The sequence below is a fragment of the Vitis vinifera genome, chromosome 7, assembly GCF_030704535.1.
Source record: "Vitis vinifera cultivar Pinot Noir 40024 chromosome 7, ASM3070453v1".
Taxonomy (NCBI): domain Eukaryota; kingdom Viridiplantae; phylum Streptophyta; class Magnoliopsida; order Vitales; family Vitaceae; genus Vitis; species Vitis vinifera.
In genome coordinates, this window is record NC_081811.1 from 11241810 (window position 1) to 11313898 (window position 72089).

The 72089-nt window shown below is 35.8% G+C and overlaps 2 protein-coding genes across 4 annotated transcripts; both read left to right on the forward strand.

The window, feature by feature from the left end:
- The first annotated feature begins 27984 nt into the window (after positions 1–27984).
- LOC100244728 (uncharacterized) lies at positions 27985–51061 on the forward strand. 3 transcript variants are annotated; one of them, XM_010654191.3, is made up of 9 exons: positions 27985–28127; positions 29175–29395; positions 29752–30060; positions 30214–30433; positions 31565–31708; positions 31794–31918; positions 39954–40158; positions 49465–49718; positions 50600–51061. In XM_010654191.3, exons 2-9 carry the CDS (start codon positions 29286–29288, stop codon positions 50766–50768), a joined length of 1536 nt encoding a protein of 511 aa, XP_010652493.1. In that variant the 5' UTR covers positions 27985–28127; positions 29175–29285; the 3' UTR covers positions 50769–51061. The 3 variants fall into 3 exon arrangements, with proteins under 3 accessions (XP_010652493.1, XP_010652494.1, XP_010652495.1); XM_010654192.3 differs by having other exon boundaries at positions 28118–28274; XM_010654193.3 differs by lacking the exon at positions 27985–28127 and adding an exon at positions 28290–28458.
- Positions 51062–70454: 19393 nt separating this feature from the next.
- Positions 70455–71388, forward strand: LOC100853965 (CLAVATA3/ESR (CLE)-related protein TDIF). Its single transcript, XM_003632320.4, has one exon. The coding sequence runs from the start codon at positions 70600–70602 to the stop codon at positions 70984–70986; it is 387 nt and encodes a 128-aa protein (XP_003632368.1). The 5' UTR covers positions 70455–70599; the 3' UTR covers positions 70987–71388.
- The last annotated feature ends 701 nt before the right edge of the window (positions 71389–72089 follow it).

Genomic DNA, 72089 nt, shown 5'->3' on the forward strand with positions numbered 1-72089 from the left:
CAATGTGACCAATGTATAGATCAATGGGACCAAGATATAGAGTAATGGGGCTAAAGTACAAAGTAATAGTATCAGGGTAGAAAAAAATAAAACTAAGGTATAAAACAATGAGACCAAAATATAAAAAAATGAGATTAAATTACAAACCAATAAGACCTATATACAAAGCAATGAGACTAATGTATACAATGAAACTTAATACAAAGCAATGAGATCAATATAAAAAGTATTGAAATCAAGATATAAAGAAATGAGACTTAGGTACATATCAATGGGACCAAGATACAAAAGAATGGAACCAAAGTGCATAGTAATGAGACCAAAGTGCATGTGATGATAGAGTGAGGTGATTGTCAAAGGACATTGATGATTATCACAGAGCATCAGTGAGAGCTTTCGCACGATTTCAGAGAGGTTGATATGACTATGTTTGACGGATTCTAGTATTTAGCATTGGCCATATGAGATCTTGAATGCACGATGTTTGAGGTTGTGGTCAAAAAATGGGTGTCCATCATTTCAAGAGCCCATTTATCCTATCACCCTTACATATAGAGTTACTCGCTGCTAGCCCTTTGAGTCTCACACGAGCACCATAGCCTTTTCTTTCATCACCTCATTTACCTATTACACTGGGTTGGGGACCTTATAGTGTTTGCATGCTTTGACTAGATACGCCATGAGTTCTAGACCTGACATACATATTCAAGCCTCATTCCTCACTCTTCATTGTGATATTTTCCACTTTGACATCATTCTCATCACTTTCTCTGACATCACATATCACCACTTGTTATATTCATCATCTTTCTTTTCCCTCATCATTGCTTACACGATACTATCATTCTTTCACCTTGAGTGATAGTCTTCCACACATTGCTACATGTAGGGCAATCATCTCTTTTCCCTCTATTTCATTTCATGGGTAATGGTTCAGAGATCTTGTTTTGAGGGGTTGTCTTGTCAATGAGGATTCATGTTACATCAGTACATGGGGAAAGTTTATTCATTTGGGTATGTATTTTCATTTGAGGTCATTCATTATTGATCAAAGTATGCACAAAAATAAATAAATAAATAAATAATAGAATAGTGCATTCTTCATTGTATCATTCTCCATTGGGCATATGTATAGACGCGCTAGTTTGTTTCATTGAGTTTATGTGTTAGAAAGAGTTCGTACGAGAGCTTCTTTCTGATATTCTATCTTGGTATATATTTTGGGTGAGAATATGAGTCGCCCATTCGATTTTTGTGAGAGAGGCGAGCGACCTTTCTTCAGGATTTTTGGATCCTTGCCCTATTCATCATTATATCCATTTTTATGTGACTTATCTCCATGCTTTGATGTAGGTTGACCATCACTCACTTTCATATTTTCTTCTATCTTTATTTTATTACTCCATTTCACTCTACCTCATCTGATTTCTTTCTTTTCTCATCTTGCTTGATGTTCAACTTGGGTTCAGCACCCACACTTTATTCTTGCTTATTCGATATGTCCATTCCTTTATCATCATTTTTCATGTGGGGATACTTAGGTCCACGACTCATGATATTTTCTACGCATTGCATCTCATGCATGAAGGGTATGGGGATTGTATCATTGGGATTTTTTAGCCTAGTTTCCTTTCGTTTCTTTCACCTTATCACCTCAGCCTACATTATGTCCCATGTCTTAAGACCACCCTGAGGTCGTGACTTCACACATTGTGTATGACAGCTCACACATGGGCAATACTCGAGATTGGTTAGAGATTATTTCTTGGAGCATGATAGATGAGGAGTTATGATATGATTTACACTAGGGCATACCCCTCTTACCAGTGATGGATTTTCGAAGATGATGTGATCTACACTAGGGCATTCCTCGCTCATCGATGACAGCTTATTTTGGAATGATGCCTTGCACTAGGGCATAGTCAATTTTCACTTGGGTTATGATGGATTAGGAGTTGTGAGCTGACCCTACACTGGGGCATAGCCATTTCAGAGAGCACTTTTATTAGAGATACAGTCATTCTACTCAATATTCTGCATTGGGACACACTCCACTCATTGATGGCTGATTTTTGGGATGATGGTTTATTTTGAGACACGGTTGCTTCAAAGATTGTGCATGGTAAACACAACCACTCTATTCTTTTTTTTTTTTTTTTTTTGTAGAGCATGGGATGATTAAGGTATGTTGAGATTATATTAGTATATTCATTTTTGGCATTGAGAGATGAGGTTGACCTTATTATGATGACACATACTGAGACGTATCCCTCTCATTTGTGATGGACTTTAATTTATCTTAGAGCATAGTCGCTTCAAATGGTTTATTCTAGGGCATAGCCACTTCATTCACATTCATAGAGCTTGAGGATTCTGATTCATATGGATTATGTTGAGATGTTTCCATTTTTGGCACCAGGAGTAGAGATTGATTGATTTGTTGATGTATACTAGGCATGATCTTCCTCAGCAGTTTTTTACTATGATACACTACTTTACACTGGGGCATAGTCGGGATGGAGAGTATTTTTTATTGGAGCATAGCCACCCTATTGGATCCTTTATACTGGGGCATATCCATCTTTTGGAGAGAAATTAGATTGATTCTTTACATTGGAGCATCTAACAAGTGATATATAGATCATTGGATTGTTTCATGTTGTCCCCATTACATATTGGGGCATAGCCGCCTAGTTAGTTGTTTTGACATTGAGACTTGACTTTTTGTTTATAATTGTTGCTTTTGATAGATTATAAAGCTATTGATACCTTGGGTTTAGTCTTCTCGGCATACTTGGATGATCTCGGATACCTGCCTACCTTTCATTTCGTACTCATACATTTTACCCTTAATACTTTCATGCTTTCTATCTTACCAGAGCTTGATCATTACCTTCTTTTATCCCATGCATCTCACCATGACACATGACCTTACACCTCTCTCTCTCAATTAGGAGAAGATGTAGATCAATCCTCGATTTCCTTGGTTTTTCTTTCATACATCTTGTGGACTTTAGGTTCAAGATCTTCCATGATGGCAGGGCTTGACAAATTGTTGATTTATAGTGATTATGCTTTCATTTTGACAGTTGGCATGTTCAGTGTTGATTTGCTTGCTCTTTGCATTTCGAGCACGGGTCATCATTGTTTTTATTCATCAGTTATTTTTGTTTTGTCAGCATGGTATCACGATACATGGTCCTGTTTGGCATTACCTATTTGAGGTTGGACATTTTCATTACATGATGGATGAGCATATTTCAAAGTATAATAGTTTTGTGGCATTTCATATTTCAGTTTGTTCATCGTCACATACTAGGGCATACCCCTTTCTCCGAGAGCACCAAATCTTTCGTGCAGACTTTCATTCACCTTTTGATCTAGTTGTTGACCCTTGTGAGTTGCATATTGGGGCATACCCTCCTTCACTGGGATCATCGAACCTTTCACAGGCTTCATTATCTTTTGACCTAGTTGTCAATCCTTATGAGTTGTCATACTAAGGCATATCCCCTATTGTCAAGTTTTCTTGCATCGTTATCTTAGTTATCCTGTGACTTTGAGCCACTTGATCATTCATTCATCTTGTCAGTATGAGTTTGAGTTATTAGGGCCGCACCTATATTGATCGGCCATCATCTTGTTAGTTCAGTCAAAGTTTTAGGACCTCACCTATATTGATCGGTCATCTTCATGTCGGTTCCGTGTCAGTTTCAATTCTTGGGGTCGCACCTATATTGATTGGCCATCATCTTGTTAGTTCAATCAGAGTTTTGGGACTGAACATATATCGATCAGTAATTCATCTTGTCAGTTTCAGTTCAATTAGAGTTTTGGGACCGCACATATATCGATCAGTCATCTTCATGTCAATTCCGTGTCAATTTCAATTCTTGGGGCCGCACCTATATTGATCAGTCATCATCTTATTAGTTCAGTCAGAGTTTTGGGACCACACTTATATCGATAGGTCATTCATCTTGTCAGTTTCAGCTCAGTTAGAGTTTGGGGACCGCACCTGTATTGATCGGTCATCTTCATGTCAGTTCCTTGTCAGTGTTAGTTCTTGGGGCCGCACTTATATTGATCGGCCATCATCTTGTCAGTTCAGTCAAAGTTTTGGGATTGCACTTATATTGATCGGTCATTTGTCTTGTCAGTTTCAGTTCAATTAGAGTTTTGGGACCACACTTATATCGATCGATCATCTTCATGTTAGTTCCGTGTCAGTTTCAGTTCTTGGGGCCGCACCTATATCGATCACCCATCATCTTCTCAATTCAGTCAAAGTTTTGGGACCGTACCTATATCGATCAGTCATCTTCCTATCAGTTCAATTCAGTTTAGTTCGAGTTGGGACCACACCTATATCGATTAATCATTCATCTTGTCAATTCATTTTCAGTTTTCGAGTTAAGACCACACCTATATCAATCGGTCATTTGTCTTGTCAATTTCAGTTCAGTTCGAGTTAGGACCGCACCTATATTGATCGGTCATTCATTTGTCTTATCAGTTTGAGTTTGAGTTTTTTGGGTCGCACCTATATCGATCGATCATCTTCCTATCAGTTTGTGTTCAGTTTGATTTTTTGGGACCGTACCTATATTGATCGGTCATTCATCTTATCAGTTCAGTTTGAGTTTTTAGGACCACACCTATATCGATCGGTCATCGTCTATGTCAGTTTGAGTTTTTGAGGTTGTACCTATATCAATTAGCGATCTTCCTATCAGTTTGTGTTTAGTTTGAGTTTTTGGGACCGCACCTATATCGATTGGTCATCATTTTTTCAGTTCAGTTTGAGTTTTCTGAGACCTCACTTATATTGATCGGTCATCGTCTTGTCAGTTTAAGTTTGAGTTTTTGGGACTGCACCTATATCGATCGGTCATCGTCTGGTTAGTTTCAGTTTGAGTTTTGGGACCGCACCTATATCAATCAGTCATCATCTTATCAGTTTTAGTTTGAGTTTTTCGGGACCGTACCTATATCGATTAGTCATCGTCTTGCCAGTTTGAGTTTGATTTTTTCGGGACTGCACCTATATCGATTAGTCATTATCTTATCAGTTGAGTTGAGTCTTGTTCGGCTTCAATCTGCGCCTACCTAGTTGAGTCGTTTGGCCTTAAGCCACACCTCATCCTTTATTCAAGTCTTTTTTTCTCCGTGTGTCGATCATTCCTTGTCTCAGTCATCTTTGTATTGTTCATTGTATCACGGTCCAATGCTATTCATTGCGTATATACCCCTCACATTGGTTATATTTTTTTCTAGAGTTTCACCTCCCTTGTATGTGACCTTGATTTTGAGTTCATCGTTGATTCGTGCCCAATTGGTGTCTCAGCTGATTCATGTCCAGCTGATGCTCCTTGATTGAGGGAGTAATCAACAAAATTTATAACCTATTACACCATATACTAGGGTAGCAAAGACAAAGCTACTATAGTATAGTGGCTCTAGGATCGTTCACTGGGATGGGTTTTCACTTTGCAAATGATATTAATCCAAAGCTGAATTGGTGTCTTTTCATTTCAAGGTTAGCTTTAAAAGAAAACATAAAGATGTTTTGTTTTAAACTAATCAAAAATAGTAACTGATTTTACTTACAAAGAAAAGATGTTTCTTGGAGTTCAGATCACTAGGCTCAGATTCCTCATACAAAAAGGGAGTTCCAGTCACTTGTTTCTTTTCCTCGCATTAGAGAATTAACATATAGTTAATTCTCTAACCTGTGTTGTACAGATGCTTTCCATTAATGGGTTCAAACACTAAATCCCTCTCACTGATGCACTTTGCAATGGCTCATACCTCTCACCTAGCACTTGCCATTCAAAGTGATCTTTAACCTTGGATTACCCGTCAAAAGCTCGCAAGAGATAACTAATAGATGTCTCCTTGGAGTCCAAAAGCTTACCAAGTGTTGGCTATTCTAGAAAATCCTACCTTCAAGTCACCTCCCAAAGGCTCGCAAGGGGTAAACTAGTGCATCTCCATGGACGGAGATCACTTGCCTTACCAAGTGTTGGCCCAGGTGATTTAAAGGCGTTTTAAGTTAACTAAAAAGATAAAAACCATTAACGGGTCACACTTTCTCTTCATTAAAAACTAAAACAACAAAACTTCCAAATTATGCATGTGGAAACTTACCTAGCTTTCTTCACTCCAAGAGACAAAAAGCTTAGCCTCTCATCCTTTGAGGAAAAATCCTCAAAGTTTGGTTAGCTAGAAATAAAAAGAAATGAAAAATGAAAGAGAAGGAAAAACAGAGCAAGGCTCTGTATATTCTATATATTGATCGATGGATTACATATATGATTTACATGATGATTTTACAGTGGATGCAAGGGAATATATATAGGAAGGTAATTTACCCTTCCTTGGATACTTCCTAGCTAGGGAATTACATGAGTGGTTGAATACAAGGAGAAAATGGAAATTTAGACAAAAATATCTGAAGAAAAATATCCAAAAGAGTCGGTGGCAAATATCGGGAAGCTCTAGGAACATTTCGCAGGTGAAAAATGGTGTCTGCGAGATTTCGCAGACACTCAAGAGGGCTGCGAAATATTTTCGCAACAACAAGTTAAACTCGCAGGGCTGCGAAATTGGCTTCCACCTTGAGGTTCTCAGCGTTCCAGCTTGCGGCATGTATCGGGTAGCTTCAGGAGGAATTCCATAGCACTGTACAAAAAGGCTGCGAAATTCTCGCAACAAAAGGCTGATTTCGCAACACTTTGGAGTGATCTGTTTGCAATGGCTGTAACTCCTTCGTTTCAACTCCGAATCGTACACCGTTTGAAGAATTGGATTCTTGACTTCCTGAGCTTTGAAATGGTATATAGAATGTAGAAAATGGACTTCAGGAAGTGCTCCAAAAGTATGAAAGAAGACTGCAGCTGCTGTCCTCTGTTTTCTTCACTCTGTTTTCCTCTTCTCCTTGCTTCTCTCCTTGCATACTTTGAACGACTTTGGCAAAGGGATATGGAGCTCCAAAGCTTGGTTTCTTCATGAATTTGAGCTTCCATAAGCTTTGCCATGAACTATATACAGCTCTCCCTCATTCTTAAATTGCTTTGGTGATCAAAAAGCTATCAAAACACCAAAACTTAACACAATTTGATTAGAATTGATTGCAAGGGTCCTTAACATGTTAATTGGGTTAAAAGGCAATAACTACTACTCAAAAGTGTTTAAAAGAGTTAATTACAAGCTATGAAATAGCACTTTTTGAGTAGTAATCAATCGTGTTGTGTGTTTAGACCAAAAATTGAGATCTTTTCTATTCTTCAGTATAGTTCACTTCATTTCATTCATCTCTCACGTATTCGTGATCCATTCATTACACTCGTGATCTCTACCGAAGAGAGGCATATTTGTAGACCCTCATTTTTTGTCTATAGGTAGGGGGTATTTTGGACCACACATTTACCACTTTTAGGAAGTTTTAGCAACACGTGTATGAGGGAGTGGGTTCGTAGTGACATTTTCTTGAAGCAACCAGAGAGTGACACGTTGATGAGGAATATTCTACAGGCCGTTATGGGCAAATGGGCATGGTTGTTGCTTGAGGAGAAGGTTGCTTGAAGAGCAAAACAGTAGGAGAAGGAAAGACAGCTTGGGGAAAAGAGAGCTCGAGGAAGAAAACTAGTGAGGAGCCTAGGAAGAACGAGAGAGAATGAGAGGTTTAGAGGGAGCTTTTCAGAGAGTGATAGAGAGGTTAGGAGGAGAAGCAAGGTTTTATGGAAAGTGGGAACCATGGTTTGGAGAAACGCGTACATGTCACTCATCTTCTCTCCCCTCCCTCTCTCTGTTTCCTAGCTAGCTTCAATTCTGGTTCGTTTTCTGGAGGTGGAAGTAAGAGTTGTTGTTGAACAAGGTGACCTTTCAAGTGTAGTTGTTGTCCTTGAGAGCTGTCGAAGGGCATTGTTAGAAACTGTTTCTGCAAGAGCTCGTGACGGGCTATATGTTGCACTGGGTGCTAAGTTAAAGAAGATGCAAGAAAGGATGGCAAACAGGCGCATCTATGAGGCCTTTCGAATGGCATACGTGCTATCGGGGTTAAGTTCACACTCATGGCAAAGATCAACTGCAACCAAACCAATGAACTATGGAGAGAATGGTTCAGTCTGATGTGTGTTGCTAACACTAGACATTATCTCAAGCATGGCCAAATCATCAGACTTAGGTCCAGGAAATTCTCAAGATTATATGAATTAATGCTCCCACTAACAGAAACATCATCAAATAATTCAACACTGGTAGTGAGACCATAAAGATTACCGGATAATTCAACTCTGCTCTCAAACTTTCATTTTGTTTTACCAGTTTAGAAACTGAATCCATCTTTTTTAGGAGCCTTTCTATCCTAGCTATGAGTGTAATGAACTCCTGTGAGAAAACCGCATGAAATTCCTTCTCATACTCTTCTTGGTGTTCAAGCTACTAGGATTCATTCTCAGTTTCCAACAGAGGTCATTGATTACTACTCAAAAAGTGTTATTTCATAGCTTGTAATTAACTCTTTTAAACACTTTTGAATAGTAGTTATCACCTTTTAACCCAATTAACATATTAAGGACCCTTGCAATCAATTCTAATCAAATTGTGTTAAGTTTTGGTGTTTTGATAGCTTTTTGATCACCAAAACAATCCAAGATTAATAAGAGTTCTTTGGAATCCATAAGTAAATCCAGAATACAAGGAGTATGGGATCCTGCACATTCCACCAGGGAAGGAACTCCATCCGGTTGCCGCCACTTTACACCCGGCTGCCGCCACTTTCCACCCGGATGTATCACATCCGGAAATCTACTGCCGCCGTCATTCCATCCGGATGTCTTACATCCGGAATTCAAGAGCCGGATGGGAGAGGAGGGCGTTTCAACTTCTCCGGATATACATATCCGAATCCTCTAATAGCGCTCACCCAGAGAGTTTCGCAACCAATTTTGCACAGTGCCGCGATGTTCTCCTGAAGCTTCCCGATATGTGCGACCGGCATCTTTAGATATTTATCTTTAGATATTTTTCTTTAGATATTTTGCTCTAGATATTTAATGTCTAAATCCCCAAACTCTCCTTATAACCCACCTATCATAGGATTCCTTAGTCTTTAAGTAAGTACAAAGGGTAAATAACCCCTTATAAATAGTTTGTAATTTCCTTTACAGAAAAGAAGGATGATATCGATGATAGATCAATCATATATCAGAATGTAATCAGACAAGAGGAAGATATATAAAATACAGAGCACTTGCTCTGCTTTTGATATATTTGTTTTCTTGTTCTTTTTATTTCTAGCCAATCAAACTCTGAGGATTTTTCCTCAGAGGATGAGAGGCTAGGTTCTTTGTCTCTTGGAGTAAAGAAATTTGGGTAAGTTTCCACATGCATAAATTGGAAGTTTTGTTGTTTTAGTTTTTAATGAAGAGAAAGTGTGACCCATTAATGGTTTTTATCTTTTTAGTTAACTTAAAACGCCTTTAAATCACCTGGGCCAACACTTGATAAGGCAAGTGATCTCCATCTATAGAGATACACTAGTTTATCTCTTGCGAGCCTTTGGGAGGTGGTTTGAAGGTAGGATTTTCTAGAATAGCCAACACTTGGGAAGCTTTTGGACTCTAAGGAGACATCCATTAGTTATCTCTTGCAAGCTTTTGACGGGTAATCCAAGGTTAAAGATCACCTTAAATGGCAAGTGCTAGGTGAGAGGTATGAGCCATTGCAAGGTGCATTAGTGAGAGGGATTCAGTGTTTGAACCCATTAATGGGAAGCATCTGTACAACACCGGTTCGGGAAATAACTATATGTTAAATCCCCAACGCGAGGAAAAGAAACAAGTGACCGGAACTCCCTCTTTGTATGAGGAATCTGAACCCAATGATCTAAACTCCAAAAAACACTTTTCTTTGTAGTTAAAATCAATTATTATTTTTGGTTAGCATTAAAACCAAATCTTTTTCAAACATCTTTATGTTTTCTTTTAAAGCTAACCTTGAAATGAAAAGGCACCAATTCAGCTTTGAATTAATATCAATTGTGGAGTGAAAACCCATCCCAGTGAACGATCCTAGAGCCACTATACTATAGTAGCTTTGTCTTTGCTATCCTAGTTCATGGTGTAATAGGTTATAAATTTTGTTGATTACTACCTCAATCAAGGAGCACCAGCTGGACATAAGTCAACTGATACACCGACTGGGCATGAATCAGTCATTCCAATTGACTTGCCTTCAAATTCAATTAGCTACAGAAATCTTGCAATTTTGCTTCATAATGATCTATAATTAACTTAAGGTCTTCATTAACTTACAGAAGCACTTCTTTCAAATGATAGTTTTGCGTTCGCAATTCACTGGCTTCTCACTACAAGTTTGATCACTACAAAGTCTTCCATGGAAAATCTCATGGACAATGAGTATGATTCATTACTCACCAAAACTTCAAGACCTTAATGTGTAGAAGACTCCCCAACTTAAGAAACTCCCTCCTCGAAATCATTTTCTCCTCCCAAGCTATGACAATTTGCGCCAGGTTTCTAAGCTTGATCATCATTATAATTTGAAATTGGCCTTCTCAATTCATCGTTTATATCCAAATACTCACCTCATAAGATGGATTATAATGAAAGCCAATAGCATCAAGACAGTTGAGAACCTTCCCACAAAACAAATTCCATGAATCATTGCTCACCTCAATGTTCCCCTGTTTATGTCATACCTTAGATTTTGCTCTATTGCATGAAATGAATACTCGGACATCTCTCTAATCCATCCAGATTCAATAATCAAACTTCCTTGAACAAAGTGCCTTGAAGCTGATTGCAATCCCTCAAAGAAATACTTATGACTTCAAAACGTGATTTCAGTGTAGTGATTTCCCCTTCCCCTCCAACCGCACACAACCCAACAAGTGACTCATGAGTTTAAAATAACTTGTAGAGAAGAAGAAAGAGCAGGGGTAAAAACAAAAGAAATCTCAAGAAAGAAACAAATAGGAAATACCATATGGCAAACATATCGAGCCTCATTTCAGGTTTTAGTCCATGGGCTATGAACAGGGAAATAACATAGAACATTAACATGATTAAGATGAACCCATATACATGATAGCCTCAAGAAAAATAAAAATAAAATAAAATGGCAAAGCAGTCACATCCAAGCAGTGAATGAAAGCTAAAACAACAAGAAAAATGCACGAAAGACAATGTAATGAGAAATATGAATAGAAAATCCACAATGCTCGCACCTGGAAGAGCTCTTCTCTAGCAAAAATAAGTTAGAAAACTCATGAGTTCATCTCCATCTCTACTCTGCTCTTTTTTTTCTTTCAACTAGTTTTCGTTTTCTTCAAGCTCTCTCTAGAAAACCTTCCTTCTCCTCCTAATCTCTCTATCATTCTCTGAAAAGCTGCCTCTAAACCTCTCATTCTCTCTCGTTCTTCCCAGGCTCTTCACTAGTTTTCTTCCTCGAGCTCTCTTTTTCCTAGGATATCTTCCCTCCTACCGCTATCCTACCCCTTAAGCAACCTTCCCCTCGAGCAACAACCACACCCCTCTACCCATAACGGTCTACAGAATATTCCTCATCAACATGTCACTCTCTGGTTGCTTCAAGAAAACGTCACTGCCAACCCACTCCCTCATGCAAGTGTTGCCAAAACTTCCTAAAAATGGTAAAAGTGAGGTCCAAAATACCTCATACCTGTAGTTCATTGGTTCGATTGCGATTGATCTTTGCCATGAGTGTGAACTCAACCCCGATAACATGTATGCCCTTCCAGAGGTCTCATAGATGCGCATGTTTGCCATCCTTTCTTGCATCTCCTTTAACTCAACACCTAGTGCAACACATAGCCCGTCACCAGCTCTTACAGAAATAGTTTCTAACAATGCCCTTCGACAACTCTCAAGGACAACAACTGCACTCGATAGATCACCTCGTTCAACAGCAATTCTTACCTCCACCTTCAAAAAACGAACCAGAACTAAAGTTGGCCAGGAAACACAGAGAGATGGGGGAGAGAAGATGAGCGACATGTATACACTTCTCCAAACCATGGCTCCCACTTTCTTTCCTAAGGCAGTTGAGAACCAGAGCAGTGTGTTTGGTTCTTATGGTTTATAAAGCTTATCTGGGTACAACTTTACTAGACCTGTTTGTGGTTGTCTGTATGAGCTTCTTTGAATTGGGGAACTAACTCTCATGGGATGGATTCAGGCTATTTTGGGAGCAAGAAAATGGTAGATTTGGGAAACTATAAGATGAATACGAGAATGATTGCTTGATGAGAAGTTAGTCCCTAAGTTAACGGATTTTGGACGTTAGAGCTTACTTTAGGAGGAGCCAACTTTTTCTTCAGAGTCTCCCTCAGAGAGAGATATTTACATGTTTGGAGTAAAGCTGCTGCAAATTATAACCCGTGCCAAATTTAAAGTACTCAACATGGACTTCTTTAGAAAGTGTATGGAGCCTGTGGAGAAAGGATTGAGGAATGCTAAAATGGACAAGAGCACTATTCATGATGATTGTTCTCATTGGCAGATCCACTAGAATTCCCAAGGTACAACAATTAATGCAAGATTTCTTCAATGGAAAGGAACTTTGCAAGAGTATTAACCCTGATGATGTTGTTGCTTATGGTGTTGTTGTACAAGCTACCATTTTGAGTAGTGAGGGCAATGAGAAGGTTCGAGACTTGCTGCAATTGGATATCACTCCTCTCTCTCTTGGATTGGAAATAGCTAGAAGGGTCATGACTGTTTTAATTCCAAGAAACATCACCATGCTCACCCACCCCCTTCAAATCTTCATCTTACATACTTATTGGGAGCGATTCTTTCCTAAGTCTCTCATCATATCCGCTTGCAATCACTAACTTCACGGTGCAGTATCAATTACATCCCGAGCCTGTATGCATGACCCTATTTTTGCATGGCCACTTTTGGGCCATGTGTCATCTCCCATTTCTTCATCTTTGATTTTGAAAATAATTTTCCAAACCCCAGCTTGCAAATAATTTTCCAAATTCTAGTTTTTCAAATAATTTTAACTTTTCAAATTTTCATCCTTAGATTTTTTTTTTTAAGTCCCAAAAATCCCCTTTTCAATAAAAAATTTGTTGTCATTTTCTCTTCGGCTAACGTTTTTCACATTTTCCTTGATCTTTAAATATTTAAAAATAAGCATGAATAATTTCATAATTCCAAATAATGGAATTTTTGGAATTAATTCATGCAAATATAAATCGGGCTTTGGTGGGGCCCAACATAAGGGGTTTTCTCATTGATTGATTGATTGTCATGCTTGATTGACTTACCCCACTCTATGACATGCATGCAATTATTCTGTATTTGTGCACTAACCTTATCTCTTATGATAGCACTCCGCTTGCAACTAAGGTACGCCTCGTACCCGATTGTATTTATCTATTTATTTGTTATCATGCATGTCTTGCCTTCACACCCTTGATCACTATTCGGTATCCATAATTTATCAATCAATTATCACCCTTGTCTTTAACTTAATTAGTAAAGACCTAATTCTTAGGGTTTAGAGGAGTGTTACGGTCTATCATCATACCTTCCTAATAGGTAACTTGACCCCCGGACCTAGACTCGGTTTTTCATAGACCCGTTTTTTCCTTTACGAGTCACATTTAAGGTTTTTCTTTCTTATTTTATTTTTCCCTTTAAAAATAAAACAAAAATAAGTGGCGACTCCAAGTCATTTTCTAAAAAATAAATCATTTTTAAATAAAAAACGAATTCGCCATCAAGTGGAAGCACATGCGTGTAGAAATCTTTAGAATTAAATCAATCAATCAATCAATGAGAAAATCACGCATGTTGGGCCCCCACCAAAAGGCCAATTTATTTTGCATGAATCAATTCTATAAATTCCATCATTTGGAATTACAGAATTAAATTCATACTTATTTTAAAACATTTTAAAAATCAAAGAAAAATGGGAAAAATGCTTGCCGAAAAGAAATGACAACAAATTTTATTGAAAAATGGGATTTCAAGACCTAATAAGGATGAAAAATTAAAGAGTTAAATTATTTGGAAACTGGATTTTCAAAAATCAAGAGACAAGAATAAAGAATTAAGAAATGGAGGTACGCAACCTTTGGAGTGGTGTACTAGAGGGTAGCCAAGTAGAAATGATGGTTTGAGGGGGGCAGAAGTTTGAAATGACTAAAAGATGGAGTAGTAAAAGTAGACCCCAGTACAACATACTCATAGTCGCAAATTCGTCCGCGCCATTTAAGAGATGCAGTAGTAGGGAATTGCATGCATGAAGCCAAAGCATTTAGTAATGCAGTTACCATAAATTCATCAATCTCATTGGCTGGTTCATGCTTTCAACAAACGAGAAAAAATCTAAGTGATGGTGGAGTGGGGAAATGTGTGCATGATGCCCGATGAATCACTGATTTAGTTCCCATTAAATTAAGCTAATCAAATTCACCAAGGCCAATTGTTCTGTTCCGCTTGTAGTGAATGCCTGAAATTCTATACCCAGATGTTCTTCCAAGATTATCACGATCATAAGATAAGCAGCAACAAGGAGAGCAATAGTGGAGAAACGATTCAACTGCTTTTTGTTACCTTGTGTGTCTCTTTCATTGACTCTAACCAAACACATCAGCAAAAAGGAGATGAAAGTGGGTAGCAACGCAAGCATCATAATGAAAATTCTCATATGGCCTTCAAATAATGCATCATACACTTGGATTAACACTACCCCACTCAGACCAAGAAAGCCCTTCATGATACCGACGATGGTACCGCTGTAATTCGGAAGTTCTAAACGACGATGATGACATTAGCAGTGTTGAAGAAGGTTTGAGTGTGAGCGGCGATGAACATGAACAAGTGCATTAGTGGCACTGCCAATGACTCTAGTGATGGACAACCATATAAGAAAATGGCTAGTAAAGCATTGTATCACCTCTGCATGCCAGGTCTCCACAATGGTTCAACAGAATCTCTATTACTTAAAGTCACTTTTCTCTTGTCATGTTTCCTTCTAACCTCATGGAAGGGATCTTATATGAGAAGGTTCTGAACGGTTTCATTGGGATCCATGACACAATCCTTGAGCATTGCATAAATCTCCTCTTTAGTGGGTATGAATGTCCCGTGGATGGTGAGTTGGTCATGACGTTTCAGATGGGAGTGGTCTGGCCTGAGATTCTGGTTTGATGGAATGGGGTTTCGATGGAAAGTTTACAAAGGTTTTGGGTTGTTATCGATGAAACGAATGAGGAAGGGTAATGAAATAAGTGGGTTTGGGAAGATGAGAAAGGTGGCAAGAGAAGTGGGTTAGTGGGTACTTAAAAAAAATGGTGATATATATGGGGGGTATGAAGGATGGCCATGTATGCATGATTCCCATGCATGTGGGTAGGAAACGAATAGTTGGGTAGTAGGTTGGTCAAGTGTGAATGAAGTTGGAGGTGGGAGTGTGATGACGGGTTCAGTGGATGGGTGGAAGGTTGATTAGTAGAATGACTTGTCTCTTTTACGATTGCCAACTGATCACCTATAATCATCTTAACACAAACCCTAAGGTTAAGTGCCCCGCGGATGGTCTCTGCATTGTCATGTCTTGGGGGATCAAACAAGGGCAACAACAGACAAAATACCCAAGGACCTCTAGGACTTTCTTTAGTTTGTTATGGAACCTCCTGATATGCAACCCCAAGAAATCGCAAACCCCTTTCAACGAACTTGTCAATAATGGCATGGACTTTTCCAACAATTTCTTCTTTCTCTTGGCAGAGATTTAGAATCTATTCAGGAATTCCTTCGCTGGCTCAAATCAACTACCATGAGAATCAATGTAAGTAATTGCAGTACGCTTATCAACAGGATTGAAAGGCAAAAAAAGCATTTCTGTGATGTTTACGCGTGCCTCCTTTTCGAACTAGCATCAATAACTCTCCCTTGCAGCCAAGTTACAGGCTTGGCATATTGGAATCAGTAGGCCCAGTAAAGAGAGTCAACTCTATGTCAATCGCTTTGATTGAAAGTTCTGTCATTGTTGCTGCCCAAATATAGACTTTGTATAGTGGCTTATAAATCACAACTTCAAAGTGTTGCTAAGGTGGTGCCCTTCAATCCCACTTTGAGTGTCAAGATGGTTGTGTGAAGATTGGCATCTGATTGCGGACTCATCAGGCTTGAGCATCCGAAGTTGAGAAGTTTTGGAAGATAGCTAATATAAGGACCTTGAGAATCAACCAATCACTCACATGAAAATGCAGCAATGACACCCATGCGATCATTGCCCAACTTAGGTCCTACACCCAGTAGCAATGACTCGGAATATATTTCCACTAAACCCAATCTCAAATTACAGTTGTCTTCTCAAGCAAACCAACAAACTCAAATCGACTTAAAAAAAAATGGCAGCCCCATCTTCACTACAAGGACACATAAATTTGGCACACATGACAACACAAATCAAGATGCTAGATGCAAATACTATAACCCATCACAATCAAAACTACCTCGTATTCTCTCAATCATTGTAGTGAAGTTTCTGGTTTTGGGAGCTCTGGCCCTATCGGGAGGTGTTTGTTGTTGTTGTGTTGTTGCTGCATGCTTATTTTCTTCAGTATTATCAACCTGCTGAATCTCTTTGGTTCTTCTTATTGCAATGTTGAAGTCTTTGCTTGTAACATAATGCCCCAAAAATCTCTTCCATCATCTACTGATGGTACACATTGTTAGCCAAAGGGTTCTCCTAATCAGGTTTTGATGATAACAAACCGTGGTTAAGTGACTAATTATTTTAAATTGTTAAGAATCTCTGGTATAATCTCAAGGACCAAACGAATACGAGATAAAGACCATTTGGAAGACTTGTGATCATAGGAAATGAATGTAAGATGATAGCATGAGTGCACTTAGGATGTTCATACATTTTCATGCATCTTAGAAAACTCGATTTATTCTTTAAAACTTGATTTTCTTTAAAACCCGAGTTTTATCAAATATACCTTAGGCAAATTGACTCAAAATTGACATATTAACTCTCCTAAAGACCTTGCCTAAGTATTGGAAAATAAAGAAATCAAAAAGGATAGGTTTTCAGGGCCAAAAGGCTCATCCGGTCGAGGCTATGGCCAACTGGCTCAACCGGTTGGGGAACCGGTCGACCGGTTTCCCTTGTCCGGTCGAGGGAGGCACAAAAACCTTCTCTCTCCCAGTAGCTTCCTCTTCCCGGTCGAGCCTCACCCCTTGTCCGGTCAAGGTCCGATCGAGGTCCGGTCGAAGTCTGGTCGAGGCAACGGTAACCTGCTATGCATTAAATGCTCCAACGGCTAGTGATCCGGTCGACCCTTTGCTCGTTTGGTCGAGGCTACTTTCTGCTGTTTTTGTCTCCCGAGCTTAGAAACCTATAAATTGAGAGCTCCTCTTCATTTATGAAAAAGAGAACAATTGCATTAAAAGCCTACCTACCTGTTCTTGATCTAAAAAAAGCTCTCATCTTCTTTCTTAGTGCATTAAACCATCACTTGCATATTCTTAGTGCACTCTTGCAATTCATCCTAGCTTTCTCTTGTACTTGAGCCTTCCTTAAGCTAGGTTGAGAGTTTCATCCTTGTGTAAACTGAGTGTGAAAGCCTTCAAGTGGTTCAAATCTTGAAGAGATTGTGTAAGAGCCCATTGGAGCCGGAATCCAAGTGTAAGACGTTTGAGAGCTTGATTGAAGCTTCAAGTTAGTAGAACCCTCACTCGGTTAGGAGATTGAGGAGAGTGGACGTAGGCAAGGGAGTGCCGAACCACTATAAATCTGAGTTTGAATTCTCTAACTTTATCTCTTTCCTTTATTTATTTTGTGCATATATTATTGTGTGGAAAAAGATTTTGAAAAACCCAATTCACCCCCCCTTTTGGGTATTTTCCTTATTTATTCATAGCCTTTGTTTTATCAATTGGTATTAGAGTTAGACCTCTTGCTTAAGACTTAATCGTCTAAGAGGAAAATGGCTATTCCATCAAGCTCATCTCAAACTGAAAATTTTTCAAAACATAGAGCTTCATTCTTTACAGGAACCGATTATCCCTATTGGAAAGCTAGGATGACTTGGTTCTTACAATCAACTGATTTAGATGTATGGGATGTCATTGAAGATGACCCAACTTTTCCCACTAAATTAGTTGATGGAGTTTTGGTTCCAAAACCCAAGAAAGAATGGAATGAGCTTGATAGAAGAAATTTTCAATTAAATGCTAAAGCCGTTTTTACTTTGCAATGTGCTATGGATAGGAATGAATATAATAGAATATGCCAATGTAAATCTGCTAAGGAAATTTGGAGATTGTTTGAAATAACTCATGAAGGAACAAATCAAGTGAAAGAGTCAAAAATTAATATACTTGTCCATAACTATGAATTGTTTTCAATGAAAGAAACTGAAACTATTGTTGAGATGATCACTAGGTTCACTGAAATTGTCAATGGCCTTGAAGCATTGGGAAGGGTCATAAATGAATCCGAAAAGGTGATGAAGATATTGAGGTCTCTCCCCTCAAAGTGGCATACAAAGGTCACCGCTATTCAAGAAGCTAAAGACTTGACCAAGCTACCTATGGAAGAACTCTTAGGGTCATTGATGACTTATGAAATCAGTTTGACAAAGCAACTACAAGAGAGTGAAGACAAAAAGAAGAAAAGCATAGCTCTCAAAGCTACAACCAAGGAAGAAGAAGATGTTGAAGAAGAAAAACCAAGTGAAGAAGATGATGATTTAGCTCTCATCATAAGAAAGCTAAACAAGTACATGAGAGGTGAAAGGTTTAGAGGGAAAAATTTTACCTCTAGAAGAAATCCCTCAAGAAGGGAATCCTCATCACATGGTGACAAGGAAAAATGGGAAGATAAAAGTGATTTGATATGCTTCAAATGCAAAAAGTCGGGACACATTAAATATGATTGTCCTCTCTACAAAATTGAAGCCAAAAGAAGAATGAAGAAGGCAATGATGGCCACTTGGAGTGAGAGTGAAGAATCTTCCGAGGAAGAAAAGGAAAAAAAAGTGGCAAACATGTGCTTCATGGCAATAGATGATCTTGATGAGGTAAACTCTAACTCTAGTGATGAAGATATGCATGTTATTTTTGAAGAACTATATGAGGATTTTGAAAAACTTAGTTTGAAAAATAATTCTCTTAAAAAGAGAATTCAAGAACTTGAAAAAGAACTTGAGGAAGTGAAAGAAAAGTTTTCAATTGATGAAATCTCTAAAACTCATCTTGAAAAAGAGAATGAGATTTTAAGAAATGAAAATGAAATTTTGAAAAAGAAAAATGAATGGTTGACCTCCTCTCTTTCAATTTTCTCTTGTGAACAAAAGTCCTTTGAAATGATCTTAGCAAGCCAAAAATGTGTTTTTGACAAACAAAGACTAGGATTCAAATCTTCAAAGAACCAAAAGTATTTTAAAAACTATTTTGTAAAAGAATCCTCAAGTGAATGTCCTTCCACTATTTGTAACTTTTGTGGAAGAGGAGGGCACATTAGTAGTACATGTCCCTTAAGAAATGGTGCTCAAAAGAATTCAAATGCTAAGGTTAAAAAGGTTTGGATTGAAAAATCCAAAGTCACTAACCCTCAAGGACCCAAAAAGACATGGGTACCTAAATCAACTTGAATTCTATTTTGTAGGGCTCAAAGGAAGATAAGTGGTTCTTGGATAGTGGGTGCTCAAGACACATGGCCGGGGATGAATCCAAGTTTGCCTTCCTTACAAAGAGAAAAGGAGGATATGTCACCTTTGGAGACAATGCAAAAGGAAGAATCATTGGTCAAGGTAACATAGGTAATGGTACATCATCCCTTATTGAAAGTGTTTTATTAGTAGATGGTTTAAAACACAATCTTTTGAGCATTAGCCAACTTTGTGACAAAGGTTTTAAAGTAATTTTTGAAGCATCTCATTGTATCATCAAGGATATTCAAAATGACAAAACCATCTTCATGGGCCATAGGTGTGAAAATGTATATGCTATAAATATTTCAAAATATGATGGCCATGATAGATGTTTTTCAAGCATGCATGATCAAAGTTGGTTGTGGCATAGGAGGTTGGGACATGCTAACATGGACCTCATTCCCCAACTCAACAAAGATGAACTCGTTAGAGGCCTTCCCAAAATTAATTTTCAAAAAGACAAAATTTGTGAAGCTTGTCAAATGGGAAAGCAAATCAAAAACTCTTTTAAAAACAAAAATTTCATCTCAACATCTAGACCTCTTGAATTGCTACACATGGATTTATTTGGTCCTTCTAGGACACCTAGTCTAGGAGGAAAATCTTATGCTTATGTCATTGTGGATGATTTCTCTAGATACACATGGGTCTTGTTTTTAAGTCAAAAGAGTGAAGCTTTTTATGAGTTTTCAAAATTTTGTAACAAGGTTCAAAATGAAAAAGGCTTTTCAATCACTTGCATTAGAAGTGATCATGGGAGAGAATTTGAGAATTTTGACTTTGAGGAATATTGCAATAAGCATGGTATCAATCACAATTTTTCGGCTCCTAGAACTCCTCAACAAAATGGGGTAATTGAAAGGAAAAATAGAACTCTTCAAGAAATGGCTAGAACCATGCTAAATGAAAACAATTTGCCAAAGTATTTTTGGGCCGAAGCGGTAAACACCTTTTGCTATGTTTTAAATAGAATATTGTTGAGGCCCATTATTAAGAAAACTCCCTATGAGCTTTGGAAAAACAAGAAACCCAACATTAGCTATTTCAAAGTCTTTGGGTGCAAATGTTTTATATTAAACACCAAAGATAATCTTGGAAAATTTGATGCAAAATCCGATGTTGGAATTTTTCTTGGCTACTCAACTTCAAGTAAAGCTTTTAGAGTTTTCAACAAAAGAACCATGGTTGTAGAAGAGTCCATCCATGTCATTTTTTATGAATCTAACAATTTTCTTCAAGAAAGAGAAAGCTTTGATGATGATTTAGGATTGGAGACTTCCATGGGAAAATTGCAAATTGAGGACAAAAGACAACAAGAAGAAAGTGGAGAGGATCCCAAGAAAGAAGAATCACCTTTGGCACTACCTCCTCCTCAACAAGTGCAAGGTGAATCAAGTCAAGACCTTCCAAAAGATTGGAAGTTTGTCATCAACCATCCACAAGATCAAATCATTGGTAATCCATCAAGTGGGGTAAGAACTAGATCATCCCTTAGAAATATTTGTAATAATCTTGCATTCATCTCTCAAATTGAACCTAAAAACATAAAAGATGTTATAGTTGACGAAAATTGGATGATTGCTATGCAAGAAGAATTAAATCAATTTGAAAGAAGTGAAGTATGAGAACTAGTACCAAGACCTTCAAATCAAAGTGTTATTGGAACTAAATGGGTCTTTAGAAACAAAATGGATGAAAATGGCATCATAGTAAGAAATAAGGCAAGATTGGTAGCCCAAGGGTATAATCAAGAAGAAGGAATAGACTATGAAGAGACTTTTGCCCCCGTAGCTAGATTGGAAGCAATTAGAATGTTGCTTGCTTTTGCATGTTTCAAAGACTTTATTCTATATCAAATGGATGTGAAAAGTGCTTTTCTAAATGGCTTCATAAATGAGGAAGTATATGTTGAACAACCACCCGGTTTTTAAAGCTTCAACTTTCCAAACCATGTTTTTAAACTTAAAAAGGCACTTTATGGTTTGAAACAAGCACCTAGAGCTTGGTATGAAAGACTAAGTAAATTTCTTTTGAAAAAGGGTTTTAAAATGGGAAAAATTGACACAACTCTTTTCATTAAAACCAAAGAAAAGGATATGCTCCTAGTTCAAATATATGTTGATGATATTATTTTTGGGGCTACTAATGACTCTCTTTGTGAAGATTTCTCTAAGTGTATGCATAGTGAGTTTGAAATGAGCATGATGGGGGAACTCAATTATTTCCTTGGACTTCAAATCAAGCAACTAAAGGAAGGAACCTTCATCAATCAAGCAAAGTATATAAAAGATCTTCTCAAGAGGTTCAACATGGAAGAAGCCAAGGTGATGAAAACTCCAATGAGCTCATCCATCAAGCTTGACATGGATGAAAAAGGTATATCTATTGACTCAACTATGTATAGAGGCATGATAGGATCCTTGCTTTATTTGACCGCTAGTAGACCCGATATCATGTATAGTGTATGCTTGTGTGCTAGATTTCAATCTTGTCCTAAAGAATCTCACTTAAGTGCCGTTAAAAGAATTCTTAGATATTTGAAAGGGACAATGAATATTGGTTTGTGGTATCCTAAGGGTGATAATTTTGAATTGATTGGTTTCTCGGATGCCGATTTTGCCGGTTGTAGAGTTGAAAAAAAGAGCACTAGTGGCACTTGTCATTTCTTAGGACACTCACTTGTCTCATGGCATAGTAAGAAGCAAAATTCGGTAGCTTTGTCAACGGCGGAAGCCGAATACATAGCAGCCGGTTTGTGTTGTGCACAAATCCTTTGGATGAAACAAACACTTAGTGATCTTAACTTGTCTTTTGAACATGTTCCTATCAAATGTGATAACACTAGTGCCATAAATATTTCAAAAAATCCCTTGCAACACTCTAGGACCAAGCATATAGAAATTAGACATCATTTTCTTAGAGATCATGCACAAAAAGGTGACATTACACTTGAATTTATAAGCACAAAAGATCAACTTGCCGATATTTTTACAAAACCTCTAAGTGAAGAACAATTTTCCGATATTAGAAGACAACTAGGGGTTATTTCTCTTTGATTTGATGGTTGTATAATGAATTCTTGTTGGAAATGCATTATGATTGCATAAATTTCATCTCATACGCATCATATAGCAATCCCTTAGAAAATAGGTCAATTTTTGACCAAAAAATCAAAATTCTCGTGGCATTGGACATCAAAAATTGGGAATTTCAATTGAAAAGAGCAGGGGGAGGATCACGAGACAAGAATAAGCAAAAAATTTGGAAAATGTAACCGTTGACCGTTGACCAGGCGGTCGACCGGTTAAGGAACCGGTCGACCGGTTCGTCGGGGCTGGGAATTTAAAAGGCCCCCGCGCGTCAGTTTTTTCTACTGTTCTCTGGCATTCCTTGAAGACTCTTCATCTTCCCGCCTTCAGAGACTAGTTTGGGCTACTCCTTGGACCGATTTCAGGTTGTGGAGTGATTTTTGACTAGATTTTGAGGCTAGGGTTTCATCTCTGGACGGATTTGGACTTCGGATCTAGACGGGTTCCTCTCTGTTTGCGCGCCATCTTCTGGTTTTGCTCCTTTCCCGCGCGCCTAGGGCTTCTTCGGGTTAGTCTTCTTTCTTTGCCTACTCGCTTCAACTCTCCAAGCATATCTCCATTTTTGGATTTTGGATGGCTCCTCGAAAGGAGACGGGTACTTCCAGGGGTCAGGGCAAGCGCCCTGCTGAGCCCTCTCAGCAGCCCGAGCAGACCGAGGCTCGTCGAAAGGCGAGGTACGACACCGCCCTCTTCGGCTCAGTTGAGGATTATCAGAGGTACAAGACGCATTTCGCCAAGAGAAAGGTGGTCCCTGGGAGAAACATCAATTTCTTCCAACTTCAGAGTCTCAGGTTTGAGGGACTCTTCATCAAGATGGGATGGCTGCCAGTTGTGACGGTCTATGAGCCTATCTTTCCGACCTTAGTGCATGCATTCTACTCCAGGATGACCTATGGACTTGGAGGGCCGATTAGGACTACTGTCCGAGGAGTTGAGATTGAGCTGAGTCCGGAGAGCATTTGTCGCATCCTTGACGTTCCCCCCGTTGGTCTCCGAGTATATGAGGCCAAGGCATGACCTACTATCCCCGGGTTCGAGCCTAGAGAGGCCATTCAGAGGCTGTGCGGACTTGCAGATGCCCATGGGATGGGCAAACCTTCAGCACATAGCCTGACCGTGCCTAGCCGAGTCCTTCATCATATGATCTGCTCCATCCTATTACCACGGGGTGGACATCGGGACGAGGTCTCCTACTATGAGGCCTTTCTTGTCGACTCACTTCTCACCGGGAGGCGGATACATGTAGGATATGTGATGATGAGGCATATGATGTCCTGTTGTGAGAGCACCACACGAGTGCTTCCCTATGGCCGCTTCCTCACTCGTGTCTTCAAGGATGCTGGGGTAGACTTGAGTAGAGAGACAGAGTTTGAGGCACCCAACATCTATGACACTTATGACGAGCATTCTCTGGGGTGCATGAAGCTTGAGAAAGCCCCCAACGGCTCCTGGGTTAGGAAAGCCGAGCGACAGGCCCGGGGACATGATCAGCTACACCCCGGAATAGAGGAGGAGGACGAGATCAGAGAGATGGAGGATGGGTTGGACCCTCAGAGGGACCTTGAGCAGAGAGGGCCCGAGCTTGACATTCCACCTCCACATCAGTCAGAGGGCATTCATGTTGAGGCTACCTTCTCAGAGCCTATGATGACTGAGTCATCCTTCACAGCAGGCACTTCATCTCAGCCATCATTTACCGAGCTACCATCTCAGGCTCCTCATACTCCTGAGCATCCACCTTGGATGGATTTGTCGGCATAGATTAGCTCTCTCGGGACTCGTATGGAGGAGATAGCTGTAGTTCATGATCCTCGCTTTTATTCCGTGGAGGATCACATCGATCAGTATCAGGCCGGCTTCACCTCTCAGTTTGAGCAGCTTGTACAGAGGATTGAGCGTCTTGAGAGCCGCCAGGAGAGTCAGCACGAGGAGATGATGGCTTACCTCCGTTCTGTGTTTCCACCACCACCTCCTCAGCCTTGATTTTGTTTGGGATCCCCCTTCGTTTCTTTTTTATGTTGCCAAAGGGGGAGATAAATATGTTAGGATAGGGACCTTAGGAGACTTTTTCATTTCCATGCATATCATATGCTTTCATGTACTCTTGCTCTTGCTTATATATGATATGACACTCTTATTGATTTACATTATCTTCTCGCTTTAAATTTCCTAAATTTTGTGTTGATTATCCCATGGTTGGTTTGAGGGGGAGATTTCTCTGTCTCCTAGAAAAACCAAGGTTTGTCATCATCAAAAAGGGGGAGATTGTTAGCCCAAGGGTTCTCCTAATCAGGTTTTGATGATAACAAACCGTGGTTAAGTGACTAATTGTTTTAAATTGTTAAGAATCTCAGGTATAATCTCAAGAACCAAACGAATACGGGATAAAGACCATTTGGAAGACTTGTGATCATAGGAAATGAATGTAAGATGATAGCATGAGTGCACTTAGGATGTTCATACATTTTCATGCATCTTAGAAAACTCGGTTTATTCTTTAAAACTTGATTTTCTTTAAAACCCGAGTTTTATCAAATATACCTTAGGCAAATTGACTCAAAATTGACATATTAACTCTCCTAAAGACCTTGCCTAAGTATTGGAAAAGAAAGAAATAAAAAAGGATAGGTTTTCAGGGCCAAAAGGCTCATCCGGTCGAGGCTATGGCCAACTGGCTCAACCGGTTGGGGAACCGGTCGACCGGTTTCCCTTGTCCGGTCGAGGTCCGGTCGAGGGAGGCACAAAAACCTTCTCTCTCCCAGTAGCTTCCTCTTCCCAGTCGAGCCTCACCCCTTGTCCGGTCGAGGTCCAGTCGAGGTCCGGTCGAGGCAACGGTAACCTGCTATGCATTAAATGCTCCAACGGCTAGTGATCCGGTCGACCCTTTGCTCGTCCGGTCGAGGCTACTTTCTGCTGTTTTTGTCTCCCGAGCTTAGAAACCTATAAATTGAGAGCTCCTCTTCATTTATGAAAAAGAGAACAATTGCCTTAAAAGCCTACCTACCTGTTCTTGATCTAAAAAAAGCTCTCATCTTCTTTCTTAGTGCATTAAACCATCACTTGCATATTCTTAGTGCACTCTTGCAATTCATCCTAGCTTTCTCTTGTACTTAAGCCTTCCTTAAGCTAGGTTGAGAGTTTCATCCTTGTGTAAACTGAGTGTGAAAGCCTTCAAGTGGTTCAAATCTTGAAGAGATTGTGTAAGAGCCCATTAGAGCCGGAATCCAATTGTAAGACGTTTGAGAGCTTGATTGAAGCTTCAAGTTAGTGGAACTCTCACTCGGTTAGGAGATTGAGGAGAGTGGACGTAGGCAAGGGAGTGCCGAACCACTATAAATCTGAGTTTGAATTCTCTAACTTTATCTCTTTCCTTTATTTATTTTGTGCATATATTATTGTGTGGAAAAAGATTTTGAAAAACCCAATTCACCCCCCCTTTTGGGTATTTTCCTTATATATTCATAGCCTTTGTTTTATCACACATAATGCCATGCACCCAAAATACCCACAAAAAACAGAGGAAGATAACCAAGAAAACAGAGCACAAGGAAAAGAAACAAAAATAAACCAGTGAAAGCCACATTTCATGATCGTTCAATAGGCTCATACTGGTGGAAAAATCACAAACCAATTCAAAGCAAAAATGCAGTCCATATCTCTAGATGCCCTATAGTGAACATGATAAAGAGCCTCACCAATCAACAAATCAATACCCAGAAAAAGCAGCTGAAAATGAGAGAAAATCAATGTGGAAATAAGGGATAAAAAGCTCATAGTAGTCCTAATTGGAAAGCGCCTCGCAAGCAGAGAGTTGCTTGGCTTCAAACTCTACTCTCCTCCCACGAATCAACAAGATCTTCCCATTTTCTACTGGCTCTCCTTCTCGAATGACTCTCTTAGCTTACTCTCAATCTCCTATTCACCCCAAAAATGTCTCTCCCCCACAATTTTTCTTCCCTCCTCCAGCTATCTTCCTCTCAGTCTTTTCTTGCCTCACACGCTATCAACCACGCTCCTCCTGTAATGGCCTATAGAATTTTCATGCCACGCGTCAGTTGCTGGTTCCCCACAGAAAAGGTCACTGCTCTAGCCCACTCTCTCATAGCCTACTGCCAAAAAACCTCCTCAAAGGTGGTAAACAATGCTCCAAAAATAATAAAAAAACTTAGACCAAAAATGAGGGTCTACACTTTGTCTTGATTAATAAATCTCAATCTAATTAAAGAATTGATTAAAAATAAAAATCGATAAATTTTAGGCTAAATTAAAGAATACTATCTATTCACCTCTTTTAGGTAATTTGGTAACAAGATCTTAAACTATCATATTCAATAAAAAAATAATACCAATATTATCTTTTAATGTTGCATGCGAATAAAACCTGATTAAACTGAAAATCAAGTCATTATTTCAAGAGACAATATTATTTTTGTTATTAAATTTGAAACAACTTTCTATGCAACCCATAAAAGAACTTCCTAAAATTTTGCTTCTTAATCAAAATATTTTTAAGAAATATTTGGTTAAAAAGGATGAAATAATCCCTAAATTATGAATCTAACCCTTCTCATATTTTTTTCTTAAAAAGTAACCATTTTTTGACATAAATACCTTTTACCATTTCAAGTATTTATATGTAGGTTTTCAAACAAAGGGTTATTTTTTCAAGAAAATAATAAGAACATTTTTTTCAAAATGAGACAAAAATAAAATAGACAAATGGTTAAATTTCAAAAATTTGGTTTTTATTGATCATTTTAATCTAATAACCCTATTTTTTTTAAATATTTTGTTTGCAATTAAAATGTTTAAGAGAAATTGCAAGCAACACTACTATTAATTCCAGATCCATCATAAAAAAGAAAATAAGGAAGAAAAATAAATGAAAATAAAAAAAAATAAAATAAGAAATGAGATTTTAATAAATAATTTTACATATTTCTCCAAATTTTTTATTTTCTTATTTCCTTTTTTATATAAATTTAAAATATATAAGATTTTTAATAATTTTTAAAATATTTATTTCATTAATTTTCTTAATTAATTATATAAGAAAATATTCATTCCTTTTATTTTATTTTCTTTATTAGTAATTTCCATTACTCTTAAGAAAATTAGTAATAAATCACTTAAAGACCTATGAAAATGGCTTCGCATGGGGGTGGTGTAAGATCCGGAGCCGGGCCTACAGCTGAGTTAGGCTTGGAACATCAGTGGCGCCCTATTTTGTGTTTGTTTCTTGCGCTTTGCCGTTATTTTCCAAGAAAACCAGGACGAGACAATTTGACCTGAAAAAAAATCAGGTACGCACATATTCAATCCTCATCACCACCATTTACTTCTAATCTCCATCCTCTTCTTCTCAAAACCCTAACCCTACACGCCCTTCCCCCCTTTTCCTTTATGTCATTTTATTCTCTTCTGTAAAAACAAGCATTCTTCATTCCATGGTAATTGCAGTTTGGATTTTGAATCTTGGAACTGCTTTTCTTGTTTTTCAAAATAAAAATTGCATTTGAAATGTAATCCCAATTCGGTAGCCCGACAGTTGGAATTTGTGTCTATGTGTTCGCTTATGTTGAATCTTGTTGATTGTGCTTATAGAAGGGACCGGATGAGCTTCATTGTGCCAGGGTGCTGTTTTTTTAAGCATTTTTGAAGTGCTTTTCTTGCTTTTCGAGGCTAACATCGGTGCATTTTTGTTTCCTTCTGAAAAAATGGTGACAATGTGATTTAGGGTTTTACTCTTTTGGCAGTGGAATTTCATATCATTGAATGCTCTTAGGCTTATGTTTTAAACGGCTAGCTGTATTTCTATAGGCTACTTTGATGATTGTTCAATTTGCGTTACATTTTTCCAAAATTATGCGAACATGCTTAGCTTTTCTGTTACCCATGTTTCAAATGCGATTTTTTTTTTTTTTTACTGATGAATTTGCAGTACATTTTTTTTTAATAGAATTATTATAATTTTCCAAGTTCCAACTGATCATGAGCTGAGTTTTTCTTGCCCTAGATGAATTAGAGAAGAAAGAAAGTGCTAAAATAGTTGCAGTTCTTGAGAATTTTTGTGCATTTATTCATCATTCTGTGCAAGAACCAAACAGGGAAATCATAGTTTACTAGTTGCTTTTGAATTTTCGTTTTTTTTTCCTTTCCCTTTTTCCCTTTTATGCGGTAACCAAGTGGAGCAATCTAAATGCAATTTACTGACTTCTTACCTTTAGATAACACTCCCCTAGTACCGCCAAATACTGGTTTTTGGTCTATTGTCTGTTGCATTCTTTAGGTGTTATTATTATTATTATTTTTGTTTTGTTTTGCTCATTCGGTCATATATTCTCCTGCAGTGTATGATTTTCTGGTTGCCATGTTCAAGTTTTTTTAAATATATTTTTTGAGCAAGATCATGCGCTAATTGAGGGATGAAGCTTATGAGTTATTGAGAGAAGATTCATCAGATGGCAGAATATGCAGCTGTACCATCATACATGAAGCTGGATATGCTAAGAATTTCCATTAAAGAGAGAGGCTTGATACCTCGGGATTCATACTTCAAAGTGGTTCAAAGGTATACTTGTCATACTCTTTTTTTTTTTGGGTTTTCCATAATGTCATGATTTGTGATTTCTCAGTTGCCTTGAAGAATATGAGTAAACATATTGTTATAGATTATGAATTTTGATCACCCTATTCTTGTGTGAAGATTTTGTTATAGTTAGTTTTACTATCAAAGTCATGTGCTATGCATGTTTATGAAGTTAGAAAATGATTGTATGATTAACAAGAATAATACCGTTGACTTTGAAGGCCATATGTTAGCGTCAAAAATAAATTTGTTGTTGACTTTTTGTGCTTGCATATTATCACTGGGATGTGAAGTTTTAAAAATATAAATGGTCTTAATCTTTGGTTTTCTGGTTGTAGAAAGTGTTCATATGGAAGCTATAAAGTTGCCCGGCTGTCTTCCTGGCAAATATGCGTGTCCACTGCTCCTGTTGTCTCAAATCTGAAAATAACTCATTGTTCCAAGGAAGGTTCCTTGAGGTGTAGTTGTCTTGCTGATGGTGCGACCACATCTGATTGGGTACCTGTTGTTGACCAAGTGCTCCTAATGGCCAGCATATTTCTTACATATATGGCTGGAGTAATACCAACTGAGAAGTCTTATTTCAGTTCTCAAAGGAATGTCTCAGATGACAATGCTGTCCATGAAAGCTCTACCTTTTCTGGTAGGTAAGGGTAAGCATATCAAAGACTTCAAGGTGGAAGTATGTCTTCCTATATGTAGTTGATGAATTTTGTAGGTTGTTTGAACACAAGTAGGTAATTCCATCATTTGGGCCCCTTGCTTCCCTTAATTGCTTAAGATATTTTCTCCAATTGCAGTGCCTTGAAGAATGGTGACCAAGTTAACCTAAAGTGTGCTTGGGATGTAGTGAAAGGGAAACTTCTTGATTCTCTAAATGCTATTGAGCATATTGGTAGTCTGGAAAATGGAGTTGTTGAATCTGAACAGCGTGCAAAGCGGCCTTTAAGTCTGCATGCTATTGCTGATGGTCCAAGGTTACGGTTGCTTTGGGCTTCTTTTCAGCAACTTGAGAAAGAGGCAGGATCTGTCATCTCCTTCTTCTCTGGTTATTTTTTCATGTGTTTGTTCTGTAAAGAAATTTTATTTATGAGCTTATACTGGTTTTGAAAAGATTGACAATTTAAGACAAAAATAAAAATATGGTATGAAAAAAGGACTAAAATTCTGTTCTGGTTGGAAGATAGGTTATGCTGTTTCTAACAATGATCTTGAAGAAAATATTTTAGAATGTACAATTGCTCAGATAAGAAAATAAATTTATGCAAAAAATATGTTATTTTTCTTTCTTTTTTAACGTGCTCAAGCTTGATTAAATGCCACTTATGGTAAAATGTGGAAAAGTTTAGAGTGTGAGAGATGGTGGTTCTTTGTTATTGTAGTGTGGTTGCATTTAAAACTTTAACTAGTTTCAAACAAGATCCTTCCTTTTTGTCAAAACAACTTCTATTTAGCACTTGATACTGTTTTAAGCAATTCATGAAGTGGCTGTAGCACATTGTTTTCTTCCAGCATTGCAGGAATATGTTCCAGATCCACTTAAAGCATATATAATAATACTAACTATGCTCATATCCTTAAATTTATCGTTAAAATAAATCATCTCAGAGTTTCATCATAACTATGCATCACTAAGTTATATGCACGATTTATTTGGCAGTGTAAGTGTTAGGTTTAAGTAGTGAAGAACACTGATGCATCACACTAGTGCTAACTATTTGTTGAGAAGTTTGTTTAGCATACGGATGTATGTTATTAACAAAAATGGGAGTCACTTTCCTATAGAGTTTGTGAGGTTTCCTGATGTTTAGTTATGAGATTTGACTAATTTATTGTCCCTCTCAAGGCTTGCAACTTTAATGAAAGAATAGATTATCTTGGCTACTTATTTATTTTCTGGGCAACTGAGAATATAGTAAAGGACATAGTAAAGTATGTTGCTTGTTTTTCCTTATGGTTAATGACTTCTACATATCATAATGAAAACTTATCTTTTCTTGCCCTTCCTTCTTTCCTCTTTTTCTCCTTCTTTTTAGTTGGGAAAATTGATCCCATGGTCCAGCATCTTAAACACATTTTTAACACTTTCTTTGGCCCCTTAAGCTATTTTGCCTATTCTTTTTTCTGATTAAATTATATATGGTTTTGCAGGTGGAGAATATCTCAGAAAACTCTGAAACTGTTACAATGGATGATTGGTTAATACTTTTTTCTGAAATTATTCAGAAGTTGTGCCAGCCTATATGTATGGCTTGGCTAGAAAAGGAGTGCACTGAAAATAGAAAGGCTGATAAGGTGCCTTGGAAAACTTGAGTAATGTATTACATTATAAATATTGCTGTACCTGACATGCTGAGATGTGATTTTTTCCCCTTTTCAGGCACTTCATACTTTAATGTTTGAGAAGTTAGAAGGAGACACCTCCATTTTACAGAAAATTAGAAATTCAGGCAAGGAGGATCTTTTTGCGGAGTTATTGTGCTTTCTTAGATTTGGGTCTCTCAGGTAAATTCATCTATGATTGTCATTTCTCACCGATTTATTTCTTTTGAGCTATCTTTTCAGCATTTTTCTAATCACTCAAAGATGGAACATTCTGAAACATTGTGGCAGCCAGAAAAAAAAAAAAAAATGTTCTACTCCTTTTATGAACAGGATCCTTTTGAAAATGTCTTGTTTTTACATGCATACATTTTAGAACTCAATCAAACACTAATTGAATGAACTTCCAGGAATAACATGCCCCATCATTGTAGCTTTTAGATGAGTTTTTGAGAACATTTTTTTCTAGTCATCATATTTCTTGTGCATGTGTATGCTTTTGTGCAGTGCTATTTTTTCCCTTTCTCTTTAGGATAGTTTTAAATGAATGTTGCATTCTTACATATCTCTTTATGTAAAAAAACATTTGTATTAAGGAAAGATGAAAAGGTTTCCCCCTAAAAGGAAAAAAGAATCTTGAAGACCATACAATAGCAAGAAAGGTATTTAATTATTATGGAAAAAAAAGCAATTAAGAGTTCTTTCTATCCATAGTAAGATTCTTTGGAGTTAAAGGAATTTAAAACCTTGGAGATGTTGTTTCTCTCCATACATTGATAAGTTTCCAATGACTGTCATAATAATTTTTAGTGTTAGGCAAATCTTCTATTGCATCTTTAACACCTTCTCTTTTAGCTTCTTTGAGTTGTATGGCTTGCACTTACCACAGCTAAAGGGGCTTAGTGAAAATAATATTTCCTCGTGCTTTTGTAGTATGTTAAGTTACCAAGCAAAAACTTAAGTTATTAGATTATGGACTATTATAGTATGTTAAGCTACCAAATTGAGGCAAAAACTTAAGTTATTATATAATGAGCTAACAGTATGTATTGGCCCCATACTTGCATGAGGTGAGGCAAACCACAAATGATGGATCACAGTGAAACAGATGGAAAAATTGGAACTCAAGACCTCTAGTTAAATAGAACTTGAATACTATGTTAAGCGATCAATTTGACCTAGAAGCTTAAGTTATTAGGTAATGCTCCAATAATGTATATTAAGCTATCAAAGTAAAACCCAAATAACTAATTAGGCTTCTTTGTCAAACAAACAGGGCTTGATGGGTCATGCCACCTTGAAGAGGGAAAAGATGACTCATAAATTCTACTTGTTATTATGCTTGTATGAAAGGATGATAATCGATTTGTATTTTCCCTTTTTTTGTTTTGTTATCCATGTGTGTGTGTGTGTGTTTTCCCCTTTTCTGGTTGGCTTTGTTGTTGTTATTGTTGTTTGTGCATGTTCTTTATATATATATATATGTATGTATGTATGTATGTACTAGTGTTAACTTCTTTAGGTAGGGGCTTCAAAATCATTTGGTACTTTAGTAGACTAAATCATTTTTATTGGAGTTGATTAATGAATGATAAGCGTATATATTGGTAGGTTTGTTTCAGAATTGTGCATTAGGTTCACTATTCGAAATGTTTGTAGCATTGAAGAAGTTAGATCTGTACATATTTTGAGGGAACAGAGATCGCATTTGGCCATTTTTAATATTTTGAAACTAGGATTGGTGGTAAGAGTTTGCAACCACATTTGGGGATTCAAATTGGTTTGACATATATTCTGCCTTTGCAAGTTCTACTTAAATATATAAAAGAAACATGATAATGCGTGGTTCAATTACCAATTCACCTTAGTTTGACTTGGTTTTTTGTTTGTAGGGATTTCACAAGTTCAAAGCCTATGCTAGGTAGGGTTAGAATCGACATTTTAACATGGTTGACTTGTAACACTGCTGGATCAACCTACTTTTTAAGTCAAAACTAGGCAATTCAACCTCATTTACACTTTTCGTGAAGTTGGAACATTGGAAAGAACCAAAAGAACAATAGACAAAATACACAAGCTATAATTGTAGCTTTGTGTCTTAAAAAATGATGAAGTTGAAGTGAAATAGTTTACAAGGAATAATTTTTCACCTGAATAAAAAATTTAATTTAGAATATGATGTTGGTTATTAAAGGATATAAGTCTAGGAAGGCAGATTTTGTGGAGGGTAGGCAGATTTTAGACGCAGTCTTGATTGCAAATGAGGCTGTGGACTCAAGGTTGAAAAGCAATGTAGTGGGTGTGCTATGTAAGTTGGATATAGAGAAGGCTTATGATCATGTCAGTTGGAGTTTCTTGATGGCAGTGCTTAAAAAGATGGGCTCTTGGGAGAGATGGATAAAGTGGATAGAATGGTGCATCTCTACTGTGAAATATTCTGTTTTAATAAATGGTTCTCCTTCCGGTTTTTTCCAAAGCTCAAGGGGTTTGAGGCTAGGAGATCCCCTCTCCCCTTATTTGTTTGTGATAGCTATGAAGGTGTTTAGTTGTTTATTGAGAAGGGCTATTAGTGGGGGCTTCTTATTTGGGTCGAGGGTGAGAGGTAAGAGTGGTGAGGGGATTCTAATCTCGCACTTGTTATTTGCGGATGATACGTTGGTGTTTTGTGAGGAGTCTCTAGACTGGATGACGTATCTAAGCTGACTTCTCATGTGGTTTGAGGCGTGTTTAGGGTTGAAAATCAATTTGGAGAAGAGCGAGTTAATCCCGGTGGGTAGGGTGCATGATATAGAGGACTTGGCCTTAGAGTTAGGTTGTAAAGTGGGTGGTCTCCCTTCTTGGTATTTAGGTTTGCCTTTGGGGGCCTCTTTCAAATTAGTGGCTGTGTGGGATGGTGTTGAAGAGCGTTTCCGAAAAAGACTTGCAATGTGGAAAAGGTAGTATATTTCAAAAGGAAGGAGACTCACTCTAATCCGAAGCACTCCATCTAGCATGCCTGTATACTTCATGTCTCTCTTTTACTTGCCAAGAAAAGTGAGGTTGAGACTAGAGAAGATTCAGAGGGATTTTCTATGAGGTGGGGGAGCTCTTGTACAAAAGCCGCATCTTGTTAGGTGGAACTTGGTTTGCTTGGAAAAAAGGAAAGGTGGTTTGAGTGTGAGAGATTTAGCTCTGATGAATATAGCTCTCTTAAGTAAATGGAATTGGCGGTTTGCCAATGAAATAGAGGCTCTTTGGAAGCAAGTCATCAGTCACAAGTATAGTGAAGAGGAGGGGGGATGGTGCACTCGGGCAGTAAGCGGGAGATATGGTGTTGGGCTTTGGAAAGTAATTAGGAAAGAATGGTTGTTTTTAAATGGTAGGTTAGCCTACCAAGTGGGTAGTGGGCAGAGAGTGAGATTCTGGATGGACAAGTGGCGTGGAAAAGAGCTACTTTGTGAGTCCTTCCCTTCTTTAGTTTCCATCTCTTTGTCTAAGGATGCTTGGGTGTCGGATGTTTGGAACCTCGATGGTGATGGGGATGGTTGGACCCCTCTTTTTTCAAGGGTGTTTAATGATTGGGAGATTGAGTTGGTGGAACGTTTTTTGCATAAGATCCAAGCCTTCCGGGTGCAAAGGGAGGAGGAAGATAGAGTGATTTGGAGAACATCTAAGTTTGACGCTTTCTGTCAAGTCTCTTTCTTCTATTTTGGAGCCCGGAGGTTCTCCTTTGTTCCCTAGTGGTAGTATTTGGAGGGTGAGTGTGCCTCCTAAAGTGGCCTTCTTTGCTTGGGAGGCTTCTTGGGGTGAAGTCTTAACTTTGGAGCAACTTCAAAGGAGGGGATACTCATTGGCAAACAGGTGTTTTCTATGCCTTTCTGAAGTAGAGATGGTGAATCACCTTTTACTTCATTATGTAAAGATGCGGGTTCTGTGGAATCTTCTTTTCTCCCTTTTTGGTGTGGCTTGAACTCTCTCGTGTACAGTGAAAGAAACTCTTCTTGGGTGGCATGGAGCGTTTGTGGGGAAAGCTCGTAAAAAGGCTAGGCAAATGACCCCTTTATGTATATTTTGGTCAGTTTGGAAGGAAAGAAATTTGTTAGCTTTTGGGAATGAGGAGCTTTAACTTCAAAAACTGAAATATTTTTTTGTATGTAATCTTTGGTCTTGGATTAGGGTGTCTATAGTTTTGAGCCCTTCTTCTCTTATAAGTTTTTTAGATTGGTTAGGCTCAAAGTAAGGGAAGATGGTGTGTTTCTCTCCTTTCCCCCTCGGAGTGCGACTTTGGGCTGTTTTTGTATACTCCCTGTATACTTTGAGGGCATTGTTTTTGGTGCTTCCTCTTCTCATTTAATATGCATCCTTTTATCTATAAAAAAAAAAATTAAGTCTAGGAAGCTCTAATTGATTCTAAGGAGCTAAAGAGTCTTTTTTATTTATTTTTTATTAGAAACAAAAAATGTATTAATTATGAATAGAGAGTTTGTGAGAAGAATGGGGAATCTTCCTCAAAAATACAAAAAAGCTTATCAAAACAAATTGAACTCCTCCACTATACAAGAAGATCTACACAAAATGGGACAGATCACAAAAGAATGTACAAATATATCATCTCCTTAAACCCGAGCTAAGCTCCTCTCATTGTTGATCCAACCCTTTTGGTCTACGCATTGAATGCCAATTGAGTTGAATTGACATTGGGAGCATTGCCTTTAAAATCGTCAGTACAAATGGCCTATAAAAAAAAAATACAAAAAAGAATAGAAATAAAGTAGATCCTAAAATATCTTTGACAACCTCCATTTATCCTCAAAGATCCTAGTGTTTCTCTCTCACCACACGATCTAAAGCAAAGTGAGACAAACAATCTTTCAAAGGGTCTTACCTCTAATAGAGCTCCTTAAATGGCTAAACTCATATATGAAATGATCATTATGTTGCATAAACTCCTAAGTTGAAACCCAATCCATCTTGGCTATCTAAAATAGCCTGTGCCATAGGCCCAAAGTAGTTAGGCAATGTAAAAAGAGATGGTCAAGGATTTGATGAGTTTATTGTCTTGCTATATTCAAATCTCAGTCACTTGAATGAATTCTATATGTGCCATGGATCATATCCTCTCTAATATAGAATGGATTTTTTTGCTTAGGGCTTTATGTGCAAAGGTTGAAGGTTGATTAGGAATATCTAGAGCAAGTTGAGATGAAGGGTTTATTAAATTTAATTAAGAGGTTCCATATGTGGTTTATGTAACACAACATGCATAGAAGTTTTTTTCTCCCTTAAAGAGTTGAAGGGAAAAAAAAAAGGTGGGAAATGTGAGCAATCATATGTTTCCTAAGCAATCACAATTTGGAAATAATCTAAATCACTTAAAATAAGGCTCTGTTTGGGAAGTGTTTTTGAAAGCAGTTCTGAAATTTTTTTTTTGAAAACTATTATCTAATGTTTTGTAAAACAAAAGTTTGTTTAGGAACTTAATGTTCTTAACTTGTTTTCTATGTTTTTAAATGTATTTTAAACATAACTTTTATCTGTAGTGCTTTATTTTTTATCATTCTTCATTTTTGAATAATTATGTTTAGTCCTTAGAAAATAAGTGAAAACAATTAACAGATGTTCTCTAAAACACTTTGGGTATGTTTGGTAATTGTTTTCAAGAACAATTTTATGTTTTTTAGAACAAAAAAATTGGAAAACACGTTGGGTAATTAAAAATTGTTTTTTGTTATCTATTCTTAAGAACAAAAAAATTGTGTTTTTAAAGAACATCTTTTAATTGTTTTTTGTTGTTTTTTGAGAACTGTTTTAAAAAATAATTATACAAACATGTAGAATGATTAAAAATAAAGCATTAGACATAAAAATTATTTTTAAAATATTAAAAACAGGTTAAAAAAGATTTTAGGTTTTCAAACAGATTTTTGTTCTATAAAATATTAGGGCCTGTTTGGTTGCTGTTTTTGAAAACTGTTCTGGAAAACAGTTTTTGAGAACAGTTTTTAAGAACAGTTTTTGATGTTTTTTTTAAAAAAAATTGTGTTTGGGAACTGAATTTTAAAAAACAGTTTTTGTTCTCAAAAACAAAAAAACATGTTTGGTTGAGTTAATAAAATAAAAAATTTAAACAAATAAAATAAAAAACACGTTTGAAAGATGTTTTTTTTTTCTTTTCTAATTAATAAAATATTTTCTTCAAGTAATTTTACATTATAAATTTATAAATAATTTTTAGATATATAGTTCATTTGAATTAAAAAAATTATTTATTTTATTAATTTAAAAATAAAAATATTTTTTATATTTTTTTAAAATAAATCAAACATAATAAAATTATTTTTATTAATATTTTTTTATTTAATCTTAAAAAGGTATAACATATTCTATTAAATTGAGATAAAATTGTGCTCGTGATTTATTAATTTTTTTTTTTATCTCTACTAAATCCAAAATGTCACCCACTTCTCTCTCTCTCTCGGGCATCAAAAAGCCCTTTTCTGAAGTTGCCCTCCATCGGGCATCAAGAAGCCCTTTTCTGAAGTTGCCCTCCAGCCAAGAGAATCCCTAAAAGGCCCTATTTTCCTCTGCCACTCTCAATCCTCGCAGGTACTAATCTAATCATGTTATTATTATTATTTTTTTTTTTGCAACCCCCGTTTGATTACCAAGAAAATCCATCCCCCATTCGATTTCCGGGAAATTTCATCCTCGTTTGATTTCCGAGAAAATCCAAGCAAAAACCCCAAGGAAAACCAAAAAAATGGTTCTTTTGCTCCCTGTGTTTTCTGGATCCGTTTTAGGGGTCTCTTTGCTATTGTGCCATTGGATTTAAATTTCACGAACCTTGAATCAAGACTGAGACTGTGCTGGAGAAGAGATGAGAACGGGAAGAAAAAAAAAACACGGAGAACAAGTTGTTTTTTTTTGTTTAATTTTGTTCTGTAAACAGTAAAAAAACGAGGAAAACAACATTTTGTTGTTCTCTAAACAGTGCCATTTTGAGAACACGGGAAACAACAAAAACAAAAACGACCCTGTCAACCAAACGAGTTTTTGGTGTTTTTTGTTTTCAAGAACAGAAAACAGTTCTTGAAAACACTAAACAAACAGGCCCTTAGAGAACAATTTTCAAAAACTATTTTCGAAAACAGTTACCAAACATGCCTTTTGTTTTTTGTTTTTAAAAACATAAAACTAGTTTCTGTTTTCTAATTGCCAAACATGTTTTCCTATTTTTTTATTATGGGGAACATAAACTGTTCTCAGAAACAGTTGCCAAACAAGGCCTAAGAGATTTAAGCTAAAAAACTCATTGTTTACTCACTATCAAAGAGGGGTTGACAACCCTTTGTAGACTTGTAAATAATGAAAATAACTATTCATAGCACTTAAAGCAAACAATCTACTATCTTCAACTCATAATTTAGACAGTAATAACCTAAAATGATGTAAATGGTTAACAATGTCATGCCATATTAATTTGTTGTAGTCAAAATTTTTTAAGGCCTTCTTCAAGTGTGATAGTTCAAGTATCACTCTAAGGTGGAGACCGTTCAAAAATGCATTTAGAGCAAAAAATAACTAAGTAAATAAATACATTGAACCCCCAAAAGGTGTACAGCTTTTTCACACTTGAAGTTTGAGGCATAAGCCTCAATGATGTTGTACATGTGCGAAAAATAAAAATAAAAATTAGAAATAGAACAAGAAAAGAGAAAAAAACCCCTACATTCATAGCTCTGTTTTGTCGGCTTCATTCCTCTCTATTTTCTCTTCCTCATCAATGTCTCCTCGTCTCTTGTTAGCATCACCACTGCTCTGGTTCATGTAGGTTGCAGCCTTGCAAGTGCTTCTCTCTCTCTCTCCCTCTCTCTCTCTCTCTCTCTCTCTCTCTCTCTCTCTCTCTCTCTCTCTCTCCTTATTTTTGTGTTATTAAATTTGTTGGAAATGAATTTTTTTTTCCTTTCTATCTAAATCATTATCAAAATTACTTATTTGATAGGACATTAATTTTTTAACGATATTGTATTAGGAATAGAAATCTAATTCATTTTTTTATTAGTATTTTTTTCCTTTTCTCATTTGATAGCATATTCTTTTTCCATTTATAAGTATTAAAATAGATCTCAATTATATAATTTAGTTATTATCTTTTGTCAAATTGATAAAGATTTATGCAATTAAATTATTATTGCTTTTTCATGTTGAAAAAAATTATGTATTCATTAGTGTTTAGCAGGGAAGGTTGCTGTTACGACCATAGCTTGTTTACCCTGCATGGGGTTGTGATATTAGAAGACTTGGTGATAACTTTAGCTGATGGGATCTCAAGTGTATATTTGGAGCTTATTTCTGTAGATGGTAATGTGTCAAATGAAATGAATAGCTTGGGTTGGAGATTGTGTACATTGTCGACCCGAGCACTTCAGAGACTACGTAATGAGGTAGTTGTTTTTTTCTTTAGCAAGCTACTTGTTATGGTTGTGGATATTTATGTTCCCTTGGTTCCTTGAACTCTTTTGTGCTCTCTCTCTCTCTCTCTCTCTCTCTTTCATGGTACGAAAATTTTCCTTGCGTTTAAGGGTTTTATTTTATGTTAGGTTACTTTAATCTGGAGTTTTTTAGTCGAGGTTTCAACTCTCCTTTGGTAGATTACCTTGAAGTGGAGCACTTGCATGCAAGGGTCATTTTAGATCTAAGGTCTAAGATTTAAACCTCCAATGAACATCTGAACTCCTTTCAGAAAAGAGCTCACTGCTTTTGCTATTAATTATTTATATTTAGTGTTACTTATATGATACATACCCAAACATGAATTTTGTTCTCCTATTGGTGTGACTTCTATCTTTTCCTTTCTTCAGAAAGAATATTTCCTTTTTCAACTTTTAGAATTCCAATTACCAAAAATATGGAGCAATTACATTCTCTTAGTCTCCTATTAGGTTGAACCTTGAAGATAAGTGTCAGCATTTCTAATAAAACAGTGACAAATTGTGATATATGTGTATCACCAGGGCTGATCATACTCTCACATCTCAGTATGAAGTGGCCTAAGAACCTCTAAGAAAGGGTTTTATATTTCATACGGAGCTCTATGAATCTGGTGGGTAATTCCAGTTGCCTTCAAAATTGTCAAGAAAACATTATTTTTGGGGTTGAATTGATGTGGGCTGTAAACCAAACAAAAGTTCAGGTAAAGGTAAGAAATATGATGAAATTAGAATAAGTGAAGAGAATTAGATTTTACACAATGAGGTACTGACATCTGGGATTATGGAACTGGGAAAAAAAATTATACATTTTCTTTACAGTTTGGAATTTTGAGGTGATCATATGGTTTATATGATTAGTATGGTAAGGCCATTAAAGGGAGCACCTTGTTGCCTTACTAACTAGTCAACAACTGATAAGAAGTTGAGGCAGGCAGTACTTGGATGTTTGCTTGCTTTTAAGTAGTTGCTTTAGCAACAAGGCTCATGCCCTTTTACAAATTGATCAATTTTCTAGTTTAGGAATGAGTTGACTAAAGGTAGATCTTGACTCAAGTGCTCACAAGTCCTTATATGCTCGTATTTGAAATTTATGAAACATGGTTAATGAATTGACTAGATCTTTCTGCCTAACCCTTGATAGGCTAGTTCATTAGGTTCTTAGCCCTGAAAATGTCTAGAGTCTGATTTTGATTTCGGTTTGTATGGGATGTGTATATGATTATTTGATATAGTGCATATTAATGGCTAGTTGATACCTAAACATGATTGTCTATTATCTTATATCCATTATCAATAAGGTAGATTGAGCAGGACATTGCCTATAGAATCAGAGTAGGGATGGCAAAAAACCCATTGGGGGAAGGATACAGATGGGTGCAATACAGGGACTCTCCACCCCCCTCTCCTTGATTATATATATAATTTTATATTTAAAAAATTTTAAAAACTAAATGTAAAAATTGTGAAATTAAAAAAACTAATGAGGATTCCCCATCAGGGAATGCGAATTGTATTTCAATAATGGGGATTCCCTATCCCCACCCTGCCCAATCTAAGACAAGGAATGGGGCAAGGATGGAGAACAAATTTACAAGTGGGGACGAGGATGGGGATGGGAACAAGGGAGCCTTCCTTGACTTTGACCTAGCCCGTCTAATATCCCTAAATTAGACTATGATGGATGAAGTGGAGAAATTGCCTTTGGATTCCAAAATTTTCAATTTTGTGATCATAGAATTCCTCATAAAGGAAAATTTCTTGAGGTCATTGTATGATCGCCACTTTATGGTACAAAATGTTGTGCCCCTAAGAGACTACATTATTGATGGATGGATATGGCCTAATTCAGGATATTAAGATGGGTGGGTGGTGGTACACGGAAAGGTAGATTAAGAAATGAGCGCATTGGTGAGAAGGCAATGGTAAGCATAGGGAAATTTAGGCTAAGGGGGTGTTTGGTTTTTATCTGAAATCTAAATACACCTCAATTTAACTTAAATCTGAATAAAATTGAATGCATAAGCCTAAATGATATAATTGTTTTCATTAATGTTTAAATATTGTTTAGTGTTACTTCTTTTTTTATATGCTACTGAAAATTAGTAATTACATGCTTTTTCCCCTACAAAAATAATTATCATACTTATTCTTATTTTATATAATTGAGTTGAGATATCAAAAAATAATATTTGACTAAAAAAAAAAATTCCATTGAACATATTTTGCAATATCTCAAAATACCAAAGTTTATTACAATAATAAAGAAGTCTAAAAGTTAGTAATTTAATATAATTATCCTTATAAAAATGATTATCATGAAGAATGTTGAAAACGAAGTGGTTTGGACTTTTACTGGTTTATGGGCCGTGTAATAGGAAGGAGAGGGAGATGTTGTGGGAGGAGTTAGGAGCGATAAGGGGAATTTGGGATGAGCCTTGGTGCATAGGAGGGGACTTCAATGTTACTTTATCTCAAAGGGATAGGAGCAGGCAGGGTAGCCTTAATGGAGCAATGCGTAGGTTTGCTCAGGTGGTGGATGACCTTGCCCTTATTGATCTCCCCTTGCAGGGGGGTGTGTACTCTTGGAGTGGGGGAAGGAATAACCAGACTTGGGCGAGATTGGATCGTTTCGGGGTATCCCAGGGTTGGTTAGATATCTTCAGGGGGGCTGTTCAGTGTAGGCTCCCTAGGCCTACCTCTGACCACTTCCCTATTCTGTTGAAGGGGGGTGGGATGAGCCGGGGACCCTCTCCATTCAGGTTTGAAAATATGTGGCTCAAGGTGGATGGGTTTAAGGAGCTCCTTCGGGAATGGTGGCAAGGAGGGGAAAGAGTAGGAAGGGCTAGCTTTAGAATGGCTGCTAAAATGAAGGTGATGAAGGAGAAAATTAAAGTCTGGAACAGGGATGTTTTTGGTAGAGTGGAAGTGAATAAAAGCTTAGCCCTTCGGCAAATTGAGTTTTGGGACAGGGTGGAAAGTGGTAGGGACCTCTCAGAAAGGGAAACGGATATGAAAAACGAAGCTAAGGAGAACTTCAAGAAGTGGGTTCTTTTGGAAGAAGCCCATTGGAGACAAATGTCTAGGGAGCTGTGGCTTAAAGAAGGGGATAAGAATACAGGGTTCTTTCACAAGATGGCTAGTGCCCATTGGAGAAATAACTTTTTGGATAGAATTATAATAAATGGCGAGGAATTGGTGGAGGAGCAAGAGGTGAGGGAGGGGATTGTTAAGGCTTTTCAGCTTCAGCTAAGGGAAGAACCAGGGTGGAGAGCCGACTTAGAGGGGCTGCATCTCAAAAGTCTCAACCATAGTGAAGCTGAAGCTTTGGAGGTCCCCTTTACTGAAGAAGAAATTTTCGCTGCTCTGATGGATATGAACGGCGATAAGGCCCCAGGCCCGGACGGGTTCACTGTGGCCTTTTGGCAAGCTTGTTGGGACTTCGCTAAGGAGGAGATAGTAGAGCTGTTCAAGGAGTTATATGATTAGAAGTCATTCGCTAAAAGTCTGAACGCAACTTTCTTGGTCATCATCCCAAAAAAAGGTGGGGCTGAGGACCTAGGGGAGTTTAGGCCTATCAGTCTGTTAGGGGGGCTGTACAAGATTATGGCCAAAGTGTTGGCCAATAGGCTGAAAATGGTGTTAGACAAGGTGGTCTCGGATGATCAGAATGCGTTTGTAAGGGGGAGACAAATTCTAGACGCCTCTCTTATAGCTAATGAGGTGGTTGACTACTGGCAAAAGAGGAAAGAAAAGGGGCTGGTGTGCAAGTTGGATATTGAGAAAGCCTACGACAGCATCAGTTGGAGTTTTCTTATGAAGGTCTTGAAAAAGATGGGCTTTGGGTCGCGTTGGATGGATTGGATGTGGTGGTGTTTCTCAACGGCAAAATTTTCTGTCCTTATTAACGGGGCTCCAGCAGGCTTCTTCTCCAGTTCTAAGGGTCTGCGTCAAGGAAACCCAATTTCTCCTTATCTTTTTATTTTGGGCATGGAAGTGCTGAGTGCACTCATAAGGCGGGCAGTACAGGGGAACTTCATTTCCGGTTGTAGGCTTAGAGGCAGAGGGGATGCGGAGATAATGCTGTCTCATCTGCTCTTTGCAGACGACACTATTATCTTCTGCGAGGCCAGCAAGGATCAAGTAACTCATCTTGGATGGATTTTGGCGTGGTTTGAAGCGGCTTTTGGGCTAAGGATCAATCTGGCCAAGAGTGAGCTGATACCAGTAGGGGAGATTGATAATGTTGAGGAAATGGCGGTGGAGTTAGGCTGCAGAATTGGAAGCTTTCCGGTTAAATACTTGGGGCTGCCTCTTGGGGCCCGGCACAAGGCCTTGCCCATGTGGGATGGGGTGGAGGAAAGAATGAGGAGAAGACTTGCCCGTTGGAAAAGACAATACTTGTCGAAGGGCGGGAGAATCACCCTGATTAAAAGTACCCTAGCTAGCATTCCTATTTATCAAATGTCCATCTTTAGAATGCCTAAGTCTGTGGTTAAAAGGCTGGAGAAACTTCAAAGAGACTTTCTTTGGGGAGGGGGAAACACGGGTAGGAAAATCCATTTAGTCAATTGGAAGGTGGTGTGTACACAAAAGGAAAAGGGGGGTCTTGGCATAAGGAGGATGGGGTCTTTGAACAAGGCCTTATTGGGCAAGTGGATTTGGAGATTTGCCGTAGAGAAGGAGGTCTTGTGGAAGAAGGTAATTGGGGTGAAGCATGGGTTGGAGGACGGGGGGTGGAAATCTAAGGAAGCCCGGGGGCCTTTTGGAGTGGGAGTGTGGAAGGAGATTTTAAAGGAAATGGGCTGGTGCTGGAACAACATGAAGTTCAAGGCGGGGAGGGGGAATAAGATTATGTTCTGGACTGATCATTGGTGCGGAAATGAAGCTCTGTCCCAAGCGTTTCCCCAGATTTTCGCCTTGGCAGCATGCAGAAATGCATCGGTGGATGAGGTGTGGGACCCGAGGCTTGGCCAAGGAGGGTGGAATCTCAGTTTGGTTAGAGATTCTAACGATTGGGAGCTGGGGCTGATAGAGGATCTGCTTTTTTTGCTAAGGGACATCAGAGTAACCCCTGAGGAGGACTCAGTGCTTTGGAAAGGGGGGGATACTAATAATTTTCGGATTCGGGGGGCTTACAATCTGTTGGCAGCCCCTAATCCTCTTGTTTTTCCGGGAAAAAATATTTGGGTGGATATGGTCCCATCCAAAGTGGCTTTCTTTGCGTGGGAGGCTACTTGGGAAAAAATCCTCACATTGGATAGGCTGCAAGTGCATGGGTGGCAGCTTCCAAATTGTTGCTTTTTGTGTGGTTGTGAAGAGGAAAATGTAAATCACATTCTTTTACACTGTACAGTGGTTAGGACCCTTTGGGAAATCGCTTTTGCCTTATTTGGGGTCTAGTGGGTGTTTCCAGAGAGGGTCAAAGAGGCGTTTTGTTGGCAGGGTTCTTTTGTGGGTAAAAAAAGGAAGAAAATATGGAAGTCCATTCCGCTATGTATTTTTTGGACGGTGTGGAAGGAAAGAAATAAGTTAGCTTTTAGAGGGGGTTTTTTGGCTATTCAGTCTCTCAAGAACTCTTTTGTATGTAATCTGTGGAGTTGGGCTAAGTTGTATAGGGGAGAGGAGTCCTCTTCACTTCTAGGCTTCTTGGAGTGGGTAGCGATCCCTTAAGGGCTGGTGAGGTGTTCTTAGTTTTGTTTTTTTGGCCTTGGGGGCTGCTTAGTATACCTTTTGTATGCGGTGCGGCCTTTTGGCCTTCTTTAATATAGTTTCTGCTTTTGCCTATCAAAAAAAAATATATATATAATTATTAGAAAAATCATTATTCTTATTTATTGCCATAAAAATTAATTTTAAAAATATCCTTTTTATTCGTTATTTATTATTATAATAAAAAATTTAATAATTATTTTGCAACAAGTAAAACTCTCTTTTAGAGAGGATTTTGGGTGGTGGACGATGCCATATTACTACCAAGTGGTGGAGGAGAGGCTAGCAAGCCAAGAGGAGTGAGAGTGTTGAATGTTGATGAACAACAGAAGCGGAAAAAGAATAGAATCCGTGTTTGGGAATTGTAGAAGCTTCAGTTAAGAAAAGAAAAGAGAAAAGAAACTGACTTTTTCTATTAAGGCAAAAGTAAACAAGTTTCACCTTTTCCATTTAAATGAAATTGTCTTAAAAAAAGCGATAAGTTAAAGTGGGAAAAAGATAAACAAGACTTTTTTGCATGGGAAGCTAGTTGGAGAAGAGTTCTAAGTTTAGATAATCTTCAGAAGAGAGGGCGACCCTTGGTGAATAGATGTTATCTTTGTAAGCAGGTGAGGGGCGAGGGGGTGGGAGTGTTAAGCAAGAGGGGGAGTCGGATCATCTACTTCTTCATTGCTCTAAAGCAAGGCTTCTATGGATCCTATTGTTTTCCTTATTTAAGGTGGCTTGGGTGATCCCGTCTTCAATGAGGGTTCTACTCTTAAGTTAACAAAGCTCCTTTGTTGGGAAGAAAAGGAAAAAGGTGTGGAACGCTGCTTCTCTTTGTATTTTTTGAACAATTTGGAGGGAACAAAATCAAAGAGATTTTGAAGATAAGGAACAAAATGACCAATGGTTAAAACTTTTGTTTCTTTGTAATCTCTCTTTTTGGTTAGCATGTACATAAGGGAAGACTCAATGCCCTTGTTTGATTTTGTAGAGTGGGTGGGGTCTCGTTAAGGGCTTGGGTGTTTTTTGTGCTCTTTTTGGAGGGCTTGCTTTAGGTGCTCCTTGTATACATCCTGTGTACATTGGTCTACTTTGGTTCTTTTTCTAATTTTTTATATACATTCCATTACCTATAAAAAAAAAAGGATAAACAAGGACTAGTAAACACATGTAGTTGTTAGAATGTAGAGTTGGTACCTTGAAAATAAACGAGGGAGAGTCATTTAAGATTAGTTTGGCTATGTGCAAGAAAGACTTATGAGGGCATCACAACGAACGAACAATTTAATAAAGTTGAAGGTTCTAAAAGGATGAGAAGAAGACCACAAAGAAGTAAGTCGATGTGGTTCAAAACAACATGATTGCCAACAATTGATAGAGAATGGGGCTCTACATAGAGCTGAATGGTGAATAGAGCATTGATGTAGCCAACCTCAAGTAATTGAGATTAAAACTCTGTTGAGTTGTATTGTATATAAAATTAAGGTTTATTAAAATTTGAAATATCTATACCCATCAAAAAATATTTGAAATATATAATATATGGTTGATTATGCCTAATTTTATTCAAGGATTTTTTTATTCTTTATGTGGTCAAACCTAGAGACACTCATATGTGCGTGCACACATGTTTGAGGCCATGTTCCTTGCTGGTGAATCGTGAAGCAGCAAACTGGCAACCTGTTCTGCAAGGCTTGGGTTAGCCAGGTGGAATACTCCAGCGGCCTAAGGCCACTCCTGATTAAAAGCCCAACAGATAATAAGTCCTTCCACAAGATAGCAGCTACGCAATAATGAGGTATAAGGGTTCTTTTCTATCCAGAAAAGGAAGAGTTTTTATTTTACCATAAACAAAGACATGACAAGCCACTGACTAATATGTATATTTTGGCAGTTCGCATTTTTTTGAGCAATTCCACAATAGATACCCTTTAAGATTTTTATGTTTAGAACTTGATTAATATTATTTGATAACTGATAGAATCTATGGATTGGTTGTAAATTTCTACTATTCTTTATTCTAATTCCTTTCATGGAAGAAAAGAAATCTGGTTACCTTTCAGTTTTGTTTTGTATAAGAAACTATCCTCGTACTAACATTTAGGAAAAGGATGATTTACAAGAATGACAGGAGGTTCTACATTTTTGGCGATTTAAATTTAATACGTAATTTAGAAACATGGAATCCACCTGCAAGAGCTTCCAATTTGTCCACTTGTTTATGTTTTTGATGTGTTCAACTTGAGCCTACCATGGTGCACAATTAAGTTACCATAGCTTAATTGTTTATTCAGGTCAGGTCTTGCCATGAAAGGAAATCGGAAGGTTTTGTCCTCCCATGGAACAAGAGTGCTTCTGGTTCTTAAAGAGAATAATAGAAGATAAAATTCAGTTAGAACGATATTTAAAAAAAAAAAAAAAAAACCCTCAAAATCAGATGGGGTTTTGGTCAATCAGGACACCAACTCAAATAAGCATAGAGAAAAATGTTAAGTTTAGATGGTTTCTACTTGAACCTAATATGCTATTATTTCAAATTTAAGTTAAAGTTGAGCTTTGGAGTGTTGAAGCAATGTTCTTGTTGGGTGAAATGATTTTGTGAAATTCTTAAAATTGATTCTAGTAGAGGTTATAGCTGCTCATCCATATGTATTCTAAGACATTACTTGGTCCTAGCTGGTTGATTTAATCTATTCTGCAACTTGCTTACTTTAAGGAAATATTTGAATATATTTTTTAAGCATTAAAAAACAAAGCCTTACAAACTATCAAACTTTCAGATCAATTTACATTAAATAACATTTTGCGCACTTATAATTCACATTAATCCCACTAACAATTCAGACTTACATATTTTAGTTGTTATTTTGTATTTTTTTTTTATCTCAATTTATTCTAGGGTTTGCAGATTCCTTCTGAGTGGCATTGTATCCTACTATATCATCGTTCTGGTACCGTGTTGTGAAAATGTTGTTCTTTTATAATTCACTAAGTTTTTCCATTTTCAATGTTATTTTAATCATTATGAGCAAATGTTTGGTGTGAATGCTCTGAGGTCCTTGAGCATCAAGTATATTGTCGCCACAGTTTACAAGTAGAGAGTTTGGACCAATTTATGGTGTTGTGACAAATTAATCTTACCAAGGAGGCGGATATAAAAATATTTTCTTCTTATATATTATATCATATATTCATGTGAGTATGCAGGTATGCATGAACACACAAGGCTTTATGTGGATATATTACTTTTTTATTCAAGTCCTGACATATGCAATATCTCAGTATAAATGTTTTTTGCTTTTCATTTTGTTCATTTGTTCTTATTTTATTTTATATTATTTATTCATTTATTTATGCCTGTGTGTTTGGTGGTGGATAGAAGTTGTGTTTGGGATGGTTTGTTGTTATTAGGGGTTCAAGATTGTTTTACTTCTGAAAAATTGTTCATTTTCCTAGGAAATTTTGTATTTGTGTCCTATTGCATTTATATATTGTATTGGGATTGTAAGGGTGGATAATTTTCTCAACTTTTACTGAGATTTGAAGCCTTTCTTTTGTTAAAAGGTGGCATTGAAGCAGTGGTTGTATCAGAACATGGAAGCTGTTGTTTCTATGTATGAAGATTGCTTTGACCTTTGCACGCTTCAAAGCCAACTCATTGAGGAACCAAGCAAGAGCCAGGCTGAAAATTTTAGCTGGTGGAAGAAGCTTACTGTGAGACAATCTGGATCATTGTCAACACCTTCACAATGTGTTGTGATCAGCCATTTCTCCATGCCTGTAAAACGGACTAAGGAATTAAGAGCGCTCACAGGGTGGTTAGTATTCTCTTTGCTTCACAATTCTTTACTTGCATGCATGGCACATGGAAGTGAAAATTGAGTCGATGTGGAGGGGCATGTTACTTGACACATCACTCAAATTTTGGGGACAAAAATTTTTTGTGCTTCTGATTTATGTAGTTGCCTGATAAGATTAATTTGGGTAAACATAGAATCCTGATTTTGTAACTTGACCATCCATAATGGGAAATATTGTATAGGGTTATGCCATGGGATTAAATCTAGGTGGCTGAAGTGGATATTTTCAGGGCATCCTGTAACAGTGTGATCCTTGCATATCATAACATTTTGAAAATATCCTGAACAACAACAAGACCTACTTAGCTTTAGTTTATCAAACATATTGACATTTACATACAGTACATATTTGGAAATGACAAGGTCATGATGGATGGACTGATGGTGAGAATAGGAAACTTACCTGTAATGATTTATTAGGGAAATTCTCAGAGTATACTTATAACATGTGGTAAGTTGGAGAGGTGATTGCAATGATTTGATCATATTTTTATGGCATCCATTTAGAAAAATGGCTAGTGGCTTGAAGAAGGCCAGTGGCAAAATTTTTCTAGGAGACTTAGAAACCCATGCTTTAGTTGAAGATATGCTTCTTGATTACCTAAAGCAACTGAGCAGGATTCATATCCCTTGTAAGTATGGGGTGCTGTCTAGACCTCAAAATCTGGTCAGAAAATCAAGTCCCTTCCTTTGAAGAGGGATCATATCACTCAAACTTGGTTCTACCGGTTCTTTAAATTATTTTGACACATACTTCAATAGTTTAATCTTCTTGATTGTAAGCATAAATAGCCAGTTTGCCATTTATTACTTATTATCTTTGGTTTTTTGTGTTGCAGGAGGTACTACTTCAGCCTATTCCTTGAGTTATCTGACATTACTATGCCATTGATTAGAGCCATTTTTACTAAAGTCAGTGATGCCGTGTCATTCTTTCTAGTTTGCTTGATTGGGCGGTCATTAGGTCTCATTTACACAGGGATAAGGCAGTCCCTGCGGTGGAACTGAGATATAACTGGTATACCTTTTGTTTTCTGTGTGATTTTCGTTTGAACTTTTGTGCTTTATTTAGTGATAGTCTTCATGAACAACATATGCCAGACTGTTGGACTGGAGCTTTCATTTTTTGCATAGGTCACCTTGAGGCCTTCTGCATGTCCATTGTTTAATAAAACTGAGGATCTCAATCACTTTTGAACTGAGAAACTAGTTCCAATTCTAAGTCAACTGTAACTGAACTTCCAATATTTTATATTATTAACCATGCCCAAAGGGTTTATCTAAGGGTATTAGTTTAAGAAGGTGAACTTCGCGAAAATTACACATTGACCCCTTTAGATAGGACCAGCTGGGGACTGGAGGGCCATGGCCCCCCCAATTTGGAAAGACCTGTGGATGATGACCCCTCTTCATTCTCTTCTCTGACCAAACAACTCCTGGTGCACTGTAGATGACAAATTGTCTTCTGTCCAAGGGTCCCAAACAATGTGCTTAGTAGGCTATATCTGCTCTCTCTTTTCTGATTTTTAATAAGAATTTCTTTGGTTTTGTGAGGGTCTTCTTTGATTCCTACCTCAGTTGTGATACAGTTCAGATTTAACCTCCTGGGAAATTTTCAACTGTACCCATGTCTAAGCCCCTCGATTACTATGGTACTCTTCAGGTTTTTTGCATTTTTGTTTCAGTCTTGTGATTGAATACTTTTGTGGGTCTGTTTGAATCTTGCGCGTTGTGGTTTTTTTATTTGATTTTATTGTGGATACAATGGTTCTCTTGGTTGAGGGCTTTGTGATTAAGGGGTCTGTCCACATGGAAAAAATTTCTGCAAAAATTCTTAGTGGATGGAACATGTTGTATACGGGAAATGATTGCTGTGATGGAATATAGTTTCTGGGCTATTATTGGGGTTGGTTGATTTGTTGCCAAATTTCCAGTTGATTAGACTAGAGCTTTTGTTTGCTAGGTATGAACTAATTCATGAAAAAGCTCTCTACAGAAGTTTCTTATTCCCAGCATTATTTCACTGTGAACCTAATTTAACATCTCTTGATAGGTCTTAGGGTGAGATGATCTCTTTAAACCTCAAATATATTTTCTTTTCTCACCAAAAAGTTTCTTTCAGCAAAACCTAGATGTCAATTATTGATGGCTATGGTTCATATGGTGGGGTTTTAGATTAGGTTAGGATCTCAGTCCCATAACAATTCAGAACCCTAAAATTTTAGGGTCAAACACATTAATTACTTTATCTTCACACCACTAGAAGGCATATAGTTTATAATGCTACATGCCTTTTGAAACATAGGCACAACATGCAATTTTTCCTATTATAAAATCTCACAATTGTGTGAGATTTTATTAGGGTTATAGCAGCACCTCACCCTCTTTTTAAGTAGCTAAAATTCACAAAGGGGCCCAAGATTTCTTTAAATTATCCCTAATTCTTTTTAACAATTAGGGAAAGGAGCTTTTGATTGCATACATAATTCAAATTTGACCAGTCCTAGTCTTTGTTGCTCCTCCCTCTCCTTTATTAAACAAGGCTAGCGGCATTAAGCCTTTTCCCCTTTTTCCTTCTTTTACCTTTCTTCAGAACGCTTGCAACCTGCTTCCATGATAAATTTATGGAAGCAGATATTGCTGTTAAAATTTATGATACCTCTGTATCTCTTTTGTATGAAATCAGAAATCCCCTGGACCCATTAACAGCCTTTATGTCCGGTAAGTGAGAATAGGAATGGGAATTGGAAGGAGAATGAAGGTGAGAACAGAAAAAAAAAACTCAAATATTTTGGCTGAAGACGTCATGAAGTGAGATTATTGGGGGAAAAAGGAGGAGCACTTGGGTGACGTGCATGGAAATTGCGCATGTCAGATTGTTGTCATATATATATATATATATTGTCCAAATTCATGTACGTTTGTTTTAGTGGCCTAATATCTCAGCTTTATTAAATTGGAGGAAGAAAATGGTGGGAAGAGAGAGAAGTGAGAAAATGACGGGCACAGAGAGGAAAATGAAAATACTTTACAAAAGCAAAAGCACATTTCACAAAAGATAATCCTTGTGCCCTACCATCTTTACATGATAATCTCTTTTGCTAAGAAACTTCTTATTATACCCTCACCATTTCATGCCTGTCCACACCTTTTCTCTAAAGCCGCTTCTTCCACCTCCCACTTCTCCTTTCAACTGATAATCCCCCCCAATTATTAAAGTTGGGTGTTCACAAAATAGACTATTAAGACCTCTTCCTGTTCAAGATGTTCACACTTTAACTACCATGTTCATTTCAACATCATTATTTCGTGTTAGAATGATTGTTGGCAAATCACAAGATTCTCTTGGTTATAGTGGGTCAGCCAAGCTGTAGCCCATGTCAATCTATATATATAGACTTTAGCCCAAATTATCAATTTTACATTATTGGTCCATCATTATTTGATATACTAAGATTTTGGAAAGATCATGACATTCATTTTTTGAACTTTATCAAGCTGATTACTAACAGAAAATTGCTTTATATACTTGTCTCACCCAAAAGTTTAAACTCTGAGATAATGAAGAATCCGTTATATACATACATTAAGCTCTAATTTCCATAAGTTTTGAAATTTGATGGCTGAAAATATCTTATAACTGTTGAAATATTTTATGGTTTGCTTGATTTCATAAGTGAATTCTTTATGTTGAATAAGCTTGATAAATGTGTGAATTTTGTTAAAGTATGGACCAAACATCTCATGAGTCATAACAATTAGGGATTTTGTGGATTTTTTCGAGTACCCATCTCTAGTAACGTAAAGACTTGAAATTCTTATTTTTAATCCAATTCGAAGTCGGATTGAGATCTTATCATATCTTATCTTGTTGTGTCTGGACTATATATATAAAATTAAATAAATATAAGATAATATAATATTTTTATTTTTTTTCTTTTTAACACATAAAATTATCTCATAAAAATGATAATATTTATTATTTGCTTATAAATTATATTCATTTTGAATATAATTAAAAACATTTAAAAATAAAAATTTGGAAAAAAAAATAAAAAATAAAAAATTATAATGGGGTATCCATCCATCCATCCAACTCAATGAGAATTGATTTAAATGTGAATGATCCGACCCACTCCCAACATAACACAGCTCGTCTTGTCAATAACCATCAAGAAATGACAAGCCACCTTCCAAAACCCAACAGGATATCGCTGTTTGAGAACATATGGTCGCATTCATAGCCGAACAAAGAACAGCAGATTTTAGAATCTGGTAATCTGGTCTTTCAAAATCAACTCAGACAAACATTCACACATTCCTCATCCTCCAAATGCACCAAAGTCAGTCCAAATACTCCATTCTCTCCGCTTTCTTCCTTCATTTGTATTTTTTTCCATCTTATTAGCCAATCAAACGTATTTTAATTGAAGACAAACACTAAGAAGGAAAATTAATAATGCTCCATAAGGCTCTAATATCTTGAAAGGAGTACTTATTAGAATTATTTAGGTAGATTCTTATTTTCATAAATAAAATTATTTTTAAAGAATCATTTGGAGTGATTCTTAAATTAGTATCGATAGGTGCTTAATTAAAAAAAATATTTGTTTTGTTATTTAATGTTAAAACCAAGGTTACTTGTTATTGAAAATAATTTAATTAAAATAATATTTTATTTTGATCTACATAATAATAAACTTATATTTATAATAAATTAATCATATCTGCACTATAATTCTAATTTATAACTAAACTAGGATTTTTAATTAACAAAAGAAACCTAAATAAATAGAAACAATAAATATTTCTCAAAATTTAACAATTCATGTAATTTGACTTTAGTTTGGATTAGGATTTTCAACATCCTCACTTAAGCTGGATTTTAAAGTCAATCACACTAAGCGTCATTTTCAACCTATTGAATAGATTTGACTTTAGTTGCTTTGTAAAAATTTATGTAGCTTACTCTTAGCTTAATCTTCTAATCTATAAAACTTAAGCTTAATTCACCATTTTTTTTTTTATGAGTTTGCTAATATAATGAAACTTGATGCTTTTGTGTATGCTTTTACCATGAAACATTATATTATTTATTAATGCAATAGTGAACTTATTATCACATGAAATCTTTATAGGAACTTTTTGTTCACGCTTTAACTCATTAAGAAAGGACGACTTCATATCTATTTAGTAAATTTTCTATTTTTTTTAAGTTGTAAGAGTAATTATTAGACACTTGGTGTCTAGTTTGATAACTAGTGCAAAATCTTCATAATAATCAATACCTAGATTCCATTTGTAGCCCTTTGCCACCAATCATTGTTTAAATTAATCAACTTACCATTAAGTACATACTTTGTCTTATAAACCCATTTAACAACAATAGACTTCTTTTCAATTGGTAGAGTAGATACTCCTCTATATTGTTCTTCTTTATTAATTGATTTTTTTTCATTCACTACTTAAATCCACCTATCATCACTTGCTACTTCTTCATATGAAATTTGATTAGAATTTGGAAACAAACGTAAGTTAATTAACAAAAAGTGGAATAACTCAAACAACCAAAAGTGGTTGTAGTTATTATGAAGAAAGAAAAAAGAATTCAAACAACCAAAAGTGGAATAATTTGGAGGCACCACCTGTTGGGATTGAGTTCTTAAAAGCAAGACATGATGTAACAAAGTCAAACTTAATTATTCCCTTTCTATCATTTTTTATGCATTGAAATTGATTTGAGCATTTAGCTCATGACTTGGGTGCATTAAAAGTTGCATAGAGGATACAAATCATGGCTATAGTGCACTATCTCCTAATTAGAGAGATATCTTGTCTTGGCTATCAGAATTAGTTTCCCATGGTGAGTGCATTAGTGTATGTGATGCATATTAAACAAGACATATGGTGAATCATGACATAAGGTTATTAGTTGTCATAATTCACGAAGTTATTATACTACATAGACTCTTAACCTTGAGAAGATATTGAGCCTATGTTGAAATCAACACTAGTCTTTCACTTATAGGTGAGGCCTCAAAGTGGTCATATATCCCTATGGATTGGGTCACTATTAATGGAGGCTAGTGGTAACAAATATTCTCAATAGAGGCACCATGATATCTCATGGGTTTGAGATAGCGTGTCTCTTTGGGTGATCTAAAAGACATGTGATTATGAAATTTGTAGTGACAGTAATTTCTTTAGTGGAATTTGACATATGCTCCTTAAAGTTAGAGTACGCCAATTGATCACATAATAAGTAAGATCTATAACTCAAGGATTTGAAAGGTAATCTTAATAGGTGATAGCACTATCCTGTTAGATCACAGACACCAATTCATGAAAGGTCTGCATATAGTGGATAGTAGGTTGTTCCAAGCTTTGTCTCGTTGTTATTTACATAGATATGGAATGCAGTTGATTCTTTGTAGTGTGATGTTGAATCAATTTCATAATTAGATTATGAGGGAGTCAATACTCCTATTCGTTCTAATGGTTCTCGCTCTAAGCTCATATACCATGATGACACGATTTATAAGGGTTAGATTGGCTCGAGATTTACTCTTATGCATAAGGGCATTTTGGTAATTACGTAAGGTTACATAGGAGATAGTGAACAAGGTCTCTGGATTAGGCTAATTGATTCATTAGATGGACATGTGTGGTTAATTAATTAATTAGGACCTGTTTTGGGTTAGATTAAGTGACCTAAGCCCATGTGGGCTCAAGTCACTTAAGCCTAGTAAGGGAACCCTATAAATACCTCTTAAGGGTTAAAGTTAAAGTTTCCAAGACTTTAGTTAGTAATCTTCCACCTCTAGAAAGTGAGAGAGAGCTAGAGCATCCACCCTTCTAAAGTCCACTCTTCTAAAGTCCACTATTAGACTGCCATGGACATGGTTCGAGTCATCAAGCGGAAGACTTTTGATGTATTAGACCTCTAAAGCATTCAGACATGATCTTCATCGGATGGATTTTGATATAGGAACATCAAAATCGCAAGTATGAGTTTTAATCTCTAGATCTATATTATTCTATGATTTCTGAGGTAATTTATTTCTACTGTGTTAGATCTAAAGATTATTAGGGATAGATGCATGCACCCTATAAGATCCAGGGCATGGGAACAAAGTAATCAAAGGTTCCTAACACTATGAAAAAAGATAAGAAAATCACAAAGCAAACATACTTGTGAGAATGAATATTATAGATGTGGCATGAAAAGACATTGGTCACATAACTATTATATGTCAAAACTTTTAGTTGACCTTAATTAAGCCTTGATAAAAGCAAAAGGAAAGGAAGTTAAAATGAACTTTATTGATGGTAATGACATATAGACTTAATTGATTTAGATGTTTTATACTTCTCTAAGGATTCTAATGAAAAAATTAACCATCTAATTGATAATGAAAATGTTTGTTATGATTAAATTTTATACTTTTGTTTAGTTCTAGGTTAGATTATTGTGCTATGTTATCTTAAACACATTATTTATAATATGCAGCTTTCAAAATTTATTTCACATTTCACTTTTACATATATGTTCATTTCATACCTATTTTTTTTTCTTTATTCATATTTAAGGATATTTGAACTTAACATTAGCTCAAACTAATGCTAATATTGTTAGGATAGAACTCTTAAAAGCATCACATGATATAGTAAACTTTTGGATTTTATTATTTATTAATAAATTTTCAATTCACTTTTATCTATCCTCATTCCTTGCATTATACCTTGTAAGCATTTTGGTTTACATCTCTTACATTGTACGTGACTTGGATGCATTATTAGTTACATGGAAGATCCAAGTCACGAGTTCCTTGCAAGTAAAGACTTGTTCATAACCAGTTCGTGGGCCTAGGCAACCCATTAGAGGCTATAGTGTATAACCTCCTAATTGAAGGTATGACTGATTTTAGCCATCAGGAAAGGTTTCCTATGGTGAGTGCACTAGTGTGTATGGCTACACATTAGATAAGACCTACGATGAATCATGACTTAAGGCTATCAAGTAATCATTACTTCACCAAGCTACTTCATTATGTTGTCTCTTAACTTTGAAAGAACATTGAGTTGGTGCTAAAGTTAGTAATGACTTTAACCTACGACCAAGATCATAAGCTAATCATATATTCCCTATGGATTGGGCCACTATTGATGGAAGTTGATAGTAATAGGTATTATCAATAGAAGGACTATGATATCCCATGGGATTAACACAAAGTGTCCCCTATTGGGATTGAGCCCCTAAAAGATGCCCTTTGCTATCCTTTTGGTATATTAACATTGATTTGAGCATTTAGCCTAGGTCTCTTACATTGTACATGACTTTAGGGCATTAAGAGTTGCACGGGAGATACAAGTCATAGGTTCCTTGTAAGTAGATGAGTTGTCCACAATCAGTTCATGGATTTGGGCAATCCAGTAGAGACTGTAGTGCACTGACCAATCTTTTCTATTGTATCAAAATACTTAAGCCTAATATGTAGTAGCTTTGGCCAAGAAAAATTAGAGAAAAAACTACTACGACTTTTGTAGTATTTCGGGTATCGTCCTTAGGGACTGATTTATGTAATTTGTCAATTCTAGGATAAATGAATCACTTTTATATAGAACTAAGTAAAATAAACTAAATTAATAACAAAATGAATATTGATTTTAAATTCGATTGATTCAATTTAGGGTTTTCCACAATCCAACTTAATGTATAGAAATTTAAAAGAACAGGGGTCTTTAGAGTAATATGATCTTAGGGTTTTAGGATCCTTGGCCGTTTGTGATCAACCTGAGCTCAAAAACTCAAGATTACATCCGAAACCTAATTTTCCTTTTTTAAAATAGACTCTTAAACCCATTAAATAAATTAGATGAATTACTAGTTTAAGATTTGACTTTTTAACTCTTCCTACTCCCTTGGTTTATTATTGGGCAGATAACGATAGGAAAGACTAGGATAACTAATGATTAAGAGTTACAAAGAATCACTAGTATCGGGTAATAAACTGACGTATCATTCCTTAAACTAACTCACATTGATAGGGTAAAAACAAAATGATAAATTGTAACTCAACCAATAATTAATCTCATTGTTATAATGATTAACCCATTGTCTCTATAGGTTTCTTAGTCTTTAGGTTTTCATACTTTAAGTCCCATGTTGGCTTTTAGCCTCTCATGGGTGTGATGTCACAATCACAGTCCATAAAAGAGTAAAATTCCATAATTTGAATTAAGAAGAACTAAAAACAATATACTTAATAAAGAAGAAAATAAACAAACCAAAGTTCTTGTCTTCTTTTGCCTCTAATTTCAAAACTCCTGAAAAAGATCCAAGATACCTAAACCCTAGAACTAGGAGAGTTTATATAGTCTCATCAATGACCTAATATGTGGCACACTCTCATTGCCCACTTATTACAAATAATTACCTAAAAATGACTAAAATATAATAAAAGAATGATTTCTAGTCGTGTGATGCCCATTTAGGACAAATGGAGTGCCTTAGATGCAATTCTCAAGGTAGAGGAGGCGAAACATAAAAGCGGTAGTGAATGAATTTGAAATTGGGTCATTTCAAATTGGATTTCGAATTCATAAGTTGAATTTCAAAATGATTTTGAAATGGTCCTTTAACTCTGCACATTTGTCTTCAAATGGCCATAACTTCTTCATTTCAGTTCCAATTTGCACACCATTTGAAGCGTTGGACTCCTAACTTCTCGAGCTTCGAATCAATGTATAGAATGAATAAAATGGACTTTGGAAAGTGCTAAAAAATTTTCCTCAAAGTTAGAGTTCATGTTGCCACTAGATTTTGAGTTCCAAACTTCCTTGCAACTTGATGAATTTGCTTCATGCCTCATAATCCATGTTCACTTTCCTTCTGTCTTACTCCATAATGGTCATTAATCATCTCCCAAACCCATGATATCCTCATCTTGCCTTTCCTCATAGTCCATGAGTCTTGACTCGTTTATTTCCTCATTTAACCCTTTCTTGATATTTCAAAATCTAAAGCGATTGAACTTGCACCATTTTCTTCGCTTGAGCTCGAGATAAATCTCCAAAATACAATTTAAACTCATGGATAGGGCCTTAACATTGATTTAGGTCAAGTTAGATGATTTGAGTGTCCTTTGGTGCACAAATCATATCGAATATGTGCCATTAGAGTACATATTTTGGCTCTAATCATGCAATACCTCATAATTAAAGGGATAGCTTGTCTTGGCTGTCGAGATGAGTTTCCTATGATGAGTGCACTAGTGTATGTGATGCACACTAGGTAAGACCTACGGTGAATCATAACGCAAGGCTATCAATTGTCATGATTCACCAAACTACTATACTACATGGACTCTTAATTTTGAGAGGATATTGAGCCTCTACCAAAATCAACATGAGGCTTTGACCTATGGGTAAGCCCTTAAAGTGATCATATATCCTTATGGATTGGGTCACTATTGATGGAGGCTGGTGGCAACAGGTATTCTCAATAAAGGCACCAGGATATCTTATAGGATTGAGATAATGTATCCCTTTGGGTGATCCGAAAAGCATGTGATCATGAAATCTATGGCTATAACAATTCCTTTAATGGAATTTGACATATGTTGCTTTGAGGTAGAGTATGTTAATTGATCACATAATAAGTGGGTTCTGTAATTAAAATATTTGAGAGGTAATCTTGATAGGTGATAACACCACCTAGGTAATCTAGAACCTACCTTAAGGTTCAAATACCAGTTGTTGGGAACCCTAATTACTCTGTTCCTATGCCTTAGAACTCGTAGGGTGCATGCATCTATCCTTAGGCATCTTTGAATCTATCACAATGAAAACATATGACTATGAAAACTATTATTAACTATAAATCTAGAAATAAAATATTCATACTTGTGATTTGGATGTTTTTAGATCAAAATCCATCCGATGAAGAAGAAACCTAAAGAGTCCGAAGTTCTCATACACCCAAGATCTTTTGCCCGATGACTTGAACCATGATCTTAGCACTCTAAATTGTGGACAATGGAAGGGGCTCTCTCTCTAGAGGTGGAAGATGACTAACTGAAAGCCATTAGGATGCCTTAACCTATAAGGGGGTATTAATAATGTTGCCTAACGGCCTTAAGTTACTTGAGCCTATTGAGGTTTGGGTCACTTTATCTAACCCAAAATAGGTATTAATTGATTAATTAATAGCATAGGGCTATCTAATTAATCAATTAGCATAATCCAGAAACCTTGTACATTATCCCTTTGTGTAAAGTTGCATAATTAATGCCCTTATGCACAAGAATGAACCTATAGTCAATCAAACCCTCATAAACCGTGTCATCATAGTATGTGAGCTTAGAGTGGGGATTGGTGGGACCCATAGGAATATTGACTCCTTTATAATCCAATTTTGAAGTTGATTCAACATTCCACTAAAGATAATCAATTGCACTCCAGTACCCTATGTAAATAACAATGAGACGAAGCTTGGGTCTATGACCTACTATCCACTGCATGCATACTCCTCATGAATTGGTGTCCATAATCTAACAAGGTAGTGCTATCACCTATCATCCTCTTGGGTTATCCTAAGGAAGTGTGTTCATGTAAACTATAGTTATAATAATTCCTTAAATGGAATTTGACATAAGCTCTTAGAAAGTTAAAATATGTCAGTTGAACACACAACAAGAGGATTTATAACTCGATAATAGTAGTCTTAAGAGGCTGATAACTCTCACCTTGATAGAATACGGACACTAGTTCATGGTGAGATTGAATGCAATGGATAGCAGGTCACAAACCTGAGAACGTAGTGTCTTATTATTATTTACTTAGGGTATTGGCGTGTAGTTGATTCTTTATAGTAGAATGTTGCATCAACTTCAAAATTAGATTTTAAGAGAGCCACTATTATCTTATGAGTCTCAGTGGTCCTCACTCGAACTCATATACCTTGTTAGTATGGTCTATGAGGGTTGGATTGACTCTTAGTTCACTTTTGTGCATAAAAACATTTTGGTAATTATGCAAAGTTGCACAAGGGTTAGTGAACAAAGTCTTTGGATTGGGCTAATTGATTAATTAGATAGTCCTATGAGATTAATTAATTAATCAATTAGAATCCATTTTAGGCTTGATTAAGTGACCCAAGCCCTTAGTGGGATTAAGTCACTTAAGCTTAGTTAGAGAACCCTATAAATACCCCCTTAGGGGTTAGGGTTTTCAAGAGAGTCGTCTTCCACCATCTAGAGAAAGAAAGTCATAGCCTTCAACCTCCCATACCTTCCACCAATTGTATGCCAAGTGCAAGATTGGGTTATCCGGCGAAATATCATGGGTCTACGAGACATCCTACTACTTTGTTTAGATTTTTCACTGTACAAATTTGATTTGGGAACATCAAAATCAAGGTCACTTTAGAAGTACTATACCTCATTGTAATCTATGCATAGTTCATCTTGAAAATTGTAGTTGACTAGACATAGCCTTCTCTATCAATTTACTAGAAAGATATAATTATGCCCTACTACGAAAATATTATAACAGAGTTAAATGTACATTATGATACCTTCATGAACAAAAAAATCAAAATCATAACTGGTTGGATATGTATCTGTAAGATATCTTTTAGATCCTTATAAGGCTTGATCTTATATTGGATATGTATTTACTTGTGGAAGTATGGTAATATCATGGAGATCGATTAAATAAACAATAGTAGTCATATTTCCAAATCATTAAGAAATACTAGCGATTCATGGAGTAAATTGTGAATTTTTGTGATTATGATCTCAATAATCTAACAATATTACATGACGACAATGCTACATACAATGGACAAATTAGAGAAGGATATATTAAAGGTGATCCAACTGAACACATTTTATCAAAGTTTCTCTATACACATGAGCTTCAAAAAAGTGGTGAAATCAATGCTCAACAAATAAGATCAAACAATAATCTAATAAACGTATTTACAAAAGCCTTATCTACTATAATATTCAACAAGTTCATAAACCAAATTGGAATGGCTCAACTCAAAGTTCTTCATAATGAGCTACTAAAAGATAGCATAATTATATTATCATGAATGATAGCATTATCAGATGGTGTTCACATATTGTACTTTTATTTCCTTTGTCCAGATTTTGTTCCTATTGATTTTATCGGTAAGGCTTTTAATGAGACAATTCTAATAAATGATGTTTGTCTAATTTTCTCTTGTAGTAATGGTCATTCAATGAGTCCTATAAATTGCATATGAGTAAGCATGAGTGACCACATGATTACTCATGTTGAATTTTATTTCTCCCTAGGAATTAAATGTTGCATTTAATTTTAGATTTTTTGCCACTCTTGTAATAGGATACTTGGTTAATCAAATTTTCAATTCACAATTTTATTTCTTTTGTATTTCATCTTTCTATTATTTTCTTTATTTTTAGTAGTAAAAATAATTTATTTATTTTAAATATATTTTTTTTCTCATTTAACCAATCTTTTTTTTATTTATATAAAACCGTTTCTGATAAAAATGTTGCTTACAGAAGAATCATAAAAGTGTTCTAACATAATTACTTTCAAGCTTCAACTTTCAAACGGACGGTTATTTATTTGGAGAAGTGAAAAAGTTAAAATATGTTTGAATTTCCTAGGGAGGTGAAACCGGCATTTGACTGGCTACAGTCTGAGTGACTTTTCTTAGAAGCTGCCAAGATCTGCGGTGAGAATGGGAGAAAAACACGAGAGAAGAAAAGGGTATGATTAAAGGGACGTTGAAATATCACCATCCAAACTAAAGTCCTAAATTTAATGTCTTAAGAAATGGATTTTCTTTCTTTCGCTTTTCTTTTTTTCAGAACACCCTTTTTACAAGGTATGATTGTACAATTATCGAAGGAAAAAAAAGATGACAACTGAGTGTGTGTGGACCACAGAAAGGGGGCTTGGCCTCTTTGTCATCTTTATTGCATGTTTGCTGGTGAAAGGAACATCACATGAGACCAATCAGGCAGATGGAACTATTGGGATTTGATGCTGAAAATGAATCCTCATTTGATTTTGATTTTACACAAACACCCCCACCCCACCCCCCAAAAAAAAAAACCTAAACAAATTAATAAATAATTGACAAGAATTGAGGGAGAGAAAAAGAAAAAAAATATATGGATTCTCCTTGAGATATTTGTGGGTTTTTTAGTCATTAAATTGTCTTCTTCTATTATGTTAATTTCTTTTCTCTTTTTTTTTTAGTGATAAATGATTTTTTGTTTGATTTACATCAATATAATAAGAATAAATTGTTATAATAAGTTCTAATTCATTGAAATCTTAATACCTTTTATTAAATGTAGGAACATTACTAATTTAAAAAATAAAAAAATAAAAAAAAAACATTGAGAGCATGTTTGGTAATTATTTTTTAAAACAATTTTAAAAAATAGTTTTTGAAAATAGTTTTTTAAAATTGTTCTCTAATTATTATAAAACAAAAGTTTATTTTATTTTTAAAAATAATTTATATTTAATATTTTATTTTTAATTATTCTACATGTTTGTATAATTATTTATTAAAACAACCCTTAAAAATTATGTGAAAATAATAAAAAACAACTAAAAGATGTTTTTTGAAAACACGTTATTTTATGTTCTTAAAAATTAAAAATTAAAAATTAAAAACAATTTTTAGTTGTAAAATATATTTTCTATATTTTTTTGTTGTAGAAAACAGAAAAGTGTTTTAAAAAATAGTTCCCAAATAAGCACTTATTTTTCTAATAGATGTCTTACACCCAATTTCTAGCTTTAATGGATTAAGATAAACTTCAAGAAATTAGGTCCATTTATTGCCTTTTGAATTAAGCCCATTCAACCATATATATAATGGACAATTTAAAGTGCATTTGAAAATTTTAGTTGTAATTTTTAAATAAGAAAAAATGTAACAAATGATTGATATAAATTAATTAGAACAAATTTAGAAGCATAATTAGGGTTTGGGTGAAATGAGAAACTTAATATTGATGCTAATAACAAAAAAAAAAAAAAAAAACAATGATTACATGTCGATCTTACTTTAAAGAGAAATTACAAGATTATTTACATAATTACTATGATGACATTTAAGCTTATATTAATATATTTTAAAAAACTAAAATTATTACTAATTTATAAAAAAAAAATGGTTAAGAATATGAATAATAAAATTTTAAATGAAGGTACAACCAATACTCAATAAAAATTTTATAGTAAATAAATGTAAGTTAAAGAGATTCCTATTTATAAGCACACAAAATTGGTTGTGATCCAAAGTAGATCTAAATTTGACTTATAATAAGATTTGATTATGAGATTGATAAAACTTGTCGGTTTGGATTTGATATTTTCATTTGGTACCACCAATAATTGTTATGAATTTCATGTATTTGATATACTTTCATTTGGTACCACCAATAATTGTTATGAATTTCATGTACTCTTGTGATGGAATGTATATATCTTTGGATTAAAAAAATTCAAATAGTGTACTCTTAATAAAAAAAAAAAATTATTAAGAGGGTACTTACAATATCCCATTTCATAAGCATGACAAATCAAACTAGTTAGGCAAGTAGGAGCATTGTTGCAAGACATGGAAATAAAGTATACTAAGTAATAAAATGAAACATTACCATCACAACACATGAATGAATTAATAAACAAACAAATAAATAAAACATACTTTTTCACGTTAAGAATTTTATTCTATTTTGCCATGGAAAGATGTCAAAGGGGGGTTTCATAGACTTGTTATATAGAAAGAATATGAAAGAAAAACACTTGAGTTTGTTGATTCTTCACCGGATACTCTCAAATGATAGATTATAACATTATGAATATTTAAAATAGATTAAAAATATTCATTTTTATTTGAATTTTCCAATTAAAAAAAGGGTAAAATTTGGATTTTAGGGTATGTTTGTCATTTACTTCTATTCATTATTTTATTTATTTACATCTTCCATTGATGGTGAGTATGGTCTCAGGTATGATGCTAGCTAGAATAAAAACCATACCTTTCATCCATGAAGTAGGTTAAAGGAATGGAATATATTTTACCATATTGTCAACGAGCATATAATAAGTGTGGATAGAATATGAAGAAAACCAAGATTGATGCTAATTATTATATGCTTTTGGAATGGATTCCTTACCCCATAAATTTCTTTCTTGGAAGCTCCTCCCCCACCTCAAATTGGGAATTGGATTTCTTTGTTTTGATGAAAAAGAATAAAGAGAAAGACAACTATAAAATTGACTAGTCATGTACCAAGGAAAAAGCATACATCATGGACTATTTCACTCTAGCGTGTGAAAAGGGTTTGCTCAAACCACCATGACTTAATTCATCAATGAATGACCCTCACAAAGAGAATCAATATTATTATTTGTTATTTTTGTTTAATGTTCCATCCAAAGGGTCTATTCTAAAAGAAGAAAAAGGTGGTAGATATGAATATTTATGGTTAAGGCATTCAAACCCACAAATGACCCTTTTTAAAAACTTCTTTCTAAAAGTTGTTGGGACTCTTACTTCTTCATGAATGATAAATAATGTCTCATTTTCTTCAACTTACCAAAGGAAGATGCTCCTGCATACACATGGAGATTGAGGTTACACACAATTTTGTATATTTTGGTTTTTATATCATACTTAAGACTTTAATGACATTAATATCATATTAAGGTCATCTTGCATGCTCATCTTTTGTATTTTATGTTAAATATCGGATTCCTTTTTTTCATTTTTTTTCCTTTCAAATCGAGTACATTTTTACAAAATTCAAGATATTTTTATTATTATTTCAAGAGATTAAGGTTATGTTTAGTTTCGAAAAATTTGAGGGAAAATGTAAATAAAAGAAAATAGAAAGAAAATGATAAAAGAAAAAAAAAGTGGATAAAAATAAAAAAAAAATTTAAATTTAATAAATTATTTTTATATGTTTTTTTAAACTCGTCTTACTTATTTATCTCTAGTAAGATTAAATAATTTAAAAATATATAAATTTTAAATTGATTTTAATTATTTTTTATATTTTTTTTTACAGTGAAGTTAAATATGAAAAAATCATTTTATTTAATATATTTTTTGGTTACCAAACGTAACATAAGAATTGATTTAGAAGTGGATTTTGACAATATTAAGGTTTGTAAAGGCCAACATTAAATTGCTAAATGCAGCTTTAATTTATAACACCATACTTCAATTTTATTAAAGAATTGCCCTTTCCAAACCTGAAAATAGCCTATTCAAGTAATGGTGATGAGATTAGGGCGAAAGGCTTACCTCAAATTGTTGAAAATTTGAGTCACAATAGTGTGAGTCTTCTTGGGTTTGCTGCAAAGCTTACAGCTTACATCTTACCTAACAGGAAAAAGGAAAAAGAAAAAAGAAAAAAAGAAAATCATAATAAATGGGCTGTCTTGTCCTTGAGAGGTTGAAATCAACCCCGATTTTGGGATTTGTTGACAAGTATAATAATATTATTAATGTCCAGTCCATTGACTTTTGATGCCCACTTGTCATGGATGCATATGGACAAGCACAAGGCTCGCATTGAAGTGGTTAAAGATGTATTTGGCTGCTTTAATGCTTTTCCTTGTTTTTTTTGGTGAGTCGATATATATATATTTTTTTTCATTCTTTTTGTGAATGACATCACAAGTCATTTGTCACAAAGACTTTGTAGATATATCTCTAGCAAATAAAGCAAATATATTTTCTCGAGCAGTCTCCATTTTTCTTTTTTTCCTCTTTTCTAAAAGTCAAGAACATCAACTGCTGCAATGGTTTTGGGTTAGCTTTGAAATTAAGTTGCCCATTAGCCAAGTTAGTGATTTAGGAGAAGAAATGTGGAACTTCGAGCCTATCTTTTTTCCTTTTAGCTCCTTAATCTTAGCCTAACTTTGAGCCAAGCATACTACTATCATGGCAATACTCAAATAATTTAAGTAAACATAAACATGGAAGGAAATTGAAGTCCTAGGAAAGCAACAAAATCAACCCTACCCCAAAAGGAGGAGACAAGAAGAAAGAGAAAGAACCCATCTCTGTTTTCCTTTCTTCTTCCTCCATTTTCTTACGCTACGCCTTAACCCCACTTTGTTTTACACATTTTGGATATCAAAGCGATTTTCTTTCTTTTAAAAACTAATGTAGATGGCAATGAATAGGTAAAAGGCATAGATGTATGAAAAGCATGATGATGAGGTCTCCCCTTAAGGAGAGATGAAATTACAGAAGTAACCTTAACGTACCATCCCTCTCTGCAGTGGGGACCCATGCATCACCCATCATGGAGACAACAGACATGTCTTGCCCTTTCACTATGAAGAGAAGAATACGATGCTTTGCTTTCTGGGTTTGCTTTTTCTCATTTTCCCCTTTTTTTTCTTTTGTTTTCACAAACTGGTATGTGTTTGGGGTGTTGTGTTATTTCTCAGTGACTCACTCTCCTTTCACCCACATTTGTTCCTACTCTCTCTCTCTCCCTCTCCCTCTCCCTCTCTCTCTCTCTCTCTCTCTTGTTATTTTGAATTAATTGATATTCAAATGGAGGATTGAGCTATCAGCTGTGATTAGGGTGATGATCAACTTTTTGAAGATAATTACTCATTTTACGGCGAAAAATCAGTGGTCAATAATTGTTTAATCATATATTTTTTTCATGATGTTGGGCGACTTTTTAGTCACCAAGCAGTCTTGCTTGAGGGTTAAGTCAATTCAATTTAAAACACATTGAGATTGCATTTGGATGGATGTCCCACAGTGGTTGAGTTGCACCAAAATCATGTCTATGTAATAATTACGAAAGAAATGATAATTATTCAATTTTTTGTCCCTCGATTATTAGGAAACTTGTTCTTGTATTTTCATTTATTTTTTTAAAAAGTATTTATAATATTTTTAACACTTAAAATTTTTTATCTTTTAAATATTAAAGATTTTAAAAACGTTTTCTACCATCGCTATCAAACACATTTTTAAAACCAGTTTAATAATCATTTTAGAAAACATTTTTAATATTTTTAATACTTGAAATTTTTATCATTAAAATATTAAAAACACTTTTTGAAATCACTTTTAAATGTATTTTTAAAATCGCTTTCATACTGAATTTAGGAATTGGTTTTACCATAAAAAGGGTTTTTGAATAAAAATTAGGTATAAATACTTTTTAAAATATAATTTTATTAAAAACACTTGAAATAAAAACACTATCAAACACATTCTTAATATTTACATCTATTTTTATAAGCTAATTTGAATTCAAATCCACTAGAAAATTTCTTCTTAATGAAAAAACCATAATGTTATATAAAATAATAGTAGCTTAAGTTTTGTTTATCACAATGTACACTCTCCTAAGTACACTTATAATTTTGAACACTTTGCTAAATAAGATATTGATTAAAAAATATGCCTTATCCGATGCTATAACTTAGACAAATAATAGAATCTACATTTCATCTCTTTCTTTATCTTGAAACATACTCGTATTAAAATAAACTAGCACTACCTAATAATAAACTAAATATCATGCATCAAAGTTAGTTTTTTTTTATTATTCAATTAAATAAGTCCATGGTCCAAAACTTCACAATTAGTGACATACAATAATAAAAATATTGTTTAGGAGAAAAATATAAGAAACTTTGAACCTTTATAAGATCCGTGCAATTGAATTGATTATGCTAGGTAGATAGCAATTAGGTACCCCACGCACCCAAGAAGAAGGATGGTGAAATGGAGAGTACACATAAAAGAAAAAGAAAGCAAAGAAGAACATCACTATTTTTTTCCATACGCAGGGTTTTCCAAGTCAAAGAAAGATTTCTTGGGCAACCGGCCAAGAAAGAAAAAGCCACCACCTCTCCCTTCCACCACCTCACTTTCCCTTCTATCTGGTGCCACTCCCTTTACTTTCCAGATTCTTTGTTTATTTATTTTTTCATTTATATGATGCCCCATTTTCTTAATGCTGCATTAGGGTTCCCCTATGTGACCGAAATGCCCTTCTTCCATCTAAATATCATATTTCCAAAATGGGTTTTCAATAATAAAGGAAATACCTACAAATTTGATCCAAGAGTAAAGTTAATTCATTGAGAATTATAAAGCAACTAGTATTACTAACAATTGAAGACTTAGTGATACTTTTTGAAATTAAATTAATCTTCTAAATGATGGCGTGAACATATTAATGGGGGCAATTAAACAATCAATATTTTGTCCGATGAAAAACAATAAAAGAGCTAGAGAAAGAAGAAAAAAGGGCTTTTGTGAGAGATGTGAGACAAAAAGTCAAGAATGCTTTCATTTTCTTCGGAACACCCATTCCAAGAAAAACAAAAAATGTAAAAATTGTCATTATAGAGATGTATGTTCATCAGCCACTAATTTTCAGAGCACAATTATTACAAGAGTTTGCCCATTCCTTTCATAATAAAAAAAAAAAAAAAAGGAAAAGAAAATAATGAGATAATCAACCTAGTGGATGGCATTAAAGTCATTTCCAGACGATAATTCAAATGTCCATGACTCAAACATGGGTTTATCATATAGTTTCGGGGTAAAAAAAGAGGGGCAATTCGGTGAATTCTCCTACTTATCCAGGCAACTTTCATATATACTCCCATGTTAAGTAGGTTCTTTGGTTCTCAACAAATGTGTATCGAATTTCAAAACCCCCTTTCCATTCACTTTTGTTGAAGCTTCTTCGCTTTCTCTCTCCCTTCTCTCTAAAGCTCTTTCTCTTCTTCTTTTTAGCATTGGAGCAGCTGGTTCATGGATATTGATCTCTTGTGGGCTCTTGGGGGGTGGTTTCTTGTTCCTGATTGCATGGCAGCATTTAGAACAACAACAATCTCTGAAACCTCCACAAAATCACACCCTTTTCTTCTCTTTCTAGCCCTTCTCTTCATCCTCCTCATCCTTGTCCACCCTGCTCACCAGTCAAGGCCTTCAGCCATGGATTCTTCAAACATTACTCCATCCCAAAGGCTCCTCCTCTCTTCAGACTCATCTCCCACTTCCACTGTGAACCTGCACCCCAAGCAGACCCATGCCTCTTCTTCTCCCTCTTCTTCCTCATCCGCGGCGTCTTCTCGTAGAGAGTTTAAAGCCGGTGCTCATGAAGTCCCCAGCGGCCCAAATCCGATATCGAACAGGTAAGCCAGAAGCAGCTAAGCTCATTTGCAGTGGTACTGTCTCATGTGAAGCCGTTGAAGATGATGACAGAGAGTGTAACAGAGTCATTTATTGTACTATTTGTCATCTTTATGGTCATTATCTCATCATTCACCATTAATACTGCTTGTCCTCAGTGAGAGGTTTGTTACCTTCTTTGTTATTTGTTAGCATTACTTTCTTTTCTTTTCTTTTTTTCTTGGGTTTTTGTTTTCTTTTATTAGAATTGTATAGCAAGAGAGATACTCTATTTTTATATTCCTATGTATCCCATCTATATGTTTCATATATAGATGATGATGTTATGCGTATTGTTGTTATTTGGGAGAGAGGGAGACAGAGAGTCCACAGTTTATATATATGATATTGGTTTGGTTTATTCATAAATTTCTCTTAGTGGCTTGCTGTTGTTGGAAGTAATGATCCTGATGAAAATCTAAAATTTTTAGTGAGAATTCTAAGTCTCTTCTGAGATGATCTGTCTTTAGCTTTGACAAATTTAGCTCTTATCTTTCAAGAACAGCCATGAGAAATCACATATTTCTCTTAGTGGAATGCTTTCATTGCCAGAGATGATATGACCTGAAAATTACAAATTCTGGTGAGAATATAGTAAGTTTCTGCAGATGCTCAGTTTGATGAATATATTTCTCTCAGTGGGTTGCTGTTTATGCATGTGATGATACTGAAAATCAACAAGTTTTAGGGAGAATTGCAAGTTGCTGCAGATTTGTACAGATCAGTCTGGTTGAGTTTTCATGAATCTGTTACTTTTCTTCCAAGAAAGAGTATGAGAGACTGATCAATGGCTTTGAGTGTTAGAGACAGGAAAGAGAAGATGAGCCGTCTAGCATGGAGGGCTAGGGGTTCTTTTCTTGCAATTGGGTTTTCAAAGTTGATGACAGAGAGGGTTGGATAAGAACGGAATCTGATGCATGGAGGGAGCAGTGGTGTCAGATCTGTACACAGTGAGGAGGAGGACCTTTTGTTTTGCCTGAGAAATTATTTGATAGGGTTTTTGGACTTTGCTTTTGTCCTCTCAAACACATCATCCAAGAAAGCTGATACCATTAGTCATGAACATCATG

Coding starts and splice junctions, on each gene's coding strand:
- LOC100244728 (XM_010654191.3), top strand. CDS start 29,286: ATGGCAGAATATGCAGCTGTACCATCATACATGAAGCTGGATATGCTA. Junction 30,434..31,564: donor TTCAGCAACTTGAGAAAGAG/GCAGGATCTGTC, acceptor ATGGTTTTGCAG/GTGGAGAATATCTCAGAAAA. Junction 49,719..50,599: donor TTAAGAGCGCTCACAGGGTG/GTTAGTATTCTC, acceptor TTTGTGTTGCAG/GAGGTACTACTTCAGCCTAT.
- LOC100853965 (XM_003632320.4), top strand. CDS start 70,600: ATGGATATTGATCTCTTGTGGGCTCTTGGGGGGTGGTTTCTTGTTCCT.